The sequence below is a fragment of the Piliocolobus tephrosceles genome, chromosome 12 (assembly GCF_002776525.5).
Source record: "Piliocolobus tephrosceles isolate RC106 chromosome 12, ASM277652v3, whole genome shotgun sequence".
NCBI lineage: Eukaryota > Metazoa > Chordata > Mammalia > Primates > Cercopithecidae > Piliocolobus > Piliocolobus tephrosceles.
Window position 1 is genome coordinate 71,597,016 of NC_045445.1, and position 72,089 is coordinate 71,669,104.

Here is a 72,089-nt window from a genome sequence, read left to right on the forward strand (position 1 = left end):
ATTGCATTTTACCCCATTGATTCTTTATCCTGAAATGTTTTGCTGGTAAAAGTTTTGTATTCAGTTTCTAACTTGAGACATATCTACCAGATTAATTGAATTCTAGTAAAAAGTCAAATTAAAAAAATAATTTGGCCTGAGTAATTTATTAACACTAAATATGACCCATTTGTTGAAATATTTGGGAAAAAAAAAAAACCTTTTCAAAACTTCTGAAACCTCCAACACTATTATAATCAGGATCTTTCATTTAGAAGTTAATAATTACTGCATAATTTCCAAAGTGATCTTCAGTTACAATATTCAATGCTATCTACAGACCAAAGAGGTTTAAAAGTTGCCCAAGGTCACACAGCGACTAAAACTAGTACTTAAATTTACTTCTCTTTACAAATAATTTTTGCTATGCTACACTTCTAACTAGTGTCAGCTCATACTAGATCATAGTCTTCTTGGGTTTTTAGTCTCTACCAAATTATTAGAGGAATCCTTCAGAAGAGAAATGCATAGCTCCGTGAACAATAATTTGTAGAATTAAACATTTACATTTGTATCTTTAAAGAAATTTTCAGAGATGCTTTGTATCATATGCAATACCAAGAATAATTAGGTACCAGAAAGGTGGAATAAAGCAGGCAGAGAATAAATGAAAAAGAAGATATTATCTTTGTAGTATGACACTTAGTATTATTATGATGGCTGTCATTGTGAACAAAACCACTATCTCTTTTAATGTTTAAACTTATGTTTAAATTTATAGGTTTTAAGCTCAGTAATTTTCACTAAAAAAAAAAAAATGACCATGGAATTGAATATACTGTAAGTGTAAATGTCACTTTCATGCCCAGGTAAATCCAGGAAATAATTATTAAAATTCTCACCAAGTTGTAAGTGTGTGTGGCCACGAGTCCAACTAATTATCTTGTTTTATACTTTCATAATGATAACCATCTTAACCAGGGGATATTGTTAATAATTCGTTTTAATATTCTTTTTTTCTCCCATTTCAATGGTAATGTGATTAACAAATATGCACATTCACACCTAAACATGTAACACAATAATCAGTAATTTGGGTTTATTTTATTTTATTCTTTATATTGTCTATTCCCACTATTAGTTTTATATGGTTGCAGGTAGAATCCATTCCATATACTGGGGAGAAAAAGTGAAAGATCCTCTGAATCATGATCAGCAAAGAAGAAGAAATCGTTAGTGATTCTCTTATCAGATTGAATAGGAATTGCCAAAGAAGACCAGAAGAAATAAATCAATAACCACAATCATCACAACGGAAAGAGAGAGAAGAGAAAATGTTGTGTCAAGCAAACATACGAAAATTCACCAGACTACCTTGAATTACCAGTATTTCTTCTAGTTGTGTAATAGTTTTAGATAGTGAAAATTTCTCCACATATGCTTTAAACTTTTATAATACATTTTTTTCACACACTAGAGCAGTGTTTTCCAAAATTCAGTCATTGAAATCCCATAATCAAAAATTTTTCAGTATATGCAAGTCATGATCATTATTATTTACTTAATATGTAGTTAAATTTATCAAATTATTCTATTAGAAAATATTATATTATTAATAATAAGATTTCTAGGTGAAACAGTAAAGCAAATCTTGGCCTTAATACAATGTACCTGTAGAAGCCAACAAATTCGGAAATTCATAAAGTGTGATACAACATAGAATTAGTTAATTTGAGGATTAACTAATTAATTAACATGTCACTGCAGATTTTCAACAAATAATAGAGAACTGCATCACTCATGTAATAACCCCAGATATACAAAACACAACCTCAAACTAAGAATGTTTCAGACTCTTCTGTATAAGTGAAATGGCTGTCATTGACTCTGTACTGTCTCATGGTCCTAGCTTTTATTTAATATAGAAAGTAAACAGGGCTTTGTCTTGCATCTTAGATACCAACACAGCCACAGTAGAATAGGGCACCAGGCATAGTCGTGAAGAACCCATTCCAGGACCTAGCTCATGGATGACATTTCTAGACATGCCCTGGGCAAAAGGGAACTCATTGCCTTGAAGGGAAGGAACCTGTCCTGGTAGGAGTCATCACCTGCTGACGAAAGAACCTTTGCTTTCTGAATAACTAGAAGTGATATCTAGATAGTATGAAGTGGACCTTGGGCTTTAAGATATGCTCACATTAGGTGTGCTCCGGCACATTCCCAGTTCTAGTGAATGTGGTGAAACACTCCTGTTTATGAAAAGCAGAGGGAAATGTATGGAGAACTTGGTGTTGCACATTAGGTACCAGCTCAGTTACAGTTGGGTAGAGCAACAAGCAGGCTCTTCGGTCCCTAAGTCTTGGTTGAGGCTTTTTGACAGCATTTCTGGACCTGCCCTGGGCCAGAGGGGAGGCTACTGCCCTGAAGGGTGAGTCCCAGGCCTGGCAACATTCACCACAAGCTGACTGAAGAGACCTTCGGCTTTAAGTGAGCATTGGTAGTAACCTGGCAGAACTCACAGTAGTGTGGTGATTGTGATGTCCACAGCGAGAGGATTATTTGCCTGTGGAAAGGGGAAGAAAGAGTAAGAAGGATGTTTTTCTAAAAGCAGGATTTGTTTCTGTAGGAGGCAAGTTGCTTGACGTGGAATAGTGCAATCTGTATATGGGTTATTATAATAGGAAAGACATTTATACTTGCACAGTTTAAATCATTCTTAAATTTTGAACATGTGAATTATCCAAAAACTCTTTAATTTTTTGGTAATTTTTACTCTTTTCGTGCACATGTTGATTTCTTAATGTTAAATCCTTCATTTAAAGATAGGGTTCTCTGTTGAGAATATTTTCATGGAATAAAACAATTTTTTTTCATGACAAAAAAAAAGAAGGACTTTGTCTTGTGATTCAAGTGCCAGCTTAGCTCTTATGGAATATAACGTTGGGCAAATTTCTAAGGCTTTTGACTACAATCCCTGGTTCCCAGACAGCATCTCTGGACCTGCCCAGGTTTTTGGGAACTCCTTTTTTCCTGAAAGTAAGGACACAAACTTGTCTGGCTTCACCACCTGAAGACTGTAGGGTCCTAGGACCTTGAGTGAACATAGTTGATAGCCAACCAGTGGTTATAGCAGGCCTTAGGCAAGACCCAGTGCTGTTCTGGTTTCAGGTCTGACTCAGCAAAGTACTGGTGGTGGTAACCACAGGGGTGCTTGCATCACCACATTCTCAATTCTATGTGGCTCAACACAGAGAAAAAAATTCCATTTCTTCTAGAGAAAGTAATTGGAAGAATCAAAAGTCTCTGCTTGATAATTCAGAGAATTCTTCCATATCGTATTAAAGACAACAAAGGCAGTACCTCTACAAGTCTATCAAAACCATAGTGTTATTGGGCTTGGGGCCCAAGTACCTTCAACTACTCAGAAAGTCTTCTCAAAAAGTACAGGCACCAAAAAATCCAGATTGCAAATAATACAATAAATATCTAACTCTTCAATGCCCAAACATCGATGAACATCTACAAGCATAAACACTATCCAGGAAAACAGAGCTTCACCAAACCAGAGAAAAGTCCTGGAGAAACAGATATGTGACCTATCAGACAGAGAATTCAAAATAACTATTTTGAGGAAACTCAAAGAAATTCAAGACAACACAGAAAAGGAATTCAGAATTCCATCAGATAAATTTAACAAAGATGGAAATATTATAAAGAATCAAGCAGAAATTCTGGAGTTGAGAAATGCAATTGACATATTGAAGAATGCATCAGTCTTTTAATAATAGAATTGATCAAGCAGAGGAAAGAATTAGTGAGTTTGAAGACAGTTTATTTGGAAAGATGCAGTTAGATAGGGCAAAAGAAAAACAAAACAGTGAAGGATGCCTACACGATCTAGGAAATAGCCTCAAAAGGGCAAATCTAAGAGTTATTGGCCTTAAGGAGGAGGTAGAAAGATAAAAAAATCCTAAAATCAGCAAGAAAAACAACATACAATGGAGCTCCAGTACGCCTGGCAGCAGACATTTGAGTGGAAACCATACAGGTCAGGATAGAGTGGCGTGACATATTTGAAATCCTAAGGAAAAAATCGTACTCTAGAATAGCATATCTATGGAAGAGTTAATTTGAGTATATATATATATATATATACCCATATATATACATATATCTATATATCCTGCATATATATATATATATCTGCATTATATATATATATATATATGCAGGTGTGTTACATAGGTATACTTGTGCCATGGTGGTTTGCTGCACCTATCAACCCATCACTTAAGTTTTATGTCCCGCATCCATTAGGTATTTGTCCTAATGCTTTCCCACCCCTTACCCCCCAACTCCCCAAAAGGCCTCAGTGTGTGCTGTTCTCCTCCCTATGTCTATGTGTTCTCATTGTTCAACTCCCACCTATGAGTGAGAATATGTGGTGTTTGGTTTTCTGTTCCTGTGTGAGTTTGCTAAGGAAGATGGCTTCCAACTTCATCCATATCTCTACAAAGTATATTATCTCATCTTTTTAATAGCTGCATAGAATTCCATGGTGTATATGTGTATTTTCTTTACCTAGTCTATGATTGATGGACATTTGGGTTGGTTCCATGTCTTTGCTATTGTAAACAGTGCTGCAATAAACATACATGTGCATGTGTCTTCATAGCAGAATGATTTATATTCATTTGGACATGTACCCAATAATGGGATTGCTGGGTCAAATGGTATTTCTGGTTCTAGATCCTTGACAAATTTTCACACTGTCTTCTACAATAGTTGAATTAATTTACATTCCCACCAACAGTGTAAAAGTGTTCCTGTTTCTCCACAGCATCACCAGCATCTATTTTTTCTTAACTTTAATATACATCATTTGACTGGCATGAGATGGTATCTCACCGTGGTTTTGATTTGCATTTCTCTAATAATCAGTGGTGATGAGCTTTTTAAAAAATATGTTAGTTGGCCACATAAATGTCTTCTTTTGAGAAGTGTCTGTTCATATTATTTGCCCACTTTTTAATGGGGTGTTTTTGTTTGTTTGTTTGTTTTTGTTTTGTCTTGTAAATGTCTTTAAGATCCTTGTAGATTCCGGAAATTAGTCCTTTGTCACATGAGTAGATTGCAAAAATTTTCTCCCATTTTGTAGGTTGCCTGTTCACTCTGATGATTGTTTCTTTTGCTTTGCAGAAACTCTTTAGTTCAGTTAGATCCCATCTGTCAATTTTGGCTTTTGTTGAAATTGCTTTTGATGTTTTTGTCATGAAGTCTTTGCCCATGCCTATGTCCAGAATTGTATTGCCTACGTTTTCTTTTAAGGTTCTTATGGTTTTGGGTTTTACATTTAAGTATTTAATCCATCTTAAGTTAATTTTTGTATAGGTTGTAACGAAGGGGTACAGTTTCAGTTTTCTCCATATAGCTAGCCAGTTTTCTCAGCACCATTTATTAAATTGGAAATCCTTTCTCCTTTTCTTGTTTTTGTCAGGTTTGTTGAAGATCACATGGTTGTAAATGTGTGGTGTCATTCCCGAGTGTTTTGTTCTGTTCTATTCATCTATATGTCTGGTTTGGTACCAGTATCATGCTGTTTTAGTTACTGTAGCATTGTAGTATAGTTTGAAGTCAGGTAGTGTGATGTCTCCAGCTTCCTTCATGTTGCTTAGGATTGTCTTGGCTCTATGTGCTCTTTTTTGTTCTATATGGAATTTAAAGTAGTTTATTCTAAATCTGTGAAGAATATCAATGGTAGTTTGATGGTAATAGCATTTAATCTATGAATTACTTCAGGTGGTAAGGCCATTTTCACAATATTGATTCTTCTTATCCATGAGCATGGAATGTTTTTTCATTTGTTTGTGTCCTCTCTTATTTCCTCGAGCAGTGGTTTGTAGTTTTCCTTGAAGAAGTCCTTCATATCTCTTGTAAATTGTATTCCTAGGCAGTTTATTCTCTTTGTAGCAATTGTGAATGGAAGTTCATTCATGATTTGGCTCTTTTCTTGTCTATCATTGGTGTATAGGAATGACTGTGATTTTTGCACATTGATTTTGTATCCTGAGACTTTGCTGAAGTTGTTAATCAGCTTAAGGAGTTTTTAGGCTGAGATGACAGGGTTTTCTAAATATAAAATCATGCCATCTGCAAACAGAGACAATTTGACTTTCTCTCTTCCTATCTGAATACACTTTATTTCCTTCTCTTGCCTGATTCCCCTGGCCAGAACTCCCAATGCTATGTTGAACAGGAGTGGTGAGAGAGGGTATGCCAGTTTTCAAAGAGAATGCTTCCAGCTTTTGCACATTCAGTATAATATTGCCCATGGGTTTGTTATAAATAGCTCTTATTATTTAGAGATATGTTCAACCAATACCTAGTTTATGGAGATATTTTAACATGAAGAGATGTTGAGTTTTATCAAAAGCCTTTTCTGCATCTATTGAGATAATCGTGGTTTTTGTCATTTTTTTCTTCTTATGTGACATATTATGTTTATTGAATTGTGTATGTTGAAACAGCTTTGCACCGCAGGATGAAGCTGACTTGATTGTGATGGATAAGCTTTTTGATGTGCTGCAGGATTTGATTTGCCAGTATTCTATTGAGGAATTTCTCATCAATGATCACCAGAAATATTGGCCGGAAGTTTTCTTTTGTTGTTGTGTCTCTGCCAGGTTTTGGTATCAGGATGATGCTGGACTCATAAAATGAGTCAGGTAGGAGTCCCTCCTTTTAAATTCTTTGAATGAATGGTACCAGATCCTCTTTGTACCCCTGGTAGAATTTGACTGTGAATCCATCTGGTCCTGGGCTTCTTTTGGTTGGTAGGCTATTAATTATTGCCTCTATTTCAGAACTTGTTATTCGTTGATTCAGGGATTTGATTTCTTCCTGGTTTAGTCTCGAGAGGATGTATGTGTCTAGAAATTTATCCATTTCTTCCAGATTTTCTAGTTTATTTTAAAGCAAGTATTATTAGAGCTAAAGAGAGAGGTAGATGTTAGTTCAATAATAGCTAGAGATGTCAACAACCCCCTATCAGCATTGAACAGATCTTTGAGACAGAAACTCAACAAAGAAACATTTGACTTAACCTGAACTATAGAACAAATGGATCTAATAAATATTTATAGAACATGTAATCCAACTGCTGCAGAATTTACATTCTTCTCATCACGTGGATTATTCTCAATGATAGACCACATGTTTGGTCACAGACAAGTCTTAAGATATTAAAAGATTAAGATAATATCAAGCATCTTCTCTGAACACTGTGGAATAAAACTGTAAATCAATAACAGGAAAAATTTTAATAACTATACAAACACGTGGAAATTAAACAATGTGCCCCTCAGTGAACTGCGGGTCAACTAAGAAAGTAAAAAGGACTTTGAAAAATTTCTTGAAACAAATGATAATAGAATCACAACATACTGAAATTTATGGAATACAATACAGGTAGATTAACAGAAAAATATATTGCTATAAGAACCTACATCAAGAAAGAAGGAAAACTATAAATAAACAACTTAATGATAAATCTTAAAGAACTAGAAAAGCAAGAGCAAGGTAACCCAGAATTAGTAGAATAAAGTAAGTAACAAAGATCAGAGCAGAAATAAATATATTTGAAATGAAGAAAAAAATACAAAAGGTTAATGAGGCATAAAGTTGGTTTGTTGAAAACAAAACTGACAAACCCTTAGCTAGACTAATGAAGACAATAGGGGAGGAGATCCAAGTAAATAAAATCAGAAACAAGAAAGGAGATATTATAACTGATACTGGAGAAATTCAAAGGATCATTAGTAGTTACTATGAGCAACTATATGCCAATAAGTTGTAAAATCTAGAGGAAATGGATAAATTTTTAGACAAATATAACCTACCAAGATTGAACCATGAAGAAATCCAAAACTTGAACAGATCAAGAATAAGTAAACAGATCAAAGATGTAATTGAAAGTGCCCCAGCAAAATGAAGTCTGGGACCTGATGGCTTCACTACTGAATTACACCAAATTTTTAAAGAAGAGAAAATACCAATCCTACTAAAACTATTCTGAAAAGTAGAAGAGGAAGGAGTACTTCGAAACCTATTCCATTAAGCCAGGATTATCTTGATAACAAAATAAGACAAAAACACATCAAAAAAATTACAGGCCAATATCCCTGATTAATATTGATGCAAAAATCCTCAACAAAATAGTAGCAAACCAAATTCAAAAAAACACATTAAAAAGATTATTGATCATGACCAAATGAGATTTATCCCTGTAATGCAAGGATGGTTGGGCATATGCAAATCAATCAATGCAATACTTAATACCAACAGAATTAAGGACAAAACCTATGTGATCATTTCAATGATGTTGTAAAAACATTTGATAAAATTTAACATCACTTCATGAAAAGACTCTAAGAAAAAATTCTGGGTATAAAATGAATATACCACAACATAATAAAAGCCATATATGACAGAGCCACAGCTAGTATAATGCTAAGTGGGAATAAACTGACAACTTTTACTCTAAGATCTGGAAATCGCCAAGAATTCCTACTTTCACTACTGTTATCCAACATAGTACTGCAAGTCCTAGTTAGAACAATTAAGGAAAAGAAAGTAACATAGGGCATCCAAATTGGAACAAATAAGTGAAATTTTCCTTGTTTTCAGATAATATAATCTTATATTTGAAAAAAAAAAAAAAAAAAACTAAAGACTCCACAAAAAACTATTAGAACCCATAAACAAATTCAGTGAAGTTACAGTATAAAATAGCAACATACAAAAAATCATCAGTGCTTCTGTCAATAGCAAACAATCTGAGGAAAAAATAAAAAAGTAATCTCATTTACAATAGTCACAAATAAAGTAAAATACCTAGGAAATATCTTAACCAAGAGAGTGAAATATCTCTACAATAAAAACTATAAAACATTGATAATATAATTTGAAGAGAGCTCATAAAAAACTGTAAAGATATTACATGTTCACAGATTAGAAGCAATCTAAAGACTCAATGCAATCCCCATCAAAATACAAATGATGCTCCTCACAGAAATAGAAAAACAATCCTAAAATTTATATGGCACCACAACAGACCCACAGTAGCCAAGGGTATCTTAATCAAAGAGAACAAAATGGGCAGAATTACATTACCTGACTTCAAATTATACCACAGATCTATAGGAAAAAAAGAAAAAGAAAAAACAGCACAGTACTGGCATAAAATACAGATGCATAGGCCAGTTAAACAAAATAGAAAGCCCAGAAACAAGTTCACACACCTAGAGTGAACTCATTTTCAAAAAAGGTGCCAGGAACACACACGGGGAAAAAGACAATCTTTTCAATCAGTGCTTCTGGGAAAACTGACTATCCATATGCAGGTTTATGAAATTAGACCCTTATCCTTCCCCATATACAAAAATAAAGTCAAAATGAATTAAAGACTTAAATATAAGATGTCAAACTATGAAATTATTAAAAGAAATCATCGGACAAACTCTCTAAGAATTGGTCTGGGTAAAAGTTTCTTGAGTATTACTTCACAAGCACAGGCAATCAAAAAAAAAAAAAAATAGATAACTGGAATCACATGAAGTTAGAAAGCTTCTGCACAGCAAATGAAGCAATCAACAAAGTGAAGAAAAAAACAACAGAATTTGAAAAAAAAAAAATTGCAAATTACCTATCTGACAAAGGACTAATGACCAGAGTATATAAGAAGCTCAAACAAATCTATTGAAATAAATCTAATAATCTAATTAAAAAATGAACAAAATATCTGAATAGGTATTTCTCAAAAGAAGACAAACAGACACATGAAAAGGTGATTAAAGTCGCTGACCATCAGATAAATGCAAATCAAAACTACGGTGAGATATCATCTCATTTAAAATGGCTTATATCCAAAAGACAGGCAATAAGAAATGCTGGTAAAGATGTGAAGAAAAGGGAACCCTCATACACTGTTGATGCAAATGTGAACTAGTACAACCTCTATGGAGAATAGTTGGGAGGTTCCTCAAAAAACTAAAAATTGAGTTACTATATGATCCAGTAATCTCACTGCTGGGTATATACCCAAAAGAAAGGAAATCAGCATATCAAAGAGATGTCTGCACTCTTATGTTTGTTGCACTGCTGTTCACAAGAGTCAAGATTTGGGAGCAACCTAAGTGTCCATCAACAAATGAATGGGTAAAGAAAGTGTGGTACTAATACACAATGAAGTACCATTCATATGATATATCATGCCAATTCTTCTCAAATTGATTCACAGGCTTAATTAAATTCTCATCAAAACTAGCAAAGACTTTTGTAGACATAGACAAACTTCTAACATTTATAAGAAAAGTTTTAGGCACTAGAATAGCCAAAAACATTTTTAAAAAGAACAATATAGTCAGAAGAATCACTCCACTAGACAGCAAGTCCTTCTATATAGTCAGGCTAATTAAGATAGTGTGATATTGGTGGAGAAATAGTCATAAAAATCAATGAAACGGAGATATCAATGGAACAGAGTAAAAAACCCAGAAATAGATTAGTAGAAATATTCTGAACTGATTTGTGGCAATGATTTAGAATCAGCACAATGGAGAAACAGTAGACTTTTCAACAAATGGGACTGAAGTAATTGGCCATCCATAGGCAAAACAAACAAACAAACAAAAAGTCATAAACTTTGATTTAAGTCTCACATTTTTAACCAAAAAGAACTAAAAATAGATCATACATGAATATAATACTATAAAACTTATTTTGAAAAAAATGAATTTTTTTTTGCTTAGGAGAATAGTTCTTTGACTTAATACCAAAAGTAAAATCCTATCAATAAAAGTTATATTTTATCCCATAAAAATTAAAAACACTTGTTCTGTAAAAGACTTTATGAAGAGGATGAAAAGACAAGATACAGACTGGGAGAAAATATTTGGAAATCACATATCCAACAAAAAATGATTATCTAAAGTATTTAAAAAGTCTCAAAACTCAACAGTTTAAAACAAACAATCCAATTACAAAATGAGCAAGAGTCATGAAGAGATATTTCACTAAAGAGTGTGTACAAAGCCCAAAAATAAATTATACCTTACCATTTCTCAGAGAAGATACATTGGGTATACCCTGTTTTTTTTTTTTTTTTTTTTTATACTTAAAAATTGTTTTCTAAAAATGTAAATCTAGCATCAAGCAAATCAATTTTCCACCAGTTCTAATGGGGCCTAAAATAATTGAACCATACTTTTTTGTTTTGTTTTGTTTTGTTTTTCCACTTTTGGCAGGTCTGCTGACAACAGGAAGCCCTTTAGAGTGAGGCATGAGTACCTTTCTCAAAAGTCACTTTTACCTAAGAAAAAAGAATTACTCTATAAAGCGAAATAGCAGACCAATAGGAACAAGCTTACCTTGCTGAAAAAGGAAGTAACAAAATTCCTGGGTAAAAATGAAAATTTTAAGATGTAGAAGACATCTATTGCTTTATAGTAAACCTCCATCTCATTATATAAAGAAGCTAAAGTCACCTTGTAAAATTAAATTATTTGCCAACAGCAAATACATATTTAGGTCTCTAAATAAGTGTATTTTGTTTTGAAAACTGACCACTGGCAATGACATAATTGTTAAGGTTTTCAAATAAAATAAAACTATGGAAAACATAGCTATTCAGAGTTTGAGCCACAGCTCCAGATATCACTGTTCACTTAGTGGCAATTTATATGAATTAAAAGAATAATATCTGGGGTGGGGGGGAAATGGACCCATGGAAGATAGTTTCTCACATTCAAACTGAAAATGTGTTGGAAAAAATTATATTTTTCAGCTAGGTGCACTACATCTTCTAAATTGTGTTGAATAAAAATAAATTGTATAAAGTTTTACTTTAGCTATCATTCTAACAGTGTAGTCAAATAAGGACAAATGTGTGATAGATGAAATACATCATTATAAATGAAAATACATTACTGAGCTGATGTTGAAAGATACAGGGAGGATTAAAAAACATACCCACTCAGATGTGAGCCAGATGGAATCCCCAAGCTTTAACTCAAAAAATCCTATGCCCTTGGGTTAATGATAGTTTTTCCACATTGATCTCAGAGACTCTTCCTACCTACCAACAATAGAATTCAAAACCTTGAAAGAAGATATTTGAATTAAGTGGTTCCAATGAGTAAGAGCTCTTGGATCCAAACTGCCTAAGCCCCTTAGCCTGGAAAACTAGACAGCAGCCTTTGTGAGGAGATCTCTTTACTAATAATTAACAGAAAGGACTGCAATCAAGTCAGAAAACCTCTCACAGCTCCAGTGTCACTGAAAGGGCACTTTAGCACTGTTTTACCTAGTAGACTAATGAAATGGAAATTTGTAGGTTATGAGATCAGCACTACCTTAAGTGGATCCTGTATTGTTGGGTTTACAAGAGTAGTTTTATTAGCTTTTTCTCCTTGCAATTTCCAGCTAATGTTGCATGATCAGATTAGGGCAGCAGGAAAGCACTACATTTAAAGAACCTTTGTAGGTAGAGAACTTGCTGGATTTTCTCAATAGATTGAACACAAAATATAACCTTTCTGCCTAATAAAAGCTTTATTGATGCAAATGTCTACTTTCAGGGATTTCTGAAGCAGGTTTAGCATGAGCAAATTTGTGAATAGAAAACTTTTGTTTTCAGTGGCTTACAACCCTTCCTTCAGTGCTCCTTTATGCCTTTTCTCAATCCCCATCAACCCACCCACCAAGAACTTAAAGCCTTCATTCTGCTTTCCAGCTGTCCAGGACTTCTCATGGCCCAGTCACCTAAGCTTTCTCTTCTTACTAAACAATTTGCATTCTGGAAATTTCAGTATTTCAATTGCCCCACTTCAATCAAATTTCATCTGCTCTATGTCCTCTTTCTTTCTGAACCAATCTCTACTAATTTGATAAACTTATTTGAGTACTATATAGTACTTTGAGAGGTGGAAGTAAAATAATTGTAATTGAACAATTACAATTTTATAGAGGTTAAATGTTTAAAACATGAAAATATTTTAAAGGAAACAAACTAGTGTGGAAAATAGTTAGTATAAGGGCAAGCTCTTTAGTGTCCTTCAAAGCACGTATGTAAATAGCTGCCTATGTACTAACATATCACCAATAGTCATTTAAAACTATGATATTTTCAACTGCTTAATGTTTCCAAAGCAGTGATTGTCTTCAATGCCATACTTTGTTTTAATTTACAAAGTCTATAAATTAAAACTACTACTCAGATAAGAAGAAAATAGCTAAGAGATTTATAAGAACAAGGCAGATTTATAGACCATAATCATGACCAAAAAGGACAACTCATGCAGCAGTCAGATAATACTATCACTGCTTTACGGTTTGTAGAATATGTTCATATTCATGATTTCATTTGATCATCACAGCAATCCCATGATATAAATATTTATACATATAAGTATATATTTGATTTTATGTTATCCTAATATATACAAGATTGTTGCATAATTTTTCAGATGAGGAAACAAAGCTCACAGAGGCTAACTTGTTCAAGATGTCATATGGCGGTAGTAACACAAGATTTCTGACTCATACTTTGAATTTTCTCTAATATAATTATATTCCTGGCTTCTTAAATTTTCCTAAGCCAGGTGTGGATTTTTACTTGCCTTGGAAACTTTTCACTGCCAGTACTCCTTATATCAATGATAAAGAAAAACAAATAATCAGATTCACAACATTTTATTGTTCTTTTTATTTTTTTATAAGTCATTCTCTTAGTAATAATTGCTACTGTTACAAATAATACTAATAACTCCCACATTCACATTAAACTTGATCAACAACTACAGGCCCTATAAACAGAGGCTCATTTTTTTGTTGGAATCTTAGATTATCTCTCATTGGCCCCAAGTCAAAATGATTGTCCTCAAAAGACAATTACTTAACAGTGTGGCTCTTGGATTTGACTAAAATCTCTTCTTACTCTCCTTTCTTTAGCACAGGTTTTTTTCATAATCAAATATTTATTTGCATACTGTGTCAATTGAAACTTCAAGAAAGTAGATGTTGACATGAAGCTAGTAATGTGAGAGTTTTATTTGGCACACTGCTTATGAAAGACAAAATGAGGAGGGAATCTTTAGTCTCATCTGACACCTGTGAAATAAAAAGGGGAAGGAATATGTTTGGACAGGAAGATCATCATATCATCATACAGAGGTGGCATCTTCATCAATCCAATAGGCAAACTCAGAGCAAAATAATTTGTTAGATAATTCCAAATTAGGTACTTCTGTCATGCTCAGTCATTGGCTGAGACTGTCTGGAAAGGACACAAACTTGTTTGTAAAGCAGAGATGAAAGCTGAAGTTGATAGCTAAGTTCACTCCTTGTATATGTACAGTAAAGTGTTTCTTTGAGATAGATCCAAGTGATACTGTGGCTACCACAACTCTACAAGGTCTTCACAACTTTATTTCCCTCCTCTATCTATCACTGTGCTTTTTAAGAAAAGGAGTTTGAATAAGCCCAAGAAACACCAACAAGGGTTAATCTTAAGTTGTGCATGGAAAGTAATTATTTCAGGTGTGATAAAGGAATATTAGGGTGATTTCTTAAGATACTTGTTTTGTAGGTTAAATTAGATTTATGGGCCCTTGGTAACAATTATATGGAAACAAATATTACACCTGAAATTGAGCAGGATATGTTACAAATGCTTTACAATAATAATTGCTACTGGCATGCAATTTATGATGGGTTGGAGGTAAATAAATGAAGTTAAAATGATCACTGAGAATGCTACTTTAACAGGAATAGAGTCATAAAAAATTTGAGCCTAGATAAGCATGATAAAGATGAGGGCAATCACTGATTAAGGTGGGAGATTAAAAGTGTGTGCAATTAGAATCAAGGACGGTTCAAACTCCTCCCTCACCAAAGGTAAGTGTGTATGTAAAAAAAAATCAAATTTCTGTAAAATCACATAAAAGTGTAGAAGATAATTTTCAAACAAAATATAATAGTAGCTGAGTCATAAAATACAAGTGGAAAGTAGTTTGAATGTCCATATCAAACAGTAAAATGAGAGCTCAGCTAAACTAAAATCTTTCTTGGCTCCTATAAGATACCACCCCCCACCCCATATCACCCCAAAGCAGCAGCTTTGCAAGTGTCTTTGTAAATTACAGATCATGTGTCTAAACATGTTATAGAATAAAATAGTAAACGTTTAACAACATACCAAATACCATGTGTTGGTGAGTACTTCTGACATGAAAGGAAATGAGAGGTCACATATTCAATACATCGGTCATTCATACATTTCACAAATGTTTATTCAGTCCATAGTGTATGTGAGGCATTGAAGAGGATCAGAGATGGGTGATGCTCTGTCACCTAAGTAAGTTACTTTTTAGCAAGAAAGATAAGGCAAATAAATACAAATCATGAACCTATTTCAAATATAGTTGGGGATATATAAAAATGGATAAGAACATTTGCTAAAAAGCAAAGCTGAAGGGTACCTAAAGTTTTTCTAAATTTTCATGTATTACCATATGTCATTAAAGTATATACCTTGTTTCAATATTAACAATAAATTTACACAAATATATTCATATATACTGTTATTTTTGTGTAATATAAGTATGCTAATTGTACTACAGCTAAAAGTACAAATTCAATAGGATGGGATAACATCTTAAATTTCAGTAATTAGTGGGCTTCATTTTTCTGTGCTTGTTTTATTTTGTTATAATTTATTTAAAATTTTCACTATTTCTGACTTACAGCTGTAAGCCCTTCATCTCTCCTTGTCATTACTCTATAGAATGACTGATTCTCCTCTATGCAAAACATTCCCTTGCCTCTTATTTACTTGTTTCAATGATAGCCGTTGTATAATCCATTACAATCCCTACTCCACCATACTCCAAAACCTGATCTAACTCTGAAGCGCTCTCCCATCTAGAGAGCTAGGTACTGGAGCCAGAACTTCAGAAGCAAATTATTGAAGGTTAGATGTGCATTTTAACCTTTTCCAGCCCCATCATCATTACAGACTAGAACACAGAGCTCTGCTCTTCAATTTATGGGCTATGACCACCCCACTTTTCTACCTTTTGTGCATTGTAACACAGACACTCAATCTAGACTCCTAAAACCTCTGCCACTCATTTCTCCTGTATAATGGCCTACCCCCTTTCTCTCTCTATTACCCTCTCACCCACCTCAGAATTCCACTTCTTTAACCCACCCTCATCTCAGCTCTGATTTTAGGTCTCCCCCACACCTATCACCAAAATCCAGTTTATAGAGATATCTCTGATCTCTATCAAGGGGCAGGCAGAAACTAAATTCTCTCAGAGAGGCCTGAAGTCTATTCCTACTTGGCCAGACCCGGCCTCACTTCAACATACATCTAACCCAAGTCAACTTCAGCTTTAATGAGCTCCTCATGGCAAGGGCATGGTGATGGGATTGATAAAGAATGAGCCAGTATAGCTTGGTATAGTCAGAGAGAGTTGAAATTGAATCCTGCTGTCTCCAAAGAAATGACTTTCCTCTCTGGGCCTCAGTTGCCCATTTTGCAAATAGGAAGATGAAAATAACTACCTCATGGTATAATGTCCTTATTTAAATATATGTATATATAAATCACCTTTTTTTCTTTGATGTACAAATATGTGAAGGTTTGCTTCAGCTTTTTACCTATATTGTGATTATGTCTTGCTTGTTTGCTTCTTGTTATTCTCAGATTTCTTTATTCTTCTAGGTATTAAAACTTTACTGGATAAGTGTCTTATAAATATTTTCTCCCGGTCTATTGTTTGTCTTTTCATTCACTTCACAGTTGTATTTATAGAGCAAACATTTTTAATGTTTGTCGTGTGAAGATTTATCAGTTTTTTCTGTAGTCACTATTTTTGTTATTACCTGTGAACTCTTTACTTAACCTCAAGTCACAGATATTTGCTCCTATATTTTCTTGTATCAGTTTTGTAGGCTTATGTTTTATATGCAGATCTATCAGCTATTATCAGTTAATTTTTGATAAGATGTGAGGCTTTCATCAATATTTATATTTTGCATATAAATGTCCAGTTGTTCCAAAACTGTTTGTCAAGAAATGTATCCTTCTTTATTAAATTTGTTTTCTACTCTTGTTAAATTCAGATAAACATATATGTATAGATCTATTTTGGGCAACATTCTGTTCAATTTACCTTTTAGTCTATCTTTATCTACTACCATGATGCTTTGAAGAGTGTAGCTTTACAGTAAATCTTAAAATCAAGTAATATGAGCCCATCAATTTTTCTTTCCTTCTACAAAAATCTTTTGATATTCTAGACTTATTTTTGTTTGCTTTTTTGTTGTTTGTTTTGTTATAGACATTGTTTACTACATTCAAGGAGCTCCAGGCTATTTCAAGTTCACTGGTAATTGTGGTAAGTTTTGGTGCTGGGTGTGTGTGTGTGTGTGTGTGTGTGTATGTGAGAGAGAGACAAGGTCTTACTCTGTCACCAGGGCTTCAGTATAGTGGTGTAACCATATCTTACCGCAGCCTCAAACACCTTGGAAAATCACAAACATGTTGAAAATAAGCAACATGCTTCTGAATAACCAATGGGTCAAAAAAATGAGAAAAATTTTAAAATACATTGAAAAAATTTAAAAGGTAGGCACAACATACAGAAATATACAATTACTGTAGCTTTGTATTATATTTTGATGTCAGGTGGTATGATGCCTTCCAGATTTTTGCTCAGGATTGCTTTGGCTATTCAGATCTTTTGTGGTTCAATATACACTTTAGAATTTTTTTCTATTTATTTGAAGGATGTCATTGGCATTTTGATAAGGATTGCATTAAGTCTATAACTGCTTTGTGTAGAATTATCATTTTAATAAAATTAATTTTTCTAATCCATGAGTGAAGGATATTCTTCTATTTTGGTGAAATCCTTTTTGATTTATTTCATCAATGTTATATTGATTTCCTTGCGTAGATCTTTCACACTTTTAGTTAAACTGACCCCAGGTATTATATATTCTTTGTTGCTACTGCAAGTGTGATTACTTTTTAATTTATTTTTCAGATTGCTTGCTGCTGACATATATAAATTCTACTGGTTTTGGTATGTTCATTTTGTATTGTGTAACTTTGTTGAATTTGTTTACCAGTTTCAATAGTTTTTTGGTGAAGTGTTCAGGATTTTCTACATATAAGATTATATCACGTGCATACAAGGCTGTTTTGACATCTTCCTTTCCAATTTGAATGCCCTTTATTTCCTCCTCATGACTAATTGCTCTGGCTAGGACTTCCAGTATTGTGATGAATAAAAGTAGTAAAAGTGGGCATTATTTTCTTGTTTAAAATTGTAATGGAAAGCTTTAAAGTCAGCATGGTACTGGCATTAAAACAGACATGTAGACCAATGGAACAGAATAAAAATCACAGGTATAAATCTCCGCATTTATAGCCAATTCATTTTGGCAAAGGCACCAAGAATATACAAGGGGAAAGAACAGTGTATTTGACAGATACTTCCAGAAAAAGTGGATAAACATGTGCAGAAGAATGAAACTAGATCAGTATTTACCACTATATACAAAAATCAAAATGGATTAAAGTCTTACATCTAATAACTGAAACTATGAAACTACTAGAAGAAAATTTGGGGAAAGTGTTGCAGAACATTGTTCTGTCCAAAGATTTTTGTGTGTAAGACCTCAAAAGCACAGGTAGCCAAAGCAAAAATAGATAAATGGGATTATATCAGTCTAAAAACCTTCTGCAAGGCAAATAAAACAATCAATAAAGTGAAGAAAAAACACAAAGAATGAGAAAAAAACATATTTGCAAACTATCCAACTGACAAAGGATTAATAATCAGAATATATAAGGAGCTCAAATAACTCAACAGAAAAAATCAAATAATCCAATTTAAAAATGGGCAAAAGATCTGAATAAACATTTCTCAAAAGAATACATAAATATGGCTGACAGGTATATGAAAAACTGTTCAACAACTCTAATCATCAGAAAAATGCAAATCAAACCACAGTGAGGTATCATCTCACCCCAGTTCGAATGAATTTTATCAAAAAGACAGGGAATAACTGCTGCTGGCATGTATGTGGATAAAGGAGAACTTTCCTACACTATTTGTGGGAATGTAAATTATTACAGTCACTAAGGAAAAAAAATATACAGATGTCTCAAAAAAGTAAAAATAAACCTACCATATGTTCCAGCAATTCTACTCCTGAGTATAGATCCAATGAAAGAGAACCAATTCATATAAAATATATCTGCATTTCTACACTTACTGCAGCACTACTGACAATAGCCAAAGTATGGAATCAACCTACATGTTTATCAGTGGATAAATTAATATAGAAAATATGTCATATATAGAAAATGAAATATTATTCAGCTATAAAAGGAAATACAGTTCTGTTATTTGAAACAACATGGATGAAACTGGAGGTCATTAAGTAAAACAAAGTATAGAAATACAAAAATCTCATATTCAGTGGACTTCATATGTGGAACATTAAAAAGTCAATCTCATGACAGCCCAGAGGAGACTACGTTTTATAAGAAACCAGTAAGTATAAGTGGAGGAGGGGAAGAGAAGTCAATTACTGGGGACAAATATGTTGTTAGCTGGAAGAAATAAGGCCTGATGTTTGGTAGATTGGTAGAGTGATTATTGTGAAAGTTATTGATTGTAGATTTCAAAATAGCTAAAAGAGAATGATTCAAATGTTACTAACTTAAAGAAAAAAATAAATATTTGATTTGATGGATATCCAAATTATCCTGATTACTTTAATTTGTTTACTGAATACATAAAATTATCACATATACCCCTGAAATATGTATATCTAATAAGTAACAATAAAAATAAGTAAAACTAAATAAAATTTTAAAAATATATGGGATTCAGCTAAAGTAGTGCTTCAGGGAAAACAAACGTATTCATTTAAACAGTTATAGCTTTCTCTAACAATAAAGACAGATATCAAATAATAAACTATAATTTTCATTTAAACACAGTGAAAAATAAACAAATACTAAACCCAAAGCAAACAGAAGAAAGAAAACAATAAAGACTATAGTAGCAATAAATTAAATATCTCCTAGAAAAACAATAGAGGAAATTAATAAAACCAAAATTTTATTATCAGTAATAATTAATAAAGTGACAAAACTTTAATAGACTGCCAAGGAAATAAAAGAGAAAAGCAATATTACTAAAATTTAGAGCAAAATAGTTAGCATCACTACCAATTGTACACACCAAAAGGATATTAACTGAGTACCATAAACAGCTATATGACAACAAATTAGATAACTTTCAGGAAATTGACAAATCTCTACAAAGAAACAAAAATAATGAAACTTGCCAAGAAAAAGCAGAATATCAAGAAGATCTACACTAAATAAAGAGATTTAATTAGTAATTTAAAAAACTACACATGAAGGCTCAGATGCCCTTACTGTTGAATTCTACCAAATGTTGAAGAAATAACTAATACCAACTCTTCACAATCTCTTCAAAGAAGTAGAAAACACCTCCCAACTTATTTTATGAGATGAATATCTGTGACATCAAATCCAGATAAAGATGTCATAAGATAACTAGAGAATCTATCTTCTGAATATAGATGTTGATATTGCAGAAAAAACATTAGCAAATTGAATCAAGCAGCAGGTTAAAAACATTAAACACCATGATTAAGTGGTATTAATCCAAGAAGCATAAGGTTTGTTTAACACAAACATTAAGTATTATAATTATCAATATTAATGGAATTGAAGATAATATCTACATTTTTATATCAGAGACAAAAAAAGGCATTTGACAATATGCCACACCATTTTATATTAAAACTCAACACATTCAGAATATAAAGGAACTTTCTTAAGCTGATAATGTACATATAAAAAAATCTCACAGCTAGTAGAATTGTTGATAACTGATACCCTAATATCTAAAACTAGAAAATGATATGTGCTCTACCTACATATATTTCACATTGTACTGGATGTTCTAACCAGAGGAATGAGACAACAAAATAAATAGACAATATCTCTATATTTTAAAGGAAGAAATAAAATTCTTTTTGTTTTAAGATGACATGAACTTATATACTGGAAACCATATAGCGTCTACAAAAAACAGATTTAATAATGAATTAAGAAAAGTTGCAGGATACAAATTAGCACATAAAATTCAGTTGTGTATTCACAAATAAATATGTATAATCTGAAAAAGAAATCAAAGAGAACATAATAGTTAGAAATGAGTATATAGGGTGGTACCAAGATGGATGAATAGGAACAGCTCCAGCCTCCAGCTCCCAGCATGACCGAAACAGAAGATGGGTGATTTCTGCATTTCCAACTGAGGTACGGGGTTCATCTCACTGGGGTGTGTCAGAGAACGAGTGCAGGACAGTGGGTGCAGCCCAACAAATGAGAGCCAAAGTAGGGTGAGACATCACCTCACCTGGAAAGAGCAAAGGGGAAGGCAATTCCCTTTCCTAGCCAAGGAAAACAATGACACAAAACACCTGGAAAATCGGGTCACTCCCATCCTAATACTGTGCTTTACCAAGGGTCTTAGCAAATGGCACACCAGGAGATTATATCCCACACCTGGCTCAGAGGGTACCAGGCCCATGGAACTTCCCTCATTCTTAGAACAGCAGTCTGAGATCTAACTGCAAGGCAGCAGCAAGGTTGGGGGAGGTGTGCCCACAATTGCTGAGATTTAAGTAGGTAAACAAAGTGGCCCAGAAGCTCGAACTGGGAGGAGCCCACTGCAGCTCAAGGAGGCCTGCTTGCCTCTGTAGACTCCACCTCTGGGGTCAGGGCATAGCCAAACAAAAGGCAGCAGAAACCTCTGCTAATGTCCCTGTCTGACAGCTTTGAAGATAGCAGCGGTTCTCACAGCACAGAGTTTGAGATCTGAGAATGGACAGACTGCCTGCTCAAGTGGGTCCCTGACCCCTGAGTAGTCTAACTGGGAGACATCCCCCACTAGGGGCAGACTGACACCTCACACCTCACACAGCTGAGTATACCTCTGAGATGAAGTTTCCAGAGGAATGATCAGACAGCAACATTTGCTGTTCAGCAATATTCACTCTTCTGCAGCCTCGGCTGCTGATACCCAGGCAAACAGGGTCTGGAGTGAATCTCCAGCAAACTCCAACAGATCTGCAGCTGAGGGTCCTGACTGATAGAAGGAACACTAACAAACAGAAAGGACATCCACACCAAAACCCCATCTGTATGTCACCATCACCAAAGACCAAAGGTAGATAAAACCACAAAGATGGGGAAAAAGCAATGCAGAAAAGCTGAAAATTCTAAAAATCAGAGCACTGCTCCTTCTCCAAAGGAACACAGCTCCTAGCCAGCAATGGAACAAAGCTGGATGGAGAATGACCTTGAAAAGTTGAGAGAAAAAGGGTTCAGATGATCAAACTTATCCAAGCTAAAGGGGGAAGTAAGAACCCAGTGCAAAGAAACTAAAAACCTTAAAAAAAGATTTGACAAATGGCTAACTAGAATAACCAATGCAGAAAAGTCCTTAAATGAACTGATAGAGATGAAAACCATGACACAAGAACTATGTGACAAATGCATAAGCTTCAGTAACTGACTCAATCAAATGGAAGAAAGGGTATCAGCGATTGAAGATCAAATGAATGAAATGAAGGGAGAAGAGAAGTTTAGATAAAAAAGAGTAAAGAGAAATGAACAAAGCATCCAAGAAGTATGGGACTATGTGAAAAAACCAAATCTATGTTTGATTGGTGTACCTGAAAGTGATGGGGAGAATGGAACCAAGTTGAAAAACACTCTGCAAGATATTATCCAGGAGAACTTCCACAACCTAGTAAGGAAGGCTAACATTCAAATTCAGGAAATACAGAGAACACAACAAAGATACACTTCGAGAAGAGCAACTCCAAGACACATAATTGTCAGATTCACCAAAGTTGAAATGAAGGAAAAAATGTTAAGGGCAGCCAGAGAGGAAGGTCGGGTTCCCCACAAAGGGAAGCCCATCAGACTAACAGCAGATCTCTCAGCAGAAACTCTCCAAGCCAGAAGAGTCTGGGGGCCAATATTCAACATTCTTAAAGAAAAGAATTTTCAAACCAGAATTTCATATCTAGCCAAACTAAGTTTCATATGTGAAGGAGAAATAAAATCCTTTAAAGACAAGCAAATGCTGAGAGATTTTGTCACCACCAGGCCTGCCCTACAAGAGCTACTGAAGGAAGCACTAAACATGGAAAGGAACAACTGGTACCAGACACTGCAAAAACATGCCAAAATGTAAAGAACATCGATGATAGGAAGAAACTGCATCAACAAATGAGAAAAACAATCAGCTAAAATCATAATGACAGGATCAAGTTCACATATAACCTTAACCTTAAATGTAGATGCACAAAATACTCCAATTAAAAGACACAGACTTGCAAATTGGATAAATATTCAAGAGCCACCAATTTGCCGTATTCAGGAGACACATCTCATGTGCAGAGACACACATAGGCTCAAAATAAAGGGATGGAGGAAGATCTACCAAGCAAATGAAAAGCAAAAACCTGCAGGGGTTGCAATCCTAGGCTCTGATAAAACAGACTTTAAATCATCACAGATCAAAAGAGACAAAGAAAGCCATTACATAATGGTAAAGGGATCAATACAACAGGAAGAGCTAACTATACTAAATATATATGCACCCAATACAAGAATACCCAATTCATAAAGCAAGTCCTTAGAGACTTACAAAGAGACTTAGACTCCAACACAATAATAATGGGAGACTTCAACACCCCACTGTCAACATTAGACAGATCAATGAGACAGAAAATTAACATGGATATCCAGGAATTGAACTCATCTCTGCACCAGGCAGACCTAATAGACATCTACAGAACTCTCCAACCCAAATCAACAGAATATACATTCTTGTCAGCACCACATTGCACTTATTCCAAAATTGACCACATAGTTGGAAATAAAGCGCTCCTCAACAAATGTAAAATAACAGAAACTATAACAAACTCTCTCTCAGACAACTGTGCAATCAAACTAGAACCCAGGATTTAGAAACTCGATGAAACTGCTCAACTACATGGAAACCGAACAACCTGCTCCTGAATGACTACTGGGTACATAACGAAAAGAGAGCAGTAATAAAGATGTTCTTTGAAACCAATGAGAACAAAGATACAACATATCAGAATCTCTGGGACACATATAAAGCAGTGTGTAGAGGCAAATTCATAGCACTAAATGCCCACAAGAGAAAACTGGAAAGATCTAAAATTGACACCCTAACATCACAATTAAAAGAACTAGAGAAGCAAGAGCAAACACATTCAAAAGCTAGCAGAAGGTAAGAAATAACTAAGATCAGAGCAGAACTGAAGGAGATAGAGACATGAAAAACCCTTCAAAAAATCAATGAATCCAGGAGCTGGTTTTTTGAAAAGTTCAACAAATTGGATAGACCACTAGCAAGACTAATAAAGAAGAAAAGAGAGACGAATCAAAAAGACTCAATAAAAAATGATAAAGGGGATATCACCACTGACCCACAGAAATACAAACTACCTTCACAGAATACTATTAACACCTCCATGCTAATAAACTAGAAAATCTAGGAAAAAATGGATGCATTTCTGGACACATACTCTATTGCAAGACTAAACCAGGAAGAAGTTGAATCTCTGAATAGACCAATAACAGTCTCTGAAATGGAGGCATTCGTTAATAGCCTACCAACCAAAAAAAGTCCAGGACTAGACGGATTCACAGCTGAATTCTACCAGAGGTACAAGGTGGAGCTGGTACCATTCCTTCTGAAAATATTCCAATAAATAGAAAAAGAGGGAATCCTCCCTAATTCATTTTATGAGGCCAACATCATCCTGATACTAAAGCCTGAAAGAGACACAATAAAAAAAAAAAGAGAATCTTCGACCAATGTCCCTGATGAACATTGATGCAAAAATCCTCAATAAAATACTGGCAAACTAAATCCAGCAGCACATCAAAAAACTTATTCACCATGATCAAGAAAAGGCCTTTGGCAAAATTCAACAGCACTTCATGCTAAAAACTCTCAATAAATTTGGTATTGATGGAATGTATCTGAAAATAATAAGAGCTATTTATGACAAACCCACAGCCAATATACTGAATGGACAAAAACTGGAAGTATTTCCCCTTGAAAACTGGCCCAAGACAGGGATGCCCTCTCTCACCACTCCTATTCAACATAGTGTTGGAAGTTCTGGCCAGGGCAATCAGGCAAGAGAAAGAAATAAAGGGTATTTAATTAGGAAAAAGGGACTCAAATTGTCCCTGTTTGGAGATGACATGATTGTATATTTAGAAAATCCCATCATCTCAGCCCAAAATCTCCTTATGCTGATAAGCAACTTCGGCAAAGTCTCAGGATACAAAATCAATGTGCAAAATTCACGAGCATTCTTATACACCAGTAACAAACAGAGAGCAAAATTATGAGTTAACTGCTACTCACAATTGCTTCAAAGAGAATAAAATACCTTGGAATCCAACTTCCCAGGGACCTGAAGGACCTCTTCAAGGATAACTACAAACCACTCCTTAGTGAAATAAAAGAGGACACAAACAAATGGAAGAACATTCCATGCTTATGGATAGGAAGAATCAATATCGTGAAAATGGCCATACTGCCCAAGGTAATTTATAGATTCAATGCCATCCCCATTAAGCTACCAATGACTTTCTTCACAGAATTGGAAAAAAAACTACTTTAAAGTTAGTAATGAACCAAAAAAAGAGCCCGCATTGCCAAGAAAATCCTAAGCCAAAAGCACAAAGCTAGAGGCATTACACTACCTGACTTCAAACTATATTACGAGGCTACAGTAACCAAAATAACATGATACTGGTACCAAAACAGAGATATAGACCAATGGAACAGAACAGAGTCCTCAGAAATAATACCACACATCTACAACCATCTGATCTTTGACAAGTCTGATAAAAACAGGAAAAAACAATAAAAATAAGCTTAGCAGAGTTGGGAAGGTGAGGGAAATGAGAAAATGTTGCTCAAACTCTACAAACTTCTAGACATAAGATAAATAAATTCTGAAGACCTAATGTACAGCATGGTGACTATAGTTAATAATGTGTTTTGTACTTGAAATTTACTAATAGATTTTCCATATTTGCACCACCAAAAAAAGGTAAGTATGTTAGGTGATGGATATGGGAATTAGATTGATTTGGGGAATCATTTTACAAAACATTTCATCATATACTTTGAATATATGCAAATTGTATTGATCAATTGTACCTTAATAAGTCTGAAAAAACTCTTGACAATACAATAATTAAAAAAAAAACCAACTAACTCAGAAAATGGTTAAAAGTCTAAATAAATATTTCTCCAAAGAAGACATACAAATGGCCCATAAGCACAGAAAAAATGTTTAATGCCGTTAGTCATTAGGCAAATGTAAATAGAAATGTAAATAGAAACCACAACAGAAGCTACTTCTTACTCACTAGGATGTATTTTAAAAATAAGACAAGATCAAATGTTGACAAAGGAACACTTATGCTTTGTAGGCAAGAATGCAAATGGTGCAAACACTTTGGAAATCTGTTTTAGCTCTTCCTCAAAAGTTTAACATAGAGCTACCTTATGATCAAAATTTCCCTTATTTACCAAGGAGAAAGAAAAGCATATATTTATTCAAAAATTTGTATATAAATACTCATAGTAGCATTATTCACAGTATCACAAAGTGGCAACACCTTAAATGATCTTCAACTGCTAACTGAGTAAATAAAAATTAGCATATCTATCTAATGGAATATTGTTTAGCAATAAAAGTGAATGAAATAATGATACACACTATAACATGGATGCACATTGAAACTATTCTGCTAAGCAAAAGAAACTTTCATGAACTACATACTGTATTATTCTGTTTATTAGAAGTGTCCAGTCAGCAAATAGATAGAGATGAAATGTAGATTAGTGATTGCTTAGGTTTGAGGACTCAGAAGTCATAGAACGAAACACGTAAATCAATATTTATTATGTACTTTTTCAATATGTCAGAAATATTTTTGGATAAGCTTGTGGTGATAATAGCACTAACTTGTGAAATACCAAAAGCCACTATTGCACACATTAAATTGATTAATTATATGGTATTTGAATTACATTTCTGTAGACACATTTTTTAAAAAGAAGCAATTGAGACAAAGTAAGTTATTAAACTATGTGCCTAAATCTATAGAAATATTGGCTATAAAATAACAGTGACTACTATGGGATATTTAAATATAAAATGATACAAAATTACTGAACAACTACAACATGGGAGATTTCAGGAAAAAGGTCATCAGAATAAAGTGTTCTAAATCCCTTGTACTGAAAATGAGAATTGAGAGCTGAATCGATTTGAGCTTTCTTAAGCAAAATGCTCATGTAAAAATGTAAGTTAACCACTAACAAAAAATAACATTGAAAGTGTCTGCACTTGTACGAAAACAACCCCCCAAACTTAAAGAAAATCTGTGAATTCCAATAACAGAAAAGAAGTGGGTAAGACAGAAATGCTGAGGAACCCTGGACTGACACTGCCTGGGTTCAAATCCTGTCTGTTAATTTCTAACTACTTAACCTTTGGTATGTTACAAAACCTTCTTATTATTCAGGCTTTCTGTCTGTAACTTAAAGAGAACAATATCATGCATATTAAATTTGGAGGTAAAAATAAATTAGGAAATGCAGGTAAAGTAAACATACATTCATTGCTTTTGCTTTTTTCATAGTTTCTCTCTCTCTCTCTCTCTCTCTCCCTGTTCCTTCCTTGCAAACATGCATATCTGTATGGGTCCATGCATATGCAAAACATAGACATAGACACAGAACTCTGAATTATGTAAAGTCCCTTGAAAATTATTTTTATGTCTAAATTATGAACACAAAATCACAATTCACGATTAGAGCAAAAAAAGAGAGAGCAGCATATGATTTAAATGCATGCTTATATATTTTATTTAATGTGATATTTCACCATAATGAATTCCAATTCAGAAAGCAATTTCACTTGCATTTAGGAAAAAATAGTAAAGAAATTTCAATGTATTAATTATAAAGTACTAAAATAAAGAACAGATGCAAAAGCATGCTTTTGGGAGTAAGGAACTTGGATGGAAACTACATTCACAATATGCTTTGCCTAATCACATTTGAACTCCTGAACATGATGATATAAATGGCTTAGGAGTCAACTTCTTTGATGAACAGAATACACTATCTGTGTCTATAGTAACATATGACCTTGAGATAAAAGCTTACATATTCACTATTGTTTGCAATTTTAGAACAAATATTTTATATTATTGAGATCACTTGTCTTTACTTCAGAGTTATGAAAAATATTCCCAAAGATTTGTAACCCTAGTAAAAGATGAGGTAGGTAAGAGAAGAAAAAAAATGAGTTTAAAAATAAAAGGCAATGGCTTGATGCTGTCTACAAAACAAGATACTATTTCCTAGCTTTATGCTGTTTCTCAGATAGCTTGATCCAGGAATTTACCCATCAGATCCATGCCTTAACTGATGCACAGCTACATTAAGACATTCACTTCAGTAGTGTGCCTTTTTGACAATGTATCCCAAGTTTTCTCCCATAGGTGTGTTGAAGTCTTAGTCACTGACTCAAAGTGTTTCTTCCACCTTTCCTCACTATACTTGACTTATCCAATCCTGATTTCATCTCCTCAGTTCAGAGCTTAGACAAAAAGGTTAATGGAAATTACACACTACGACACCCAGAAAGAATTTGACTTAGCTTCACAGCTTCTATAATAGTGGCCCATAGAGGAAAAGTGGAATTCATATTCTGTTTTAGGCAAGTGGAGGAAGTGTAATAGGACTAAAATATTCTAGGGCCAACAAATCACAAATATAGAAAAGGTTTATTTCACTTTATGTAAGACTGGTTTCAATGATAGAACAAGTTGAATTAGTAGTCATTTTGACTAGAGGGCCCCAACAAAGTCACTGTTAGTTGTTCCACACCTTGTTTTTTTTTTTTTTTTTTTTTTTTTTTTTTGTCAGAAGCTCATTAAATATTGATAGGTAGGCTTCACTAAACACATCTGGCAAGAAGAACCTAATAATTTGAATGCAGAATACCACAAAAATTTGAGTATGAACAAATGTTAGAAAAAAAGAATATATCTTATTTACTTCATAATTCAAATGATAAGTCAACGTTGCAAAATAAAAGTTGAGGAAATATCAGAAGAGAAAGTACATTAAAAATCTAATTTAGGTTTAATCTCTACATTCTTTTAAAGGGCTTTGTACATTTAACATTTTAGTCATTGCAATTCAAATTATTTTATACATTATATGCTCCAAATACATCTTTCCTCCAATATTTTGGAAAATATATTTTATAGATACATTTATTACTGGAAAAAAAATTCCACTCTCATAGTTAAAGTTGGTAGAGATATTGCATTCATTTTACAGAATATTCAAGAAGTTCTACCTAACGTGGAGTAGGAGCTTTTTAGCCCCAAAACATCTGCTTCCTTTATTTACTTGTTTGTTTGTTTTAATTTCCATAGGTTTTCAGGGAACAGGTGTTATTTGGTTACATGCTCATGTGTAAGTTCTTTAGTGGCAATTTTTGACATTTTGGTGCACCCATCACCCAAACAGAATACATCCCATTGAACCCAATTTATAGCCTTTTATCCCTCACTCCTGCCCTACTCTTTCCGCTGAGTCTCCAAAATCCATTACATCATTCTTTTATTTTAGATAGAATTTTGCTCTTGTTGCCTAGGTTGGAGTACAATGGTGTGATCTTGGCTCACTGCAACCTCTGCCTCCCAGTTTCAAGCAATTCTCCTGCCTCTGTCTTCCAAGTAGCTGGGATTAAAGGTGGCCACCACCACTCTCAGCTAATTTTGGTATTTTTAGTAGAGACAGGGTTTCACCATGTTGGCCAAGCTGGTCTCAAACTCCTGACCTCAGGTGATCTGCCCGCCTCGGCCTCCCAAAGTGCTGGAATTACAGGAGTGAGCCACCGCACCTGGCTCATTGTAACGTTTTTATGCCTTTGCATACTCACAGCTTAGCTCCCACTTATGATTAAGAACATACAATATTTGATTTTCCATTCCTGAGTTACTTACAATAATAGTCTCCAATCCCATCCAGGTTGCCGCGAATGCCATTAATTTATACTTTTTTATGGATGAGTAATATAGTATTCCACTGTGTATGTGTGTGTATGTATCTATATACACACATTATATATATATGTAAATATATATGATATATACTTGTATATATTAATACGTTATAATAGACATAATACTTTATAATATACATAGTACATATTATCTATAATGTTTTACTTAATATTATAATAATGTAAATAATAGTATAATACAATAATATGCAATATTATAATATATATACAAATATATATATATTTGCCCTAAATATTTTTTATTCGCATCCAAACACTTAATGCATTAGGGTTTATTCCAGGTAATCAGTATTTTTTTTTTTTAATTTAAGCTGAGGGGGTGCATATGCAGGCTTGTTACATGGGAAAACTGAGTGTCACTATGGCTTTGTGTATGAATGATCCTGTCACCAAGGTAATGAGCACATTGCCCAATAGGAATCCTTCCAACTCATACCCCTTTCTCCACACTCCCTTCTCAAGCAACCTCCAGTGACTTATTGTTCCCTTCTTTGTGTTCATGTGTATTCAATATGTAGCTCTCACTTTAAAGTGAGAACACAGAGTATTTGGTTTTCTGTTTCTGCATTACTTTGGTTAGGATAATGGCCTACAGATCCATCCATATTGCCTCAAAGAACATGATTGCATTTTTTTATTGCTATGTCATCTTCTGTGATGTATATGGATCACATTTTCTTTACCCAGTCCACTGTTGATAGGCATCTGGGTTGATGGTATGCTGTTGGTATTGTGAATAGCATAGGAATGAACATATATGTGCATTATTCTCTTTGGTAGAACAATTTATTTTTCTTTGAGTATATACATAGTAGTTGGATTTCTGAGTTGAAAGGTAGTCCTGTTTTAAGTTCTTTGAGAAATCACCATATTGCTATCTACAGTTTCTGAACTAATTTACATTCCCACTGGCAGTGTATAAAGATTCCCTTTTATCTAAATCTTTGCCATTATCAGTTGTCTTTGACTTTTAAATAATAATCATTCTGATGGGTTTGAGATGATATCTCATTGCGATTTTGATTGGCATTTCTGTGAGGATTCGTGATGATGAGCAGTTTTTCGTATATTTGTGGACCACATGTATATTGTTTTCAGAATGGTCTTTTCATATTCTTTGCCCATTTTTAAATGGGTTCATTTGATTTTTGCTTGGTGATTTAAGTAGCTTACACATTCTGGATAATAGACTTTTGTTAGGTTCATAGTTTGCAAATAACTTATCCCACTCTATAGGCTTCCTGTTTGCTTTGTTTATAGTTCCTTTTGTTTTTCAGAAGCTCTTTAGTTTAATTATATCCATATTTGTCAGAATTGTTTTGTGTGTTGCAATTGCTTTTGGGAACATAATCATAAATGCATCTCCAAGGCTGATGTCCAGAAAAAATTTATGTAGATGGTAAAAAGAAGGGTGCCAGTTTCAATCTTCTTGCACGTCACTGACCAGTTATCCAAGAACCATTTATTTAATGGTGAGTCCTTTCTCTATTGTTTGTTATTGTCAACTTTTTCAAAGATCAGGTGGTTTTACATGTATGACTTTATTTCCAGTTTCTTGCTCTCTCTCTCTCTCTCTCTTTTTTAAGGACTCTTGCTATGTTGCCCAGGCTGGAGTGTAGTGGGATGATCTCAGCTAACTGCAACCTCTGCCTCCCAGGTTCATGCAATTCTCCTGCCTCAGCTTCCCGAGTAGCTGGGACTATAGGTATGCACCACCATGCCGAGCTAATTCATATATTTTTAGTAGAGATGGGGTTTCACCATGTTGGCCACTCTGGTTTCAAACTCCCGACCTCAGTTGATTCACCCACCTCAGCCTCCCACAGTGCTGAGATTACAGGTGTGAGCCACTGCACCTGGTCCCAGGTTCTCTTTTCTGTTCCATTGGTATATGTGTCTGTTTTTGTACTAATACCATGCTATTTTAATTACTCTAGCCTTATAGTGCAGCTTGATATCAGGTAATATGATACTTGCGACTTTATTATTTTTACTTATGATTGTTGTGGTTATTTGGGCACTTATTTGGTTCCATATGAATTTTAGAATTTTTTTCTAATTCTTTGAAAAATGACATTGGAAGATTCATAGGAATAACATTGAGTCTGTAATTGCTTTTGGCAGTACGGTAATTTTAACAATATGGATTTTTCTTGTCCATGAGCATGGAATGTTTTTCTATTTGTTTGTGTCATCTCTGATTTTGTTGAGAAGTGTTTTGCAATTATCTTTGTGTAGTTCTTTCACCTTCTTGGTAAGTTTTATTCCTTGGTATTTTGTTATTTTCATAGATATTGATAATAGGACTGTGTTACTGATTTGGCTTCCAGATTGTATGTTATTGGTGATTAGATATGATGCTGGTTTTTTGCAGACTTTGTGTCCTGAAACTTTACTTAATCGGCGTTTCAGTTCTAGAAGCCTTCTGGTGGAGTCTATAGGGTTTGCTAGGTATTGAATCACATTGTCTGTGAGGAGAGATGGTTTGACTTCCTCTCTTCCTATTTGGGTGCCTTTTATTTTTTTCTCTTGCCTGATTGCTCTGGCTAAGACTTTCAGTAATACGCTGAATAGAAATGGTGAGAGTGTGGGCATTCTTGTCTTGTTCCTGTCCTCAAGGAAAATACTTCCACCTTTTGCGAATTCAGAATGGTATTGGCTGTGGGTTCATGATTTATGGTTCATATTTTCAAATATGTTATTTCAATGCCTAATTTCAGGAATTCTGACACGAAGCGATGTTGAATTTTGTTGCAAGTCTTTTCTGCATCTGTTGAAATGATCATGTGGTTTTTGTTATTAACATTGTTTATATAGTGAATCACATTTATTGATGTGTATATGTTAAGCCAACCTTTTATTCCAGGAATAAAGCCTACTTTATTGTGGTGAATTAATTTTTGATATTCTGCTGGATTCGTTTTGCCAGTATTTTGTTGAGGATTTTTGTGTCTATGTTCATCAGGCATATTGGCCTGAAGTTTTCTTTATTCATTGTGTCTCTGCTGGACTTTAGTATCAGAATGAAGCTGGCTTTGCAGAATGAGTCTGGGAGGAGTCCCTCCTTTTTAATCTTTTGGAATAATTTCAGTAGTATTGCTACTACCTTTTCTTTGTGTCTGCTAGAATTTAGCTTGAAATTTATCTGGTCCAGGGCTTTTTCTGGTTGGTAGTCTTTCAATACTGATTACATTTCAGATCTTGTTATTAATTTGTTCCAGGTTTAAATATCTTCTTGGTTAAATCTTGCAAGGCTGTATGTTTCCAGAAATTCATCTATTTCTTCTGGGATTTCTAGTTTTGTGCCTAGAGGTGTTCGTAATAGTCTCTGATGATATTTTTGTATTTTTTTGTGTTCAGTTGTAGCATCATCTTTGTAGTTTCTGATTGTGTTTATTTGGATCTTCTCTGTTTATTAATCTAGGTATCAGTGTATTAATCTTATTGAATCTTTCAAAGAACTGACCTTTTTGATCTTTTATGTCGATTTTCTCATTTCGATTTTGTTCAGTTCAGCTCTGATTTTGTTAATTTCTTTTCTTCTTCTAGCTTTGCGGTTGGTTTTCTCTTGTTTTTCTGGTTCCTCTAACTGCAATGTTAAGTTAACTTGAGATATTTCTAAATTTTTGATGTTCACATTTAGTGATATAAATTTTCCTCTTAACACTGCTTTAGTTGTTTCCCAAATATTCTGTTATGTTGTTTCTCTGTTTTTATCTGTTTCATATAATTTTTTATTTCTGCCTTAATTTTTTATTTACCCAATAGTCATTCAGGAGCAGTTTGTTTAACTTCTATTAATTTGTATGGTTTTCAAGATTTTTTTGGTATTGATTTCTAATTTTATTACACGTGGTCCAAAAGTGTGATTGGTGTGAATTGTGGTTTTTTTAATTTGTTAATAATTGATTTATGGCTGAGCACTTGGTTGAACTTTGAGTATGTGTTGTGTGTAAATGAGAGGAATGTATATTCTGTTGTTTTTAGGTAAAGTATGCTATAGAATCTGTTAGGCCCAATTGGTAAAGTGTTAAGTCCACAGTATCTTTGTTAGTTTTCTTCCTTGATGATCTGTTTCATGCTGTCAGTGTGGTGTTGTAGTTCCCAAGTATTATGTGGTTGTCTAAAAATTTTCATAAATCTGGAAGATCTTACTTTATTATTCTGGGTGCTCCAATGTTGCGTGTGCATGTTTAGGATAACTTAAGTCTTCTTATGGGTTGAACCATTTATCAGTATGTAATGTGTATCTTCGTCCTCTTTTTCTGTTGTTGTTTTATAATTTTGTTTTATCTAAGTCTAGCTACCTTGCTCTTTATTTGTTTTTGATTTGCTTGGCAGATTTTTTTTTTTTTTTTTTGTAGATGGAGTCTTGCTCTGTCACCCAGACTGGAGTGCAGTGGCACGATCTCGACTCACTGTAAGCTCCGCCTCTCAGGTTCACACCATTCTCCTGCCTCAGCCTCCCAAGTAGCTGGGACTACAGGTGCCTGCCGCCACATCTGGCTATTTTTTTGTATTTTGTGGAGACGGGATTTTCATGTTAGCCAGGATGGTCTCAATCTCTTGACCTCATGATCTGCCCACCCCAGCCTCCCAAAGTGCTGGGATTACAGGCATGAGCCACCATACCCTGCCTGTAGATTTTCTTCAACCTCTACTTTTAGCCTATTGTTGTTATTATTTGTGAGATGGGTCTCTTGAAGACAGCACACAGTTTCCTCCTGTGTCTTTATCCAGCTTGCCATACCATGTCCTTTTACTGGAACATTTAACTCATTTACATTCAGGGTCAATAATGGTATGTGATACTTTGACACTGACATCATACTGTTAGCTGGTTGTTATGTAAACTTGATTATAGAATGACTTTGTAGTGTAAATGGGAAACGTGTTTTTGTGTGTTTTTGTAGTTGCATGTATTATTTTTCATTTCCATGTTTACGACTCCCTTTGGAAGCTCTTCCGAGGCAGGTCTAGTGTCAAAATATTACCTTAGCTTTTGCTTGTCTGAAAAAAAAAATATTTCTCCTTCATCGATGAAGCTTACTTTGATGAAATATGAATTTCTTGTTTGGAGTTTTTTTTTTTTTTTTAAAGATTTTGAAAATAGGGCCCCAATGTCTTCTGACTTGTGAGGTTTCTGCTGAAAGGTCCACTGTTAGCATTAATGAGTTTCCTTTGTAAGCGACCTGCTCCTTTTCTCTAACTGACTTTAAGATATTTTTCTTTTGTGTTGACCTTGGCAAAAATGACATCTATTTTTCTTGGGGCTGGCCATCTCTCATAGTACCTTACAGGGTTCTCAGAATTTCTTGAATTTGCATGGCAATCTAGAGATTGGAACAATTGTCATTAACTATAACTTCAATTATGTTTTCCAGTTTCTTGTTCTCTCTCCTCTTTCTAGAATGTCAATAAGTCAAGGTGTAGTCTCTTTATATAGTTCCGTATTTCTCAGACTTCTATGCATTTTTAAATTCATATTTATTTGTTTTTGTTTGCCTGGTTTATTTTAAAGGAGTGATCTTAGAGCTCTTAGATTCTTCCCTTTGCTTGGTCTATAATGTTGTTAATACTTCCAATTGTGTTTTGAAATATTTGCAGGGAATTTTTTATTTCTATAAGTTCAGATTGATTCTTTATTAAAATGGTTATGCCATTTTTCAACTCTTGAGTTATTTTACTGTTTTCCTTGGATTGGATTTCAACATTCTCTTATATATCAAACAGCTTCTTTACCATCAAGATTCTGAATTCTACATCTGACATTTTAGGCATTTCAATCTGGTTAGGATTCATTGCTAGGAAGCTAGTGTGATCATTTGGAAGTAAGAATATACTCCAGCTATTATAGTCGCTAGAGTTCTTGTGCTGGTTATTTCTCATTTATGAGATCTGATGAGATTTTATCTTTTGAAGTTACTTTCCTTTGGATATGGCTTTTTTGCTTTTTATAATCTTTATTGTTGGGTACAGTTGAATGGTTTTGTTTCTGGATGCTCTTAGAGAGAAAGGTTCAACTCCACACTCTTGGGCTGCATGTCCTAACTCTGGGGGACTGGAACTGGTACAGCGGCTTTATCCTCTGGTTCCTTGAGATCAAGCCTTGTCTGTGCTGGAGGGAACGAGATACTCCCAGACTGCTGACAGCAGTACCCTATAGCAGATGGCAGGGGGCCATTGGTGTGGGTGGTCTAGTGGGAGGCACTGTGTGTGGAAAGTGCTCCAGCAGGAGTGATGGGGTGCTGTCAGTGGGAGGCACTCTGGCAGGAGATGCTGTGGGTAGGAAGCACTCTGGTAGGGGTTACCACAGTTGAGGGTACTCTAGTGGGGGCAGCATAAGCGCCACAGGTGGGAGACACTCAGGTGGGGAGCATCACAGGTGGGTAAAAATCCTGCATGTGGTGCTAGCAATGATAGGCTCTCCAGGAGTGGGCATGGTGGGCAGAAGGCACTCAGGCTGAGACAATAAGGATGTTACAGATGGGGGGTGCTTCTGCAGGTGGGTGCCATATGTAGAAAGTATTTCAGTGAGGTTGTGGTGGGGAGGAAGGGCTCTGGAGGCGTGGGTGGGGGTGAGAAGCACTGAGGCAGCTGTGGAACATCACTGCAGGCAAGAAGCATTCTGATGGGGGTGGGAGAGTCAGGAAGCACTCCAGTGGGGTATCACAAGCATGAAGTGCTCCAGTGGTGGCACTGTGGGTGAGGATTGTTCAGTGGGGGTTCCACAGGTGGGAAGCAATCTGGTGGTGGCAACCTCAATCTATTTTGAATTAAAATAAATACTATATATTTATCACTATCATACTAAATTATGTTATTCCACTATTGTCCAAAACACCATTGCCTGATTCAACATATAATAATCACAAGCATCTTTAATATTTTGATGATAATAAAGTATTTGCACTCATTCTAAATCATCATTTACAGCAAACATAGATATTTCTATTTATTGCATGTGAGACATTTGGGAAGCATTGAGAAGGATATAAACATTTATAGACAATGAATTCCTTGACTCTACCAAGAATAATAACATTAATCTAGAAACAGGAGTAAAGATTCCCTACTGCTAAAATTGACAACATGAAAATGGAAGATACAGAAGTTAATTAAGTAACTAATTTTGCTAGCTCTGGCAGCTAATGTGATTCAATATATTTCTCACTTAAAAGATTATTTTATATTATAGTTGATAATTTTTAATCGTGGCAAAGATTATTCTTGTGTATATAATAAGCAGAGAACTTTTAAGCCAGGAAATTTGTAAGGTACTAATGGGAGAGTGGCTGTCTAGTTAAAGAGATAAAGAAAACACAACTTCTTTTCTCTGGAAGCTATTTTATTTATATTTTTGTATGTTTGTCTTTTTCACTATTCTATACTCAGAATATTACACAATACCTAATATTAGGCACTCAAATATTTGAACAAATGCAAAATTAACAAGGCTACATAGGACATTACAAATACTGTAAACTCCATTCAAATATATCAAGCTCTTATTGAATCTCTCAAATTTGGGTTAAAAAAGTGACATGCATTTGCTACAAGTACATTGGAATGTCTGTGAAAGTAGTAAGGAAATAAAATAACTCATACTTCAAGCAAACCAGCTGACATAGTTGTTTTTGGGGAAATACGTTCAATTGGTAGATTCTTCTGGCAAAATTTAAATGCTATAATGAACATAAAAATTAAAGCTACAATATGTGCATATTATTTTTCCAAGGTGAAAAGCTGAGAAAGCCAAACAACTCCAGAAAATATAATTTAACAGTGAAGCAAAGATAGTATAGTGATGTGAGTTAAGCTATTAATCACTAAGATTTTTTCTTAAGAAAGTTAATGAATCTAAATAATGTGAAAGGCATGTGTGTGCACATAAATATGGACATAGACATATATATATTTTTAATTGATGTATTTCTATAAATGTACAGGTGAATATGTATATAAGCTTTTATGCCTACATACATAATTGATCTGGAAATTTTTCTCTGAAATTTGTAACAACTAAAAATACATTAGGCATTATAAGTACTAAAGAGGAAAATATATAAATATGAACTATTACTAGAGGCCCAGACATCAGTAATACAACTTATATACCAGAGGAGGACAAATAAAATGATCAATGGAATGGTGTCTACTGTATAAAAAATACTTAAAACTTTAGAGTTCCTTCTTCTGTGAGGGAAGAGTAACAGTCTTTATTTTGTGAAAGAGGTGGTAAAACAGACAGATCTTGGATTTACAAACTTCTTCAGATAATAGCTAATAGTTCTCAAATGTTTATCGTTTTTTTGTAATGTACAAGGCATGGTGCTGAACATTTAACATGCATTATATAGTTTCATATTTACAACATTTCTATGGTATAATTACTATTACTTACCCATTTTTGTTACTAGGGTATTTAGGCTCAGTGGGTCTAAATAAGTTGCAAATAGTCTCACAGTCATAGGAAGAGTCTGAATTTAAATGCGGATCTGTTGGATATCATAGCTCATACTCTTAATCACTGTATTACAAGGGCACATATGTTGAAGAGGGGAATTTATGCATGTATATGTGTGTGCTTCTGACAGGGTAATGCTAGAAAAAGTAATTTTAAAAACTTAAGAGAAAGATATTTAAAAATAAAAATAGTGAACTGGATGCAGTGGCACAAACTTGTAGTCCCAGCTATTTGGAGGCTAAGGTGGGAAGATTACTTGAGCCCCAGAGTCCGAGGCTGCAGTGCACTTTGATCATGCCTGTGAATAGCCACTGCTTTATAGCCTTGCCAACACAGCAAAACTCCATCTCTAAAAATATTTTTAAAATAAAAAAGTAAATTAATAGGCGGTTTATATTCCACTGCAACTCTATACTTCCAATTTCTTTTTCCCTACCCTATGTATGTTTTATTTTTTCATGCTTTTATCTCCTTCTAAGATACTATATCCACATATCTATAGAAATATATAAATACTATGAACTAGGTATAGTATAGATATCTACTTATACTAAAGATATTACTGTATATAGTAGTATGTATATCTATCTACTTATCTACACACACACACACACACACACACACACATATGGTTTTTCCTCACTAGAATGCAAACAGCACAAGGGACATAACTGTGTTTCATTTGTTGATGTGTCCCAAAACTTTAGAAAAAACCTGGCATATTCTATACACTCAATAAATATTTGATGAATGAATGAACATACAGAAAATAAAATATAAAGAACTCTAAAACTTATAAAAAATGTTCTACCTCACTGAAAATAAGACAAATAAAAATTACTATATCAGAAAATCAAATGTCACCCATTAAACAGGCAAAGATGAAAAATATTTGTTGAAATAATTTTTGTTAGAGTGTAGAAAAAACACATTCTCACACATTGATGTTTGGGATGTAAATTAATATGAACACAATTTAGGACAGCTTAGCTATACTTATCAAAATATATAATGCTTATATTTTATTCCAGGAATCCCATCTGCCCAATCCATAACGATTTTAAATGCTATTAATCTTAGTATTTTTTGTAATACCAAATGAATAGAATAAAAATCTAAATTTTTATTAATAAAAAACTGGTTAAATAAATGATAGCTCATCTATATCAGCTATGTCAAATCGAAATGCAATGCAAAAATATGTTTAATTTAAAAATTTTGCATAGTCACATTAAAAGAATAAAAAAGGCCAGGGATGGTGGCTCACGCCTGAAATCCCAGCACTTTGGGAGGCTAAGGTGGGCAGATCACTTGAGGTGAGGAGTTTGAGACCAGCCTGTTCAACATGATGAAACCCCATCTCTACTAAAACTATAAAAAACATTAGCCAGGGCTGTTGGCAGGCACCTGTAATCTCAGCTACTCAGGAGGCTGAGGCAGAAGAATCGCTTGAACCCAGTAGTCTGAGGTTGCAGTGAGCCAAGATCGCGCCATTGCATTCAAACCTTGGTAACAAGAGCAAAACTCCGTCTCAAAATAATAATTATAATAAATAATAAAGAACAGCAACAACAAAAAACAAGTGAAACAAGATTCAATAGTATATTTTATTGACCAAACTTGTCCAATATATTATTATTTTAAAGTGTAATGAGCATAAAAATTTGGAAATATTTTGCATTTTTATGCAAAATCTTTGAAATCTAGTTTATTTTATACTTAAAGAACAAATCAGTTCATACAAGCCCTATTCCAAGTGCTTAGTAGACACATGTGTCTATCGGCTGCCATACTGGGCAGTGAGGTTCTGTACTGGGGCACTATACATATACTAAAAAAGAATAGGTAATTTTTTCTACTTACAGAGTATTAACTCTAATATATATTGTTAAGTAGAAAACTCAAGAATCAGAGCAGTAAGCCTGCTATCATTTATTTAAAAATGTGTGCATGTGCATTTGGTTAAATATACACAGACTATCCCTAAAGATACACAAGAAATTTATAACTCTGATTTCCTTGGAGGAGAAGATATAGGTGGCTGCAGCATAGGAGGTGGGAAGCAGGAAGTCTTCTTTTCACTCTATATTCTTTTTTGTATCTTTTGAATTTGAACCATGTGAATGTACTACCAATTACAAAAAAAGACAAATACAAAAATTACTTCTATATCCAGTGAGAAATGTACATTGGGATACCAAGTAGGTATATGGAATTAAAAGGTAACTAGCTTCATAAATGGTTTAAGTAAATCTATGGATGACAAAGCCATAATAGAATATCAAAGAAAATCTAGGCTGTTTGGTATACACTGGTGGCCTTGTTCCATTCTCACAAATCTTTTGCTATCACTCTTAGGGACAGTAGACTATATAGATATAGTGTCTAACTCAATATGTGCTTGCTATGTTAGTATGGTTAATATGGTTCATTATTTCAGCTAGCTCTTTTTCACAAACAGGTCAGTCTTGGAATAGAAAAGGTATGGAGTGGTTTCTGGTTGTGTAGCAATTGAGATAATATATGCAAAAGCATTGTGTGCTATTCAAATGTACGGTATTATTATTATAATCATCATCATCAAGTGGTGGAACCAAAACCTCTTGCTCTACTCATCATTATTCTCTCTGTGTGTGTTCTTGCTCATTCTCCTAGAAATCAGTTTTGATTTTGTTGGCTTTGTTTTTGTTATGTTTTTAATAGGTTTTAGAAGATTTTTTAAAGAGCCTTCAGTAAAGAAGTACTATCAATGTGGGCAAATGGAGATAATGCTTCGTTATCTGTCTTTTTGAATTTAAGCTACCCAAGAGTTCTTTGGCATTCTCATTATAAAAAAGGGCTACTTGGTCTTTGTTAGGAAGGCTTAGAATAAAATATACGGATGTGAATCTGAATGACGCACCACAGTGCCTCATTGTTAGATAGCTACATCTTTAAAAATAGTCACTCAATTACAGATGGGCAGGTACTTCTCTTGTAAAGAACAAAATGATTTAGGCTTTAGTTTCTTATCACACAACAGAAAAAAAAAAAAGAAACAGTATTGCAGTTGGTTATATAATTTCAATATAAAACCATTTCTTTATTCATGTTGGTGCAATTTAATTAAGTAGGGAAAAACAATCTTGATTGCCTATTCAATATTTGGTAGATTTTAGTAAGCAAATAATTTTGTATCTTAAGAATACTAACTTCCTCATCCTAATTTTATCTTTCCTAATTTAGCATAATATTGTGATTTTGATATTTCTAGTAGGATATTTTCATTCTATTCCTTTGGGGAATTATTTAATCACATTATATATTCCTACTTTCTCTTCTGTTTTTCTAAAGACATCATTCCATTAGTTCAAGAAGAGTGCTGCCTACTAGAATGTGAAAATAGGTTTCATTCAATTAATGAGCTGGAAACAGGGAGACATTCCATAGCAAATGAGGTTTACATATGATAATGTTGGATTTGTCATATAAGAGATTGCTTCTTTTCAACTCTTTGAAAGGACTAAATTTTGCTTTTGTAGTGTGTGCACAATGCCAAAAGAAAAGAACTTGACAAAACGTGCAACAATAAAATGACTATATAATAATTCTAATGAACAAAAATTATTGTTGTTATTTTATCACAAAAGCAGACAAGTATTAAACAGTAAATATCTCAAAAGCTGACAAAAGGGAGGCATGAAGAAATTAGAGTTATGGTTCTGACATGGTGTTCTAATTACAACCACTTTCTTATTATATAACCAGAAAAATGTGGTGATATACTAAAAATAAAGCAAAACAAAACAAAATCACTACTTTATTTCAAGCACTGTGATTACTCTATATGCTTCCATGTTATTTTGCTAAAGAAATGTCAATGTTTTCTAGGCTAATAAAACTTCAGTAAAATAATGAGTTGTAAACAATCATCTCACTCTCAGTTACATTCTGGGAGGTCTTCAGTGAATCACAATCAATTCATAAGCATAGTCAATTATTGGCTAGTTTTGATATTGTTTTTAAGGTACTGTTGGACAAATTTCTTAGGTAGGACTGTGGAAGGTTGACAGGACGAGTGCATGCTTGATTTTCTATCCAGTCTCAGAGACTTAAAGAGACAGTTAAACTTTAACAGAATTTTAAAGGTTCTGATTTAAAAGGTCAGCTTACTAAACTCATGTTTGTCTTACTTCATTAAAATCAATATTTAAATCGTCGTGATTATGTCTTTTTTTTACAACAAAAGTAAAAGTTGTGATAAACTGGTCTATGAAACTCTAAATATATTTCAGTTGATAATTGCAGATACTAGAACAATTCTCCTGAGGAAGAGATGATTAAGAAATTTGTATAATTGTTTTAAAATATCATAAAAGTACAACTCTTTTAAAATTCACTTGAATTTTAAGTATAGCTTTTAAAAGGTTAAGTATAGTCTTTAAATAATGTATTTTTCCTCATGTGACTTGTTTTCATGAGAAATTTCAAAGGTAAGCTCTCCTAGCAGCATAGGAAGGGATTTCACAAGTGTAGAATCAATTTCTGAAAGAAAAAGTCTAGAAATCAGCACTCTAACAAGTTCCCAAAGGTTTTTTATGTTCAATGAATATTGAGAACCACTGTTAGAAGGATTATTATATATGCATCCCAATAAGCAATATCTGGTGAATCTACTCAGAAAAAGACCTGCTGTAAAAAGAATTCTTGAAAATATTTTTCTTTATGTCACCTACTCACTAAGCAATGGACAACCATTACTTTTTTTATATTCTTGGAAGAATAAGAGTAAGACCTCTAACGGTTCCAAATCTGAGTACTTATAATAATCACACAGCCTCTCAGTTAATTAAAAAAAATTGACAATTATATTTCATCTGAAATTATGCCTGGATACAACACAACATCCCAGGCCACCATTATCAATTTGAAAGGAATGTAAATTATGACAATCTTTGCATAGTCACAAAATATTAAAATTTTAATATTTTCATATTTGCCTATTTATTTCATAATTATCTAAATTTCATCTTCCATAGAACATTTTAATTTAATTATATCCCATTTGTCTAATTTTATTTTTGTTGTGCTTGCTTTTGAGGAATTTGTCATAAGTTATATGCCTTGGCTAATGTCCAGAAGAGTTTTCTTCTAGAATTTTAATAATTTCAGGTCTTACATTTAAGTGTTTAGTTCAGTTTGACTTAATTTTATATGTTGGGAGAGATAACATAGTTTATTGAATGTCGTATCTTTTCCTCAGTGTATGATTTTTTCAACTTTGTCAAAGATCAGTGGGTTTTAAATATGTGGCTTTATTTCTGGGCTCTGTATTCTGTTCTATAAACCTATGTATATATGTTTGTGCTAGTATCATGCTACTTTTATTATTGTAGCTTCATCATATAATTTGAGGTCAAGTAATGTGATGTCTCCAGATACCTTTTTTTTATAATTGCTTTGACAATTTTATATTTGTTCTTGATTCTATCTATACTTTAGGATTGTGTCTTCCTAATTCTGTGAAAAATGATATATCTAACTAGATAGGAATTGCATCAAATCGGTAGATCACTTTTGGCAGTGTGGCCATTTTAACAATATTGATTTTTCCAATCCATTAGCACAGGGTGTTTTTCCATTTGTATCATCTATAATTTCTTCCATCAGTGTTTTGTAGTTCTCCTCACAGAGTTCTTTCACCTCCTTGGTAAATTTCATTTTTAGGTATTATTCAAGTAGTTACTATAAATGAGTTTAAGTTCTTAATTTTGTTCTCTTCTTGATGGTTATGTATTGCTGTACAGAAATGCTATTGATTTTTTATTTTTTTTCATATCCTGAAAATTTAGTGAAGTCATTTATCAAATCAAAGAGACTTTCAGGGGAGTCTTTAGGGTTTCTAGGTATAAAATCATGTTGTCCATGAACAGAGATAATCTGAATTTCTCATTTCTTTCTCTTGTTGATTGCTCTGGCTAGGACTTCCAGGACTATTATACTTGATGTTAATGATGAGTTGATGGGTGCTGACGAGTTGATGGGTGCAGCACACCAACATGGCACAAGCATACATATGTAACAAACCTGCACATTATGCACATGTACCCTAGAACTTAAAGTATAATAATAATAATAATAAAATAAATAATAAAAAATAATAGTAAAAACAACTTCAATTAAAAAAAAAGTGGAAAAAGTGAAAATCTTGGTCTTGTACAACTTTTTAGGGGAAAATATTTCCACATTTTTTCTATTAAGTATAATATTGGCTGTAGGTTTTATGTAGATGACTTTTATTATTTTGAAGTATGTTCTTTTGATGTCTAGGTTTTTGAGGGCTTTTATCATGAAGGGATGTTGAATGTTATTGAATGGTTTTCTGAATCTATTGAGATGATCATATAGTTTTGTTGTTGTTGTTTATGTAGTGAATCACATTTGTTGATTTGTGTACATTGAACTATCCTTTCATTGCCAGAAAAGCCAAAATATTTTAAAAATGGCAACATTAAACCAATTTGACATGTAAACAGAAATCTCCAGAAGACAATAAGCATTTTTTTCATCAGAAATTTGGAAGCCCTGAAGGAGGTAGGGTGATATATTCAAAGTGCCTAATTAAAAAAATACTTACTAAGATACTTTTCCAGACAAACAATTGAGGGAATTTGTCAGCACTAGACATGACTTACAAAAAAAATTTTAAAGGTAGTTCTTAAACTTGAAATAAAATGGTGTTAAACAGCTACACAAAAGCATGCAATTATAAATCTCACTGGTATAAGTAAATATATGGCAAATAGTAATATAATACAGTCATGGTAGTTCATAAATCATTTTAATAATAATGTAAAATTACAAGCCAAAGATATTAAAAATAACTGTAAGTAAAAACTTTTGTTAGGATACACAATATAAAAAGAAGTGAATTATGATAACAATGACATAAAATGGGAGGAGAAATGTAAACTTAGAGGTTTTTAGAAAAAATATTTTAAAATTTATATGGTAGCAAAAAGAGCCTGAATAGCCAAGGCAATCCTAAACAAAAAGAACAAAGCTAAGGACATCATGCTACCCAACTTCAAACTATACTACATGGCTACAGTAACCAAAAGAGCAAGGCAATGGCACAAAAGTAGACACAGAAGAATGGAACAGAATAGAGAGCCCAGAAATAAAGCCATTCACTGACAACTATCTTATCTTTGACAAAGCTGACAAAAACAAGCAATGAGGAAAGGACTCCTCATTCAGTACATGATGTTGAGAAAACTGGCTAGCAGCAGATTGAAACTGGACCCCTTCATTACACTATATACAAAAATTAACTTAAGTGAGATTAAAGACTTAAATGTAAAACCCAAATTTATAAAAACCATGGAAGACAACCTAGGCAATACCATCCTGGACATAGGAATGGGCAAAGATTTCATGACAAAGACACCAAAAGCAATCACAACAAAAACAAAAATTGACAAGTGGAAGCAAATTAAACTAAAGAGCTTCTGTACAGCAAAAGAAACTATCAACATAATAAACAGACCACCTACATAATGGGAGGGAATATTTTCAAACTATACATCTGGCTAAGGTTTAATATCCAGCATCTATAAGAAACTTAAACAAATGTAGAAGAAAACAAAAAAAAAAAAAAAAAACAAAACATTAAGAAGTGGGCAAAGGATGGGAACAGATATTTTTCAAGGAAGATATACAGTCGGTCAACAATCATATGAAAAAAAGCTCAACATAACTGATCATTAGAGAAATGCAAATCAAAACCACAAAGAGATACCATCTCACTCCACTCAGAATGGAAATTATTAAAATGTCAAAAAATAAAAAATGCTGGGAGTTTGTACAGAAAAAGAAATACTTATACACTGTTTGTGGGAGTATAAATTAATTCAACTATTGTGGAAGACAGTGTGGTGATTCCTCAAAGACTTAAAACCAGAAGTACCCTTCAACACATCAATCCCGTTACTGGGTATATAAATATAAAATCTTCTACCATAAAGACACATGCAGAAGAGTGTTCATTGCAGCACTATTCACAATAGCAAAAACATGAATCAGCCTAAATGCCCACCAATGACAGATTGGATAAAGAAAATGTAGTGTATATAGACCATGGAATATTATGAAGACATAAAAAGGAATGAGATTATGTCCTTTGCAGGAGCATGCATGGAGCTGGAGGACAATATCTTTAGCAAAGTAAAATAGAAACAGAAAGCCAAATACCTCATATTCTCACTTACAAGTGGGAGCTAAATGAGGAGAACACATGGACACAAAGAAGAGAACGGCAGACATTGGGGTCTACCAGAAGCTGGAAGGCAGAAGGAGAAAAAGGATCAGGAAAACTAACTAATGGATTCTAGGCATAAAACCTGGGTGATTAAATAATCTGTACATCAAGCCTCTGTGACAAGAATTTACCTATATAACAAACCTGGACATGTATCACTGAACTTAAAATAAAAGTTAAAAAGGGTAGTTTTTGTATGATATCAAAGTTTAGGTTTTATTAGTTTAACATAGTGTGTTATACCTGTAGACATTTTTATGCAAAGAAAAAATACAGTAGATATAAAAAAGATACAGAGAAAAGTATCAATGTATATCAACAAAAATCATCAAATCATATAGGCAAACAAGAGAGGAAAAAATGTGCAAAATATTTACAAAACAGACATTAAGCAACATGTAAAAATGGTAATGGTATTAGCAACCCTTTGTAAACTAATAATTACTTTATTAAAGTAAATGGGCTAAACTCATCAAAAGATGTAAGGTGGCTAAATGCATAATATAAAAGATCCACCTATAAATTATCTACATGAGACTCTTCTCAACCTTAAAGACACACATAGCCTAAAAATGAAGGAATAGAAAAAAGATACTGCATGCAAATGGTAGTTAAAAGGGAGCAGATAAAATAGACTTTAAGTTAAAAATTATTAAAAGAGACAGTAAAATTTCTATCTTTAACAATAACAATAAAAATCATTAATATAACATTTCAATAATGGATAGAAAATTCAGATAAAAAACAAGGAAGCAGAAGACTTGAACAACACTACAGATCAAATGGTCAGAATGAACATATAGAGGATATTTTACCCAAACAGCAGCAGAATGCACATTCTTTTCAAGTGCACACAGACATTCTCCATAATAAATCACATATGAAATCAGAAAAAGGCTTTTAAATTCAAGACGTTAGCAATCATTTCACATATATTTTTCAACCACAATGAAAAGAAACTATAAATCAATAGCAAAAGGTAAATGGAACAATTCACAAATACATAAAGCAACACATTATTGAACAAAAGTTAGGTCAAAGTAAATATCATGTGGGAAATTAGAAAACATTTGGAGGAAAATAAAATGAAAACACAGCATACCAAAACTAATGAGATGCAGTGAAAGCAGTGTTAACAGGGAAGTGTATAGTGATAAATACATACATTAAAAATAATAAATATTACAAATAAATAACCTTGTCTTGCACCTTGAAAAATGAGAAAAAATAAACTAAGCTATATGTAATAGAAGGAAGAAAATAATAAATATTTAAGCAGAAATAAATGTAATAGAGAGGAGAAATTTTTTTTTGTAGGTAAAATAGTGAAGCCAATTTTTTATTTTATTTTTAAAATTGACCTATATTTTGCAATTTAAATTGTATACATTTAAGGTGCACAATTTGATATACATATACAATGTGAAATAATCACCACAAGCACACTAATTGACATATCCACATGCCTCCTCAGCTCTGAGTCTAACTGGGGTTCAGAAACCACCTTTGCAATGAGAGGATTGGCTCATTCTGGCACCCTGGTTTTGAGTTTTTAAGGTGTCATATTTGTGGATGGGGACAGAAAACGAAAATAGGAAGGAAAATAGGAGAAGCCTCAAAGTTCAGACACCAAAATGTTACAAATAAAACATTTCCCACCACCCCACATCCATGGGGCTGCAAGGAACTTTACCTGCTACCAGGTGCTATTTTAAGTGCTTTTCATACATTAATTTATGTAATTTTCCTTGCAGCCCTATGTGGTAAAAAGCTACTATACTCCCTTGCTACATCCATTCAAAAACACTTTTTTTTATCTAATTTCTACATCTCAGAGGGATCGATCAATAGCATTTTACAGTTTTCGTTGTTAATGGGTTTTTTTTCCTTTCTTTGAGGCACATATCGTGATGGTGGGTAGAACTGAGGCAATAACATTGTTTTGTCCTCATTTACAGATGAGAAACCTGACATAGAGACATATTAGTTGGTAGAATATTAGACCTGGTAGTTGGTAGAATAAGGGTTTGAACCTAGGAGGTCTGGCTCCAGAGTTTTTGTTCGCTCCCAGAGTCCATACTGCTGTAAGCTTTCCACAAGCTTCTTTACTGTATCCCTGAGAGGAGAAAATTTTTAAAAAATAAAACCAAAAGTTGACTTTGTGAAAAGATCAACAAAATTGACAAAACCTTGGGCAAACTAATTAGGGAAAAAAGAGGAAAGACTCAAGTAAATACAATCAGTAATGAAAGAGAATACTTTGCAAAAGATTATACAGAAATAAAATAGTGATAAGGGAGTATTATGAACATTTATATGCCAACAAAGTTAACAACCTAGAAAAAAAGAAACCGGTAAATTCCTGAAAAGGTACAACCTAGTAAGACTGAATCAAGAAAAAATAGAAAGCCTGAATAGGCCGGGTGCGGAGACTCGTGCCTGTAATACCAGCACTTTGGGAGGCTGAGGCAGGTGGATAGCCTGAGGTCAGGAATTCGAGACCAGCCTGGCCAACGTGGCGAAACCCCATCTCTACTAAAAATACAAAAATTAGCTGAGCGCAATGGCACATACCTGTAATCACAGTTATTCGGAAGGCTGAGGCAGGAGAGTCACTTGAGCCTGGGAGGCAAAGTTTGCAGTGAGCCAAGACTGTGCCACTGCACTCCAGCCTGGGAGACAGAGCAAGACTGTCTCCTAAAAAAAAGATAAAGAAAAAGGAAAAGAAAGAAAGCTTGAACAGACTAATAAAAATTAAAGAACTTTACTCAATAATCAAAAGCCTCCCAACAAAGAAAAGCGTGGGGCCAGATAGCATCACACGTGAATTCTACCAAACACTTAAGGAAGTATTACTCTTACTTTTCTTCCTTCCCTCCTTCCTTCCTTCCCTCCCCCGCTTTCTCCCTCCTGCTTTCTTTTCTTCTTTCCTTCATTCCTTCTTCCCTCATTCCTTACTATTTATATTTACAACATAAAACAGTGTTTTTACATACATATAGAGAAATTATTACTATGGTCAAATAAATTACTATATCCACACTTCCGTCACAGGACCTTTCTTTTGGTAGTAAGAACACCTAAGATGTATTTTCTTAACAAATTTTCAATGTACAAAACAATATTAGTAACTTTACTTCTCCTATTATACACTAGATCTTTGGACTATTCATCCTACATAACTGCAAGTTTATACCCTTTCACCTACGTCTTCCCATTTCTTCACTCTCCCTGCCCCTGTTAACCACCATTCTATTCTCTTTTTCTATGTATCTATGCATTCTGATTTATTTGGGATTGCACATATAAGTGGCATTATGCAGTAACTTTTTCTTTCTGTGTCTGACTTATATCACTTAATGTAATATACCCCACATTAATCCATGTTTTTGCACATGCCAAATTTCACTTTTTGGAAGCTAAATAATATTTCTCTCTCTCTCTCTCTCTCTCTCTCTCTCTCTCTCTCTCTCTCTGTGTGTGTGTGTGTGTGTGTGTGTGTGTGTGTGTGTGTGTAGGGATATACCTCACAAAGGTTGTATCCATTTATCGACTAATGAGTATTTAGATTGTCTCTCTATGTAGGCTATTGTGAGTAATGCTGCAATCAACATAGGAACGCAGATCTCTTTAGAGGGGCTGATTTTACTTCCTGTGGCTATACACGAAAAAGAGGAATTGCTGGGTTACATGGTAGTTCTACCCTTAAATTGTTAAGGAACCTCTACATTGTTTTCATAATGGCTGTGCCAATTTACATTCTCTTGAGAAGTGTAAAAGGGTTCTTTTTCTTCACTCCCTTGACACCATTTTTTATCTCTTGTCTTTTTTATAATAGCTATGCTAACAGGTGTGGGGTGATAGCTCATTGTGGTTTTGATTTGCCGTTTTCCCAATGGTAAGTAATGTTCATCATCTCTCCATATATCCTTTGGTCATTTTTCTGTGTCTTTATTGGGAAAAAAATGTCTAATCGAGCATTATGTCTGGTTTTAAAATTTGTGTATTTGTTATATTTTCCCATTGATTAGTGTAATTTTGTTTTTTTTTTTTTTTTTTTTGGATATTAACACTGTAGTATATCCATGACAGAAAATATTTTCTCCCAATGCATAGGCTGCTTTTTGTTTTTTCATATTTTTTCTGTTATTGTGTTTCTGAAGCTATTCAAGTTGATGCAGTTTCACTTGTTTGTTTTTGCTTTTCTTGCCTGACTTTTGCTGTGATATGCAAAAAATCATTGCCAAGTCTGACACAAAGAAGATTTCCTGCTATGTTTTATTTTATGAGTTTTATCCTATAAGGTTTTATGTTTAGATCTTTAATCCACTTAGAGTTAATTTTTATGTATAGTGTAAGATAGAAGGCAGTGCCATTCTTTTGCCTGTGGATATCCAGTTTTGTCAGCATCATTTATTTGCATCATTTATTTAAGATATCAACATTTCCTTATTGAGTCTTATTCATGGCTTGTGAAAAATGGCTGAGCACATATTTTTGAGTTTATTTCTGGCCTCTCAATCTCATTCCATTGGTCTATACACCTATTTTAATGCCACTAGCATAGTTGTGTTTAAATTATTAATAATATAGCTTTATAATATAATTTGAAATCAAGAAGTATAATGCCTAGAACTTTATTTTTAATTCTCAAGTTCCTTAAGATACGTTAGGAATTTTGTGGTTTTATATTCATTTTAGAATTTCTGTTTTTCTGTTAAAATGCCATCGTAAATTTCATAGACATTGTGTTGAATCTGTGTATCACTCTGGGTAGTATGGACGTATGGACATTCTGACATTAATTATTCCAATCTACAAACACAGTAATTATTTCCATTCATTTGTGTCTACAATTTTTTTTTTAAGTTTTCAGTATATATATAGGTTGTAAACTCAGGAAATCTGGCATGGGTTTCAGTTAATTTAGAAAGTATATTTTGCCAAGATTGAGGACGCACACCCGTGACACAGCCTGAGAAAATGCTGCTGACGTGTGCCCAAGGTGGCCATGCCACAACTTGGTTAAAGCAAAGTTAGGAAGACTCAAAGCAGGTCACAGATAGGTGAGAGACAAATGGCTACATTCCTTTGAGTTTCTGATAGCCAAGGCTATCAGATATCCATTTATCTCAGCGAGATAATTTATCTCAGTGAGAGGGATAACTTTGAACAGAATGGGAGTCAGGTTTGCCCTAAGCAGTTTCCAGTTTGAGTTGTCCTTTTATCTTAGTGATTTTGGGGTCCCAATATATTGTCCTTTTATATTTTCACCCTTTTCTATTTAAAATTTTTTTGGAAAAATCATTTTGCAAGAAAATTAGTCTCTGGTCTCAGGTTTCATCTGATCTCCCATGGCTAGGATGTTTTTTTTCCTAGATGAGTAGGTCCCAAAAGCTCACTTTTAGTGGGTTGTGAAGTCTCATGCACTATGAAGAGAACATAATGGGGAGAAAGGGACATAAAAACAGCAACAAACAAAAGAAAAATCCTAAAAAAATTGATATAGTACACATGAATCTGAAGTCCATACATTAGTAAACAGGTATGAAAGTGGCTTATATATGTAATAGGTTGCTGTTATTTTCTCCTGGTGTTTAAGTTGTCTAGCTTGGGTTTCAGTGACTCCAAATTTGAAAAAAATGGAAAAAAAGAAAAAAATTAAATCACTATTTTAAACACATGTAGCCAAAAAAATAAAATAAAATAAAATAAAATAAAAATAGAATTCAGTCCACAGTGTAGAAAATAATAAAACCTAGGACTTCTGGGCCTGTCAGTAAGTCACAATCATTACTTACCACAGGTCAGAATATTTGTACAGGGACTGTTTACACAAAATATGAGGCCAGTTTTTCCAAGGGCTTCATTGGCTCCAAAGGTCAAGTTTTATTACTTAAAAGAAAGCATACCCTTCCATTCAAAGCCTTGGTTAAATAACCATTTTCTCCAATTGTGTCCTGTTACAAATGAAAACAGATTCTTATTGCACTTATGGAAAGAACTGTATTCCTGTAAGTTAAGAATACTCACAAATAGTTTCTATTTTTTTGAGAAATCAGGTAAAGAAAAACGAATATGTTCCAAATTTTGTTCATCAGAGAATACTAAATTGTTAAAAGCTGTCAGTAGCTCAAAAAATGTTTAAGACTGAAAAACAACAAAGAATTAGCAAACATTTTAAGCAAAATGTCAAAAAAATTAATTCAGTCCACACAGTTAATTACTGTTCTGCTTGATACTCATGAATGTTTTAGCTCTTCATGAGTCCTGAAAGTTCTTCCTCTACTCTGATGTCACAATGTCCAAAGTCATCAAAAACCTGCATTCTAGGGCACCTGTTAGAGTTTTATAGCTGATTATAAAACCACCCTTTAAAGAGGACCAAAACAAGACAAGAATTGTCTGTGGATGAAAAAAGCATTTAGGGGCAGCCATAGACAAAGGCACAATTGACAAAAAAAGTTGTCACCTCTGTAGCACACAATAAGTTTAGCATACAATGCTGATTATTACTTATAACTTATACTCAGTCATATAAGAATTACAGGAGCTTTCCATAATTTTGAGACACATACAAATAACATACTTATACAGTAACAGCCCAAAGAAAACAAACACCATTTCATATTTGACAATGCTTCCTGTATAACTTTATACCAAATAAGAAAAAATATGACATTTTTGGGCTTTAGGAAACCTAATATTTAAAATATTAAGTAAGTCAGAAAAATATATACTTTCTAAATTGATTTTGGAAAGTTTGTCAAATATCAAAGGTTTAAAACTTTTGATATCACAAAATAGGATTACAGGTCATTGTAAAGTCATTCATTTAATTAAAGTGATAACTCAAGGATTTTAAAAAATGCAAAACCTTCATTCTTTGAGAGAAGAGATTTAATTTTTCAAACAAGAAGCCATAATAAAAACAGCCTGACGCCAATTAAAATTTTTTTCAAAATTTTGTGAAAAATCTGTACAATTTAATTCTGATTTTTAAAATATAACCTCCATAAACCTTTAATCATCTTTATAACCTTAATTAAAGAGTTGGTTTATGCTTCATGAAAACCTTGTTGCTCTGACACAGAGCTCCATGTGCTGGTCTTGCATTAGTGTGCATTTACATTACTGATTAATTTATAGAGAAATTAAACTTTTTTCATCTCTTAAAATTGACCCTTACAATCTCATATGCCCATCTTCTCTGCAATAGACCCTGGGCCTTGAGGAATTAAATATCTTTAATTTCTGGCCCTTTGTCTCAGAAATGCAGTTTATTTTGATTGGCATATTTGATGGGGACTGAAGGTGAAGCTTTAACTGCTACCTGTTTTTAGGATTTAGCAATATTGGCATCCTTTTTAGAGCAAGGAGTCAAAGCCCTGTAATTCAATGTCACAAAGACTTTAAAAGCACACACAGGAAAATATGTGGATATAATAACCTTAATTTAAAAAAAAATTATCTAAATTTTTCGTTATTTATTTATTTATTTATTTATTGAGACAGAGTCTGGCTCTGTCGCCCAAGCTGGAGTGCAGTGGCACGATCTCGGCTCACTGAAGGCTCCGCCTCCCGGGTTCACCCCATTCTCCTGTCAGCCTCCTGAGTAGCTGGGACTACAGGCGCCTGCCACCACACCCGGCTAATTTTTTGTATTTTTAGTAGAGACGGGGTTTCACCGAGGTCTCGATCTCCTGACCTTGTGATCCGCCTGCCTCGGCCCCCCAAAGTGCTGGGATTAGAGGTGTGAGCCACTGCGCCCGGCCTATCTCAGATTTTTCTAAGCAAACCAGATATTTCTAAGCAAACCAAATATGACAACTTGAGCATATCAAAGTTTTTGTTTTTGTTTTTATAAATCATTTTATGATGGCTTACACTGACCATTCATGACATGCTTAAACTTTCTTGTTTTTCCCGAATATCCCTCCTTCTTAGACAACCAGTCATTTATTTTATGATCAAATCTATTATGCAATATTTTTATCATACAAAATTATTTCTCTTTAAGCTTTCTTACTACAAAAACTCCTTTATTCTATAACATTTTTAATCTGTTTTTATTTCCTGTTTTATTTTACCTTGTTTTATACATAACCTATGAATAAGCTTTGAATTAGACAAAATGTGTACACCTTTTTTTTTTTTTTTTATAAAGGACATACTTCTTTTTTTTAGCAAGAGTGTTTGTCTACAATATATACTTATAAGAAAATATCCAAACAATAAAATATGTATTATGTAATTTAATATAACTGTATATTCTAAATTATGTCCAGTTTGTCTACAAGTATTTACTCCATGACAGTTACCTAATTATTTTCTTTTAATTGTTTACATAAATTATTTATAAAAATTGCGATTGTCATGATTTAAAGTTTTAAAACTGCCATTGGAAAATTACAATAAGGATAGTGTAAAAAAGGATTTGACTTAACTGACTCCATCTTGCTCTTAACCTCCAAGCTGTTCTTGTTAATTCCTGGGCATAGGCTGAATTAACTTTGGAAGAAAGTTAGTTTATAGTTTAGCTTTGAAAGAAAGAAGATAACAATCCTTTCCCTAAGCAAATCTCTTTATTGACTGTGGCCTAGAATGCCTAAAACCACAGGATTACAAGTTATGATATTCTTACTGAATTCAAGATGCAGCTATCTTCATTAAACCTATATCAATGTCTTATTTTTCAAAAATTACACTGTTTTGGGTTGGGTGTATGGTTTTTTAACTCCATGCCAAAATTTGATACCATATAGTATTTGGCAGGGATAAATATAAAATTGCTTAATTAATACATTCAAACAAAAATGTATGTTCACAATTCTTAAGATATTTTTAGTATTGCTTTACCAATAATATCAAAGTTAGCTTATTTATTCAAGATTTTACTTAAGTTACATAAACTTGAAAAAGCATTTGACTACTCTTTATTTTTTCTGATAAAGTATTTTAATAAATACTTGTATTTTTAAACTAATTAATTAGAATGATTTTACATATTTTCAGTAGTAAAACATTGTTTTGTACACAGCACAAAAATACATAGATGTATTAGCCATGCCAGTGAAAGTACAGTTCATATATTCACAAAGATTCCTTTGCCTCCTCTTTTTTTTTTTCCTATCTTAGACTTTTAGATTCTTGATAACCTGTTTAACAACCCTAGGTAGTGTTAGCTAAATCACCTTAAATTTGCATCCTAAAGAAAACAACTCAGGTGAAAATTGAATAGCAAAATTTATACCATAACATACAGAGAGAAAAAGTTTGGTGGTGCTGGAAGAACATGTTTTATTTTTTATTTTTTTGAGCAAAATTAAACATAAAATTATAAAAATCTATGATAGTATTGTATAAGGAGACCAATCTTATTTAGATAGGAACTACCTATCTTTTAACTGTTTCACTGAGCTCTGGGCAGAGCAAAATCTGAATCCTGACTCTCCAAAAAGGGAGAATTATTATAAGTCTAGACCATGTGATGCTTTTATAGTGCACTTAAAAAAAAAAAAAAAAAAAAAAAAAAAAAAAAAAACTTAGTGTGGACCAGGTGCACTGGTTCACACCTGTAATCCCAGCACTTTGGGAGGCTGAGGCAGGTGGATCATGAGGTCAGGAGATGTAGACCATCCTGGCTAACACAGTGAAGTCCCATCTTTACTAAACATATAAAAAAATTAGCCTGACATGTTTGCAGGCACCTATAGTCCCAGCTACTTGGGAGGCCAATGGAGGAGAATGACATGAACCCTGGAGATGGAGCTTTCAGTAAGCCAAGATTGTGCTACTGCACTCCAGCCAGGGTAACAGAACGAGATTCCACCTAAGAAAAAAAGAGTAAGAAGAAAGAAAAAAGAAAAAAAAGAAAAAAGAAAAAAAAATTATTGCAGCAGAATGTGTAAGAAGTTCAAGGTGTGGGGAGAGTGTATGCTACTTATATGCACCTGCCAGCTAAGATTAGACCCTAAGTATGTTCTTCTGAGGTGGAAATTTATTAAGAGCCACTGCATGTCTTAGGAAGCATTCCTTCCAGACACCATCATGTAATTCTCAGTAACCTGAAAATAACCCAAAAGGCTAAGGGGATCAAAGTGCTCTTATTTCTTCAGAGTGGAAGATTCCACACTCATGAGCTAGAGGATTTGGAGTTGGTCAAATCTGATAAGGGATAAAATCAAAATATATACACAGAAAACACCCCAACAAAACAGAAACAAATTGCAAAACAGTTAAGCAAAATTAACAACAATCACAAAAATTATTGTTATTAATTATCATTATTATTATTTCAGAGTGCTCTTAGTGTAAGCAGAATTTTTCACCAGCTGGTTATTATATGCTAAATTCAGTTGTCCAAAAAGATTTTGCAAGACGGAATCACAAACCAGTTTTTTACCTAGTGATAATTCTCAGGCTGTAGACTGCTCTCTGCCATCCTAGAAGCAGGAAAAATAACACATCATCCCTTTTGGAAGTGACATCAAACTTCATAAGGAGTTATCTGTCTTCTGTTGTTATGGAAGCAGGAAAAACATGCCTTTATTGTGCTGGAAGCAAGTAAAACTCCAAAAAAAAAAGGAGTTGTACAGCAAAAGCCACATTCTCCTACTGGCCTCCAAAAATGTATGTTCTACTTAAAGACAAGATACATGTATTTAATTACAATAGTTTCAAAGATTCTTAACTCAGTTTACCATCAACTCCAAAGTCTAAGGTCAAAATTTTATCTAAATAAGCTATGACTGAGACTCAAGGCACTTAGGCAAAGCTTTTTTTTTTTTCAACTGTGAACCTTTGAAATCAAACAAGTTATGGAATTCAAAAATTCAGTAGTGATACAGAAATGGAATATATATTTGTATCCCAAAAGAGATAAATAGAAAAGAAGAAAGGAATAATACGTATTTAGTAAGTAAAGAAAAAAAAAATGCAACAGAACAGATCACATTAAATCTTAAAGCTTGAAAATAATATTTTTGACTGTATATATTACCATTTGGGTACACAGGGCAGAGGTTGGGCCTTCAAGGACCTGGGAAGCCCCAACCCCTTGTCTTTGCTCTCCGCAGCCTACACTTCAGCTCTTATGCATTACAATTGCATGTATGCACTTTCCCAGGCTTCTGCAGTATGCTGGTTGCTCTATAGCTCTAGGTTGTGAGGGCCATCTACAGTAGCTCTGTCCATCAGAGAGGTCTATGCCTAGGCCATAAGGCTCTTAAGGGTATCCTTTGAAATATAGGTAAAGGCAGACATGCCTCCACAACTTGTGCACTCTGCACACCTAAAGAATTATTACCAAATGAATGCTGCCAATGCTCACTGCTTGTATGCTTCAGAGTGTCAGTCTTAGCTGCACCTGAACCCACCACAGCTGAAGTTGGAGCAGTTGGTATAGTTTGGTTATGTCCCTATCAAAATCTTATATTGAATTGTAGTTTCTTTAATTTCCACATGTCAAAAGAGGGACCTGGTGGCAGATATTTGAATCATGAGGTTGATTTTCTCCATACTGTTCTCAAAGTAGTAAATAAGTCTCACAAGATCTGATGGTTTTACGAAGGGGAGTTCCCCTGAGGAAGCGCTCTTGCCTGCCACTAAGTAAGATATGGCTTTGCTTCTCCTTTGCCTTCTGCCATGATTTTGAGGTCTCCTCTGCCATGTGGAACTGTGAGTTTGTTTAACCTTTTTTCTTTATGAATTACCCAGTCTCAGATGTGTCTTTATTAGTAGTGTGAGAACAAACTAATAAGGTAAATTGGTACTGGTAGAGTGGGGTGCGGCTGTAAAGATACCTGAAAATGTGAAAGCAACTTTGCAACTGGGTAACAGACAGAGGTGAGAACAGAGTAAAGGGCTCAGAAGAAGACAGAAAGATGTGGGAAAGTTTGGAACTTCCTAGAGACTTGTTGAATGGCTTTGACAAAAACACTGAGAGGAATATGGACAGTGAAGTCCACGTTGAGGTCGTCTCAGAGTGAGAAGAGGAACTAGAATAAAGGTGACTCTTTCTATGTTTTAGCAAAGCAAGTGGTGGCATTTTGACTCTGCCCTAGAGATTTGTGGAGCTTTGAACTTGAGAGAGATGATTTAGGACATCCAGTGAAACAAAGTTCTAAGTGGCAAAGCATTCAAGAGGAAAGAGAGCATAAAAGTTTGAAAAATTTGCAACTCACCTGGGAAGTGGAAGGGGGAAGGGAATCCCTTTTCCTAGCCAGGGGAACTGAGACACACAACACCTGGAAAATTGGGTAGCTCCCACCCCAATACTGTGCTTTACCAAGGGTCTTAGCAAACGGGCACACCAGGAGATCATATCCCAAACCCGGCCGGGATGGTCCAATGCCCACGGAGCCTCCCTCATTGCTAGCACAGCAGTCTGCAATCTCACAGCAAGGCAGCAGCGAGGCTGGGGGAGGGGTGCCCGCCATTACTGAGCCTTAAGTAGGTAAATAAAGCCACTGGGAAGCTCGAACTGGGTGGAGCTCACAGCAGCTCAAGGAGGACTACCTGTATCGGTAGATTCCACCTATGGGGACAGGGCACAGCTAAACAACAACAACAACAACAACAGCAGCAGAAACCACTGCAGACCCAAACGACTCTATCTGACAGCTTTGAAGAGAGCAGTGGATCTCCCAACACAGAGGTTGAGATCTGAGAACGGACCGACTGCCTGCTCAAGTGGGTCCCTGACCTCTGAGTCGCCTAACAGGGAGACATCCCCCACTAGGGGCAGAACAACTCCCCACACCTCACACGGTGGGGCACAGCCCTGAGATGAAGCTTCCAAAGCAAGAATCAGACAGGTACACTCACTGTTCAGCAATATCTATCTTTTGCAGCCTCTGCTACTGACACCCAGGCAAACAGGGCCTGGAGTGGACATCAAGCAATCACCAACAGACCTACAGCTGAGGGTCCTGACAGTTAGAAGGAAAACTAACAAACAGGAAGGACACCCACACCAAAACCCCATCAGAAGGTCACCATCATCAAAGACCAGAGGCAGATAAAACCACAAAGATGAGGAAAAAGCAGGGCAGAAAAGCTGGAAATTCAAAAACTAAGAGCACATCTCCCCCTGCAAAGGAACGCAGCTCATCACCAGCAATGGAACAAAGCTGGACAGAGAATGACTTTGACGAGATGGGAGAAGAAGGCTTCAGTCCATCAAACTTCACAGAGAAAAAGGAAGAATTACGTATGCAGCAAAAAGAAACTGAAAGTTTTGAAAAAAGAGTAGAAGAATTGATAACTAGAATAATTAATGCAGAGAAGGCCATAAATGAACTGACAGAGATGAAAACCATGATACGAGAAATATGTGACAAATGCACAAGCTTCAGTAACCGACTCGATCAACTGGAAGAAAGAGTATCAGCGATTGAGGATCAAATGAATGAAATGAAGCGAGAAGAGAAATCTAAAGAAAAAAGAAGAAAAAGAAATGAACAAAGCCGGTAAGAAGTATAGGATTATCTAAAAGACCAAATCTACATCTGATTGGGGTGCCTGAAAGTGAGGGGGAAAATGGAACCAAGTTGGAAAACACTCTTCAGGATATCATCCAGGAGAACTTCCCCAATCTAGTAGGGCAGGCCAACATTCAAATTCAGGAAATACAGAGAATGTCACAAAGACAATCCTTGAGAAGAGCAACTCCAAGACACATAATTGCCAGGTACACCAAAGTTGAAATGAAGGAAAAAATCTTAAGGGCAGCCAGAGAGAAAGGTCGGGTTACCCACAAAGGGAAGCCCATCAGACTAACAGCAGATCTCTCGGCAGAAACTCTACAAGACAGAAGAGAGTGGGGGCCTATATTCAACATTCTTAAAGAAAAGAATTTTAAACCCAGAATTTTATATCCAGCCAAACTAAGTTTCATAGGTGAAGGAGAAATAAAATCCTTTACAGATAAGCAAATGCTTAGAGATTTTGTCACCACCAGGCCTGCCTTACAAGAGACCCTGAAAGAAGCACTAAACATGGAAAGGAATAACAGGTAGCAGCCATTGCAAAAACAAGCCAAAATGTAAAGACCATCGAGGCTAGGAAGAAACTGCATCAACTAACAAGCAAAATAACCAGTTAATATCATAATGGCAGGAGCAAGTTCACACATAACAATATTAACCTTAAATGTAAACGGACTAAATGCTCCAATTAAAAGATACAGATTGGCAAACTGGACAAAGAGTCAAGACCCATCAGTCTGCTGTATTCAGGAGACCCATCTCACATGCAGAGACATACATAGGCTCAAAATAAAGGGATGGAAGAAGATCTACCAAGCAAATGGAGAACAAAATAAAACATATGTTGCAATACTAGTCTCTTATAAAACAAACTTTAAACCATCAAAGATCAAAAGAGACAAAGAAGGCCATTACATAATGGTAAAGGGATCAATTCAACAGGAAGAGCTAACTATCATAAATATATATGTATCCAATACAGGAGCACCCAGATTCATAAAGCAAGTCCTTAGAGATTTACAAAGAGACTTAGACTCCCATACAATAATAATGGGAGACTTCAACACTCCACTGTCAACATTAGACAGATCAACGAGACAGAAAGTTAATGAGGATATCCAGGAATTGAACTCATCTCTGCACCAAGCAGACCTAATAGACATCTATAGAACTCTCCACCACAAGTCAACAGAATAAACATTCTTCTCAGCACCACATCACACTTATTCCAAAATTGACCACATAATTGGAAGTAAAGCACTCCTCAGCGAATATAAAAGAACAGACATTATAACAAACTATCTCTCAGAACACAGTGCAATCAAACTAGAACTCAGGACTAAGAAACCCAATCAAAACCGCTCAACTACATGGAAACTGAATAACCTGCTCCTGAAGGAGTACTGGGTACATAATGAAATGAACGCAGAAATAAAGAGGTTCTTTGAAACCAATGAGAACAAAGATACAACATACCAGAATCTCTGGGACACAATAAAAGCGGTGCGTAGAGGGAAATTTATAGCACTAAATGCCCACAAGAGAAAGCTGGAAAGGTCTAAAATTGACACTCTAACATCAGAATAAAAAGAACTAGGGAAACAAGAGCAAATACATTCAAAAGCTAGCAGAAGGCAAGAAATATCTACGGTCAGAGCAGAACTGAAGGGATGGAGACACAAAAAAACCCTCCAAAAAATCAATGAATTCAGGAGTTGATTTTATGGAAAGATCAACAAAATTGGCAGACCACTAGCAAGACTAATAAAGAAGAAAAGAGAGAAGAATCAAATAGACGCAATAAAAAATAATAAAGGGGATATCACAACCAATGCCACAGAAATGCAAACTGCCATCAGAGAATACTATAAACACCTCTATGCAAATAAACTAGAAAATCTAGAAGAAATGGATAATTTCCTGGACACTTACACTCTTCCAAGACTAAACCAGGAAGAAGCTGAATCCTTGAATAGACCAATAGCAGGCTCTGAAATTGAGGCAATAATTAATAGCCTACCAACCAAAAAAAGTCCAGGACCAGAAGGATTCACAGCTGATTTCTACCAGAGGTACAAGGAGGAGTTGGTACCATTCCTTCTGAAACTTTTCCAATCAATAGAAAAAGAGGGAATCCTCCCTAACTCATTTTATGAGGTCAACATCATCTTGATACCAAAGCCTTGCAGAGACACAACAAAAAAAAGAGAATTTTAGACAAATATCTCTGATGAACATCGATGCAAAAATCCTCAATAAAATACTGGCAAACCGAATCCAGCAGCACATCAAAAAGCTTATCCACTATGATCAAGTGGGCTTCATCTCTGGGATACAAGGCTGGTTAGACATACACAAGTCAATAAAGACAATCCAGCCTACAAACAGAACCAAAGACAAAGCACGTGAATTTCTCAATAGATGCAGAAAACACCTTTGACAAAATTCAACAGCCTTTCATGCTAAAAACGCTCAATAAATTCCATATTGATGGAACGTATCTCAAAATAATAAGAGCAATTTATTACAAACCCACAGCCAATATCATTTTGAATGGACAAAAACTGGAAAAATTCCCTTTGAAAACTGGCACAAGACAGGGATGCCCTCTCTCACAACTCCTATTCAACATACTGTTGGACGTTCTGGCTAGGGCAATCAGGAAAGAGAGATAAATCAAGGGTATTCAGTTAGGAAAATAAGAAGTCAAATTGTCCCTGTTTGCAGATGACATGATTGTATATTTAGAAAACCCCATTGTCTCAGCCCAAAATCTCCTTAAGCTGATAAGAAACTTCAGTAATGTCTCAGGATACAAAATTAATGTGCAAAAATCACAAGCATTCTTATACATCAGTAACAGAAAAACAGAGAGCCAAATCAGGAATGCACTTCCATTCACAATTGCTTCAAAGAGAATAAAATACCTAGGAATCCAACTTACAAGGGATTTAAAGGACCTCTTCAAGGAGAACTACAAACCACTGTTCAGTGAAATCAAAGAGGACACAATCAAATGGAAGAACATACGATGCTCATGGATAGGAAGAATGAATATCGTTATAATGGCCATACTGCCCAAGGTAATTTATAGATTCAATGCCATCCCCATCAGGCTACCAATGAGTTTCTTCACAGAATTGGAAAAAAACTGCTTTAAAGTTCATATGGACAAAAAAAAAGAGCCTGCATTGCCGAGACAATCCTAAGTCAAAAGAACAAAGCTGGAGGCATCACGCTACCTGACTTCAAACTATTCTACAAGGCTACAGTAACCAAAACAGCATTGTACTGGTACCAAAACAGAGATACAGACCACCGGAACAGAACAGAGTCCTCAAAAATAATGCCACACATCTACAGCCATCTGATCTTCGACAAACCTGAGTAAAAGAAGAAATGGGGAAAGGATTCCCTATTTAATAAATGGTGCTGGGAAAATTCGCTAGTTATAAGTAGAAAGCTGAAACTGGGTTCTTTCCTTCCTCCTTATACAAAATTAATTCAAGATGGATTACAGACTTAAATGTTAGACCTAATACCATAAAAACCCTAGAAGAAAACCTAGGTAATACATTTCAGGACATAGGCATGGGCAAGGACTTCATGTCTAAAACACCAAAAGCAATGGCAAAAAAAGCCAAAATTGACAAATGGGATCTAATTAAACTAAATAGCTTCTGCACAGCAAAAGAAACTACCATCAGAATGAATATGCAACCTACAGAATGGGAGAAAATTTTTGCAATCTACTCATCTGAAAAAGAGCTAATATCAGGAACCTATAGAGAACTCAAACAAATTATAAGAAAAAAACAAACAACCCCATCAAAAAATGGGCAAAGGATATGAACAGACATTTCTCAAAAGAAGACATTCATATAGCCAACAGACACATGAAACATTGCTCATCATCACTGGCCATCAGAGAAATGCAAATCAAAACCACAATGAGATACCATCTCACACCAGTTAGAATGGCAATCATTAAAAAGTCAGGAAAAAACAGGTGCTGGAGAGGATGTGGAGAAATAGTAACACTTTTACACTCTTGGTGGGATTATAAACTAGTTCAACCATTATGGAAAACAGTATGGCGATTCCTCAAGGATCTAGAACTAGAAGTGCCATATGACCCATCCATCCCATTACTGGGGATATACCCAAAGGATTATAAATCTTGCTGCTATAAAGACACATGCACATGTATGTTTATTGTGGCACTATTCACAATAGCAAAGACTTGGAATCAACCCAAATATCCATCAGTGACAGACTGGATTAAGAAAATGTGGCACATATACAGCATGGAATACTATGCAGCCATAAAAACGGATGAGTTTGTGTCCTTTGTAGGGACATGGATGCAGCTGGAAACCATCATTCTCAGTAAACTATCGCAAGAACAGAAAACCAAACACCACATGTTCTCACTCATAGGTTGGAACTGAACAATGAGATCACTTGGACTCGGGAAGGGGAACATCACACATTGGGGCGTATTATGGGGAGGGGGGATGGGGAAGGATTGCATTGGGAGTTATACCTGATGTAAATGACGAGTTGATGGATGCTGACGTGTTGATGGGTGCAGCACACCAACATGGCAGAAGTATACATATGTAACAGACCTGCATGTTATGCACATGTACCCTAGAACTTAAAGTATAAAAATAAATAAATAAATAAATAAATAAATAAATAAATAAATCTTTGGTCTTCATAAAAAAAAAAAAAGGGAAGAAAAACTCATTTTAGGGGGGAAATTCAAACTAGCTGCAGAAATTTGCATAAATCACAAGGAGCTTAATATTAATCACCAAAACAATGGGGAGCATTTCTTCAGGGAATGTCAGAGATCTTCACAGCATCCCCTCCTATCACACACCTGAAAGTTTAGGAGAAATAAATGGTATCCTGTGTCAGGCCCAAGGGCCTCCTGCTGTGTGCAGCCTAAGGACGTGGTGTCCTGAGTACCAGTTTCTCCAACTATGACTAAAAATGTCCAAGGTACAGCTCATTCCATGGCTTCTGAGGGCACAAGTCCCAAGTCTTGATGGCTTACATGTGATGTTTGGCCTGCAGGTGCACAGAAGTCAAGAATGGTTTGGAAACCCCTGCCTTGATTTCAGAGGATGTATAGAAATTCCTATATGTCCAGTCAGAAGTTTGCTGTAGGAGTGGAGCCCTCATAGAGAACCTCTACTCAGGCAGTACAGAAAGCAAATGTGGTGTTGGACCCCCATACAGGGTCCCCACTGAGTCACTGCCTATTGGAGCTGTGATAAGAGGGCCATGGTTCTCCAGACCCCAGAATAGTAGATCCACCAACAGCTTGCTCTGTGCACCTGGAAAAGCCACAGACACTCAATGTCAGTGCATGAAAGCAGACAGGAAGGGAGCTGTACCCTGCAAAGCCACAGCAGTGGAGCTTACCAATACCATGGGAGCCCACATCTTGCATCAATGTGACCTGGACGTGAGATGTGGAGTCAAAGGAGATTATTTTGGAGCTTTAAGATTTGACCGCCCTGCATGATTTTGGACTTGCATGGAGCCTGTAGCTCCTTAGTTTTGGCCAATTTCTCTCATTTGGAATGGGTGTATTTACCCAATGCCTTTGCTCCCATTGTATGTAGAATAAAACAAACTTGTTTTTGATTTTATCAGCTCATAGGTGGAAAGAAATTGCCTTTTCTCAGATGAGATGTTGCACTGTGAAATTTTGAGTTAATGCAGAAATGAGTTAAATCTTTGGGGAATTGTTGGAAAGGCATGGTTGATTTTGAAATGTGAGGACATGATATTTGGGATAGGCCAGGGGTGGAATAATATGGTTTTACTGTGTTCCCACCTAAATCTCATCTTGAATTGTAGTGCTCATAATTTCCATGTGTCATGGGAGCAACCTGGTGGGAAATAATTGGATCATTTGAGTGGTTTCCCCCATACTGTTCTGTCTTCACATGTCAGAAGACAGAGGAGAAGAGAGTTCCAACTTCCTCCATCAAGACCTTTTATAAATTCACCTAATCCCTGTCATGATGGAGGAGACTTCTTGACCTAATCATGTCTTTGATGTTCCCTTCTTTTTTTTTTTTTTTTTTTTTTTTTTTTTTGAGATGGAGTCTCGCTCTGTGGCCCAGGCTGGAGTGCAGTGGCCGGATCTCAGCTCACTGCAAGCTCCGCCTCCCGGGTTTACGCCATTCTCCTGCCTCAGCCTCCCAGAGTAGCTGGGACTACAGGTGCCCGCCACCTCGCCTGGCTAGCTTTTTGTATTTTTTAGTAGAGACAGGGTTTCACCGTGTTAGCCAGGATGGTCTCGATCTCCTGACCTCGTGATCCGCCCGTCTAGGCCTCCCAAAGTGCTGGGATTACAGGCTTGAGCCACCGCGCCCGGCCGATGTCCCCCTTCTTAATATTATCATATTTGTAACTCCTGAATTTTGGAGAAAATATAATAAAACTATAGCAGGATTGTTCTCTTGATTTATATTTTAGATAAATATTTATTGGCATGAAGAAATGCAATTTATTTTTGGAGGTTGATTTTGTATTGTACTAATTTACTAAGTTTATTTACTAGGAAAATTATTTAGGACTTTCTACACATACAATCATGTCATCTGCAAAGAGATGATATTATATTATATTATTTTTTAAAATTTACTTTGGATGACTTTTATTCTTTTTTAGCATGTCTGATTGCTCTTGCTAAAACTTCTGTTAAATTAATATGTTGAACAGAAGTGGTGAGAGTGAGCATCTTTGACTTTTACCAGATCTCACAGTTAAATCTCTCAGTTTTACATGATTCATCATGATGTTAACTTTAGTTTTTTTTTTTTAAATTGGCTTTTATTATATAAAGAAATATTTATCCTATACCTATTTTATTGAGAGTTTTTATCATAAAAGTATGTTGAACTTTGTCATATGCTTCCTCTACTTTTATTTATGTGATCATGTGGTTATCTTCTATTCTGTTAATGTGTTAGTGTATCACATTTATTTTCATATGTTAAAACAACCTTGCAACCCCAGGATATATCCTAATTTGTTAGAATGTATACTGTTTTAGAAATATTGTTGAATACAATTTGCTAATATTTTTATTGAAGATTTTGGCATCTATGTTTAACAGAGCTATTCATCTCTAGTTTTCTTCACTTGAGTGATCTTTGTCTGGCTTTGGTATTCAGGCAATGGTGGCCTCAGTAAATGAATTAGGAAATATTTACTTCTTTTTTGGTGACATATTAATAAGCACTGAAATTAATTATTTGAAATCTTTGGTATAATTTAAGCTGTGAAGCTCTATGGTACTGTGCTTTTTTTGTTAGGAGGATTTTAAGTACCACTTCAATCTCCTTATTTGTTATTGGCCTGTTTTGGCTTTCTTTTTCTTCTTGATATAGTTTTGATAGGGCATATGTTTCTAGAAATTTATCTACTTACTCTAGGTTATTCAGTGTTTTGGCATATAGCTGTTCATAATAGTCCCTCATGATTCTTTATTTTTGTTTGATAGTTGTAACTAACTTCTCTTCTTTCATTTTTATTTTATTTAAACTTTCTATCTTCTTAGTCTCACTAAGAACACGTTGAATTTTTAAAAATATTTTAGTTTTATTTTTTCTATAGATTTTGATTGCGTATTTGAATTTTTTTCCTGATCTTATATTGATTACTTTTCGGCTTCTGTTAATTTTGAGTTTAGTTTATTTTAAATTTTCTGTTTTCTTGAAGTATAAAATTAAGTTGTTTATTTTAGATCTTTTTCTTGAATATAGGTATTTATTATTATAAACATTCATTTTATTATTTTTTGCAGTTCTCAAGTGGTTATAAATTGTGCTTGCTTTTTGGGTTCTTCTGAGTATATTTATAAAATTTCTTTTTTTTATTTCCTCATTGACCTGGCAATCATTCAAAATAGTGTAATTCAGTTTCCACCTATTTGTGAATATTCTCCTTTTCTTTTTGTTATTTATTTCTCATTTTATTCTATTTGCTATAAAATTATTAAAATAACTTCAATCTACTTAAATATCTTAAGACTTGTTTTGTGACCTAATGTGATCTGTCATTGAAAATGTCCTGTATGCTCTTGTGCAGAATGTGAATTTTTCTGTTGTTAGGTTTATAGTATTTTCCAAGTTTGCCAGATTTTTAAAGTTGATTCTCTGTTTGAAGGTTCTATGTATTATTTAAGGTGGGGTACTAAAATCAATTACTACTATGTTATTGCTATCACTTTTTTTTCATTCAGATGTCAATATTTTTTCTATATATTTAAGTGTCCTGATTTGGGGTGTATGTATTTACAATTGCTATATCTCCTTCCTTTTATTGTTATATGATAACCTTTTGCTTCTAGAGACAGGTTTTGAGTTAATGACTAATTTGTCTATTAAAAAATAATCCCTCCTGGTTTTCTTTACCATATATGGAATATATTTTCCTTTTGCTATAGTTTGAATGTATGTGTTCCTTTAAAATGTATGTGTTGGTTTTGGTTACTGTAGCCTTGTAGTATAGTTTGAAGTCAGGTAGTGTGATGCATCCAGCTTTGTTCTTTTGACTTAGGATTGTCTTGGCAATGCAGGCTCTTTTTTGGTTCCATATGAACTTTAAAGCAGTTTTTTCCAATTCTGTGAAGAAACTCATTGGTAGCTTGATGGGGATGGCATTGAATCTGTAAATAACCCTGGGCAGTATGGCCATTTTCACGATATTGATTCTTCCTATCCATGAGCATGGTATGTTCTTCCATTTGTTTGCCTCCTCTTTGATTTCACTGAACAGTGGTTTGTAGTTCTCCTTGAAGAGGTCCTTTACATCCCTTGTAAGTTGGATTCCTAGGAATTTTGTTCTCTTTGAAGCAATTGTGAATGGAAGTTCATTCCTGATTTGGCTCTCTGTTTGTCTGTTACTGGTGTATAAGAATGCTTGTGATTTTTGCATATTAATTTTGTATCCTGAGATTTGCTGAAGTTGCTTATCAGCTTAAGGAGATTTTGGGCTGAGACAATGGGGTTTTCTAAATATACAATCATGTCATCTGCAAACAGGGACAATTTGACTTCTTATTTTCCTAACTGAATACCCTTGATTTATCTCTCTTTCCTGATTGCCCTAGCCAGAACGTCCAACAGTATGTTGAATAGGAGTTGTGAGAGAGGGCATCCCTGTCTTGTGCCAGTTTTCAAAGGGAATTTTTCCAGTTTTTGCCCATTCAGTATGATATTGGCTGTGGGTTTGTCATAAATAGCTCTTACTATCTTGAGGTACATTCCATCAATACAGAATTTATTGAGCATTTTTAGCATGAAGGGCTGTTGAATTTTGTCAAAAGCCTTTTCTGCATCTATTGAGATAATCATGTGGTTCTTGTCTTTGGTTCTGTTTATATGCTGGATTACGTTGATTGATTTGCGAATGTTGAACCAGCCTTGCATCCCAGGGATGAAGCCCACTTGATCATGGTGGATAAGCTTTTTGATGTGCTGCTGAATCCAGTTTGCCCGTATTTTATTGAGGATTTTTGCATCGATGTTCATCAGGGATATTGGTCTAAAATTCTCTTTTTTTGTTGTGTCTCTGCCAGGCTTTGGTATCAGGATGATGTTGGCCTCATAAAATGAGTTAGGGAGGATTCCCTCTTTTCCTATTGATTGGCATAGTTTCAGAAGGAATGATACCAGCTCCTCCTTGTACCTCTGGTAGAATTCAGCTGTGAATCCATCTGGTCCTGGACTTTTTTTGGTTGGTAGGCTATTAATTATTGCCTCAATTTCAGAGCCTGCTATTGGTCTATTCAGGGATTCAACTTATTCCTGGTTTAGTCTTGGAAGAGTGTAAGTGTCCAGGAAATTATCCATTTCTTCTAGATTTTCTAGTTTATTTGCATAGAGGTGTTTATTGTATTCTCTGATGGTAGTTTGTATTTCTGTGGGGTCGGTGGTGATATCCCCTTTATCATTTTTTATTGTGTCTATTTGATTCCTCTCTCTTTTCTTTTTTATTAGTCTTGCTAGCGGTCTGTCAATTTTGTTGATCCTTTAAAAAAACCAACTCCTGGATTCATTGATTTTTTGGAGAGTTTTTTGTGTCTCTATCTTCTTCAGTTCTGCTCTGATCTTAGTTGTTTCTTGCCTTCTGCTAGCTTTTGAATGTGTTTGCTCTTGCTTCTCTAGTTCTTTTAATTGTGATGTTAGAATGTCCATTTTAGATCTTTCCAGCCTTCTCCTGTGGGCATTTAGTGCTATAAAATTCCCTCTACACACTGCTTTAAATGTGTCCCAGAGATTCTGGTGTGTTGTATCTTTGTTCTCATTGGTTTCAAAGAACATCTTTATTTCTGCCTTCATTTCATTATGTACCCAGTAGTCATTCAGGAGCAGGTTGTTCCGTTTCCATGTAGTTGAGCGGTTTTGATTGGGTTTCTTATTCCTGAGTTCTAGTTTGATTGCACTGTGGTCTGAGAGGCAGTTTGTTATAATTTCTGTTCTTTTACATTTGCTAAGGAGTGCTTTACTTCCAATTATGTGGTCAGTTTTGGAATAAGTGCGATGTGGTGCTGAGAAGAATGTATATTCTGTTGATTTGGGGTGGAGAGTTCTGTAGTTGGAACGTAACACCCAATATGATAGTATTAACAATTTAGGCTTTTTGGGAAGTGATTATGTTATAAGGACTCTACGCTTATGGATAAGATTAATGCTCTTACAAAAGAGCCTGAAGAAGTGCTATAGTCTTCTTTTGCCCTTCTGCCTTCCATGAAATGAAGAAACAGCAACAAGATACCATCTTGGAAGCATAGAGTGAGCCCTACCCCTTCAGAAAGTACAGGTTAGTACAGGCTATAAATCTTGTCAGCTTCCATATGTGCTAACTTTATAGGTGTGATTTCAAAGGAATTTTCTAATAGCCTAGGGACCCAGGGAGAGAACTGCTGCAGGGTTGAGGCCACTGTACAGACCGCCCTAAGTAGGCGAATGCCTACTGGAAATGTAGATGTTGATTTGCTTCAGAGAGCTCATATAGGATAATGCTAAGTGTAGCTATGGGTACAATGACAACCCCAAGACTCCAGAACTGTAGAGCCACAAAAATGTGATTTTAGCCTCATGGATAGGAAGAATCAATATCTTGAAAATGTACATACTGTCCAAAGTACATTAAATATTCCATGCTATTCCTATTAAAATGCCATTGCCATTCTTCACAGAATTAAAAAAAAAAAAAAAAAAAAAAAAAACTACGTTGAAATTCACATGAAACCAAAAAAAAAGAGCCCATGTAATCAAGACAGTCCTAAGCAAAAAGAACAAAGCTGGAGGCCTCAAGCTACCCAACTTGAAATTATACTATAAGGCTACAGTAACCAAAACACCATGGTACTGCTACAAGAACAGATACACAGACCAATGAAACAGAACAGAGTACTCAGAAATAAGACCACACACCTACAAATATC